Below are 72,089 nucleotides of genomic sequence, written 5' to 3' on the forward strand. Positions count from 1 at the left end.
CTAAGGCATCCCAGGTGGTGCGCGCTAAAGCAACATGATATAGCTTCAAATGAGGCCGATTGTACAAGAAATCTTTCCAAGGTCCGCTGGCCCGATGCTTGGGAGCTTCTGAAGCCAATTATGTTATGCAAGAAGCCCACGAAGGGATCTGTGGAAATCATTCGGGTGCAGATTCCTTAGTACTAAAGTTGGTAAGGTCAGGATTCTACTGGCCCCGAATGGAACAAGACGCCAAAGCTTTTATTCATAAAATACGATAAGTGTCAACGCTACGCATCATTGGTACATTAACCAGTAGAACCATTGCACTCAGTTTTGTCACCATGGCCATTCATAAAGTGGGGAATAATATCGCTGGACCACTGCCGCCGGCCCCTAGTAAGGTAAGGTTTCTTTTGATTTTAACTGACTATTTAAGCAGGTCCTTATTAGAATATCGGTGAACGTGAAGTGGTGAATTTATTGTGGGAGAACATAATTTGCAGATTCGGGATACCAAAAAAGATAGCCTATGACAACGAGCCACCGTTTATAGACGCGAAGGTCACGAAGTTCCTTGAAAACTTGAAAATCAAAAAGATCACATTTTCGCCCTATTATTCGAGCGCAAATGGCCCGAGGAACTGCCTAGGGTACTATAGGCATACCGAACAACGGCCAAATCGAGCACAGGAGAGTCTCTTTTCTCCCTTATGTACGGAGCAGAATCCCTGATCCTGGTGGAAGTAGGGGAGCCTACCTAAAGATACTTCCAGGTAAATGAAGAAGCAAACAATGAAGCAATGTTGGTCAATTTGGAGTTGCTCGATGAGCGCAGGGACTTGGCGCATATAAGGATAGCATCTCAAAAGCAGAGAATAGAAAGATATTACAATCGAAGAGCCAACCACCATTATTTAAAAGTGGTAGACTTGGTTTACAAGAAAGTAACTCAAAACACCCGGGAACTCAATATAGGGAAGCTACGTCCAACATGGGAAAGCCCCTACCAGGTTTCAGTTGCCGTCGGGAAAGGTTCATACGAGTTGGAGAATCAAGATGGAGAAAAGTTGCCAAGCACTTGGAATGTGGCACATCTCAGGAGATACTATTGCTGATGAACATCACATGTACTGAAAGTATGTGCTGCACTCTTTTTCCCTTCGTCCAGTTTTTGTCCCAATTGGGTTTTTCTGGCAAGGTTTTTAACGAGGCAACAACGGAAAACATACTACGAAAAAGGCTTCAACAACAGCAATAAGACCTCTTAATAACAAGGCACACAAGTGAAGAACCACTTCGGAGTGGTTAGATAATCTTTTGCTCGTTAGCAAAGTTTTCATCGGGAAGTTATGTTTACTATCGAACAAAGGTTACCCGAGCGTTCACAAGTGCAAGCCACTAGGGGTTTGTTAGATAGTCTTTTGCTCGATAGCATAAATTCCTAAGGGGAAGTGAAGTTTTTTACCGAACTGAATATTATCTAGCAATTCATCAGTGGAATCCTCGAAGGTGTAAAACTTCCAGTATTCCAATTCACATTCTTCGCATTCAAACACTGGACAGGGGGAAAGAATAGTCATATCATCTAGACCGCGGACTGCGCGACCAACCCCGTAGAAATATATTGTGCAAGTTAGCCACAAGAAATGGCAATTTCTATTTAGCATAACGAATGCTTATGTACATTTTGAAAATGAAAGGAATAAAGTAAAGTCCTTTTATTTCTATCTTGTTTCTTGTCTGAACGATGAATTGATTTTGTCATTTGAAAATTAAACAAGTACTTCAAATGCTAGTGCTGTAATGAATAAGATACGTGCTATTCAAGAGCACCGTAAACATAAGAGGGCCATCTCTTATGAAAACTCTCACGATAAAGGGTTGATTCCGGAAGAACTTGTGCCCGAAATCAAAATGCTTTTGGGAGAAAATACACCCAAAGCCTTGCATAATCAGACACAAACAATAAAACTTGTGCAAAACGCTTAAACGAGAAAGGACGCAAAGATTAAACTTGTATAAAAGTTAAAACAAAAGAACACAGAAAGACTCATGCAATACTTGAGCAAAAGATGTTTTTATTTACAATGAATGTGCCAAAATGGCACAAGTACAAAAGTCGGGAAAAGAAATGAAAAGCTAAGTTGTTGCATCTCCGTAAACTAGAGGAAAAGAAGCATCCGCGCCCCCAGGAGAAGTGGGTAGATCCAGCGTCGGCTCGATATCTTGACCTTCATCATTTTGAACTTCAACATCTTCACCTTTCGGTTCCTCTTCAGTTCCCGAGAATTCGAAACCAGAACTAGAAGAACCAGAAGCATCAGGCCTAGTTGGAAGACCCCTTTTAGCAGTTAACTCCAGCTCACGAGCTTTAGCGATTTCGACATCAAAGTCAATGACACCCATTTTAGCCTCTTTCAAGGTTATTCTCCTCATGTTATACATAACATATGTTTTTTCAGTAACGAGGGAAGCTGCTCGGCGCTTGAGTTTCTCTTTAAGTTAGTCAACCACGGCAGAAAGATTTTCCCATGCGGATCTAACGAACCGAAGGCTAACATCGAGATCACAGACAGTAGAGTTGAAAAGTCTATTATGCTCAATGGTCCTCTTATACTTCTCCTCCAATTGGGCATATTTCACCCCGACAGCAACAAGCTTTTCAGTTTTAGAGTTCAAGGCCTCCTCTAAAGATTTTAATCTTTCAGCGGGGGCAGCCTCGCAAGCGGATGCAGCAAGATACACAATATAGACTTCAGCCTGTTTGGCCATAACTTCTTCAAATTGAACACTCAGTGGGGTGATATTTTGTCTAGGAATCTCTACTTCTTGCTCACTTTGCTGCAAACGAGCTTCCAATACAACAACCTCAGCAGTTTTGGTTTCCAGTTTTGAGAGGCGAGCAGTAGTTTGGTCCCGCTCGGCCAAAACTCAATCACGCTCGTAGGTAAGTTCCTCCGTATCTCGAATCAACCTTTGAAGGTCCTCAAAAACAAGTAAATTGTCCTGCGAAACAAAAAAGGCAAACTCAAAATGCTACTAAATCAAAGATAAAAGAGATAACAAATGAACTAAAGAATATATCGTTGCGACGTTGTGCATAACACTGTTTAACAAGCACTCTCCCGAGATAGCTTGAATCTTTTTCCAATCTTTTTCTAAAGCCAAAGGCTTCATATAGTTAGCAAGTTCCACCGGTCGGTACAACAGATTACATCCGGTAGAAACCGAGAGAGTAACGCTCCTCCTCATTTGCGGATCTTCTGAGGGGATGGCGTAATTTTACCCTAAGTTCCCATGAACTGGGGACTGGGGGAGAGGAACATCCTCTTCTCCGACAGATGCGGTTAGTGGAGATGATGTAGCAGTTACTGGTGGAAGAGTCGGTGAAGAAGGAGATGAAATTGATAGCGTTGAAGGATGAGAAGCGACTACGAAAAACACAATGCTAGGTGTTGGTTGCTTGTCAAACGAAGATGACAGGGACCCGATACTCATCCTCACAGTACCGGGCACATCGATTGGGATCCAGACATGGGAGTTGGCATTTTCCACCATCTCAAACTCCCCCAGAGCGCCGAGGCATCGTCCTCTATTGGTGTAACTAACTCAACAAATTGAGCAGTCTATTTAGCTGAGGATGGTCATCATCTTCAATGTAGAGAAGCCCCCTCCTCGCTGGATTCCCCATTGAAGACGACTCGGGAGCGGAATTGTTCGCCCTCTTATTCCCCTCCCCCCTCCCCCTGGCCGCGGAGGAACATCTTCTTTTTGGTTGCTTGTTGTCCTGTCAGGGGACTCCGGGTACAAGCACTCGCACTAGAAGTAGGCCCGGAGACGCATGTCTGTGTAAAAGCCTCCTGTAACAACCTTGCCACATCAACAGGATTAGCCAAAATGTCCTCCTCGAAGACGATAACTGAGCCCTGGGGTAGACCTGGATTCAATAGGAGAGAAGTGTCAAACACTTTCCTTATGTGAAAAGGTAAAAACAAGATGAGTTCGACTTCCCATGATTTTTGGCCTTTCACCCGTATTTCAGGGACAACTCTTTCCACGTGCGAGTTTCAGACGTAATAACGTCCAAAAATTTCTGAACCTATTGGTCCAAGCCCTCTACCCTAGGTGGAACCCATTGAGTCGCTGAAATAAGTAAATGAAGAAGAGTCAATAATAATGTGGAATAATCTTTAACAGAAGAACAAAATAACGATGGAGTTACGAGTATAGTTCCATAATTCCGGGAAAGCCGGAGCTGTGGCCGGGATGATGTCACTGGTGGAAACTGAAAAGAACCGTTACATCCACCCATGGTCATTGTCATCATCCATGATAGATAACAGTGTATGGTGGCCACGCTTGCTGAAATTTATCATTCCCTTGCGGAAGATGTTTGGGGAATAGAGGTTCATAACTCGAGCTAAGAAATGCTCTTCTCCCGTCTCCTGGCACAGGTGCCAAAGACAAGTGATTGTCCTTCACACGGAAGGGCTTACCCATGCCAAGCACACCTGATAATGGAGGCACTACTCCACAATGGTGGAATCAAGCTCTCCACTCAAAGAAAATGCTCCCAAAGTGAAGGGATACGTGTAAAAATATGTAAAACCCTTCTTCGGTAAGGTTATCCACTCCGCTAGGTTGGGAGCGATAATATCCAAATCTTGACAGTGGCAATCTTCCTTCACAGTAGAGATACTGAAAGGGTGGATAGAAGAAGGGTATACGCTAACAACCCATGTACGAGGGTGAGCATAAGGATACTTCTCTCCAAAATCTTTGGTGGTAATTAGATTCTTTGGGATGATGGTACTCACCGTATGGGGAGAAGCAACATTAGTTTTACCTTTGTTCTTTGAAGAACTAGGGTTTTTTGAAGAAGAGACCATTTTTATTAGAAGGAGGGTTTTTCTCTCACACAAGGAAGCTAAAGAAAGGTTAAAGTCGAAGTATGAGTTAGTAAAGAAAGTTTGAGAAAATTTAGAGTATTATGAAGTGTAAATGAAGAAGTTTGATGCGTATAAGTAAAGGTATAGGCGAATAAAATCATGACCATAATTACCTCGATAACTGGCAAAAGTGATGTTAAATCATGGGATGACGCGTGTTCGGGGCATTAAATGCGGATATACGTGTGTCTAATCAACCGTCAGAAATTTTTCAGAGAGGGTCAATAAATTTTCCGCCAAAAAGAATGTTTCTACCAACTTTTCGGTGGCACAAAGTTATGCCACCGAAAACCAAGGGGACTATCTGTATAGGGTAAAATATGTTATATTAAATGACCCATGAGGAAGTGATGCGTGGAGCCGAAGACAGAAGATAACTGAAACCGAAGGCAACGATCCTGTCTGTTACCAGAGAGAATGATACTCATAAAGATGAAATAAATGTCTGCCACCCGGTAGCATTTAATGAAGAATATTCTACAGAATTAAATACACTGCCAGTTACAAGAAATATGGCATTCATTGTCCGTCGTTACACATTCTTCAATGGCCCTCATAATTGACATTAAAGAAGGGCTTGATCCTAAGACCTTGTTCCCTAGGTGCAGCTATAAATAGTGAGCTCTATTATCATTGTAAGGGACACGAATTTTCTCGCAAACATACGCTACACTCTATTCAAACCTTAATATAATTTTATCTTCTTGTTTTTTTGATATCATTGTTGTCGTGCCCGTAAGCCCTGCTCCTGGAACTATTTTTTCTGCTATTTCGTCTCCATCTCAAGGCTAAGTATTATATTTTTATCTAATTTATCTATTATTTCAGGATCAAACTAATTCACTTGTCTAGAAACCACGTATAAATTCAACTGTATTGCTTTACGGGTAAACCGTGTCATGTAATTGATAGGTTAGATTTTAGGGATCTTGAATTTTTTTTTTTTTATGATTTTGTATATAACTAGTAAATATAGATATACAAAGTAATTAATAAAGAACCTAAAAAGAACATATCAAATACTGACCGTTGATCACGAAAGAAAAGGCTTTTTCTTTTTGCAAGTGATTCTCTTAACTTAGAAGGGACAAAACAAAAAATTAAACCAAAATATAAAAGAAAGAAAGAAATAAAGGGAGTAGGGAACAGGAGGATAGGTTTGCCGATTGACGAAAACTCCGACTCTAGGACCATTGCCAGGGGTTGGCATGATTCACAAATCACAATCCAATAAGATTTTAATGCACCAATTTTAACTTATTCCTGTTGCATTTTAGAGAACGTGATTTTAACATGTATACGGTCGGAATCGAGCTCGCGTACGACATGACAGGTTAGGCTTGGAACATGACAACCAAATATTGAAGATCTACCTCGAGTCCCACCGAGCTAGAACCCGAGGTCAGAATGCCTATCTTCGAGAACATTAAGTCCGTAATTCCGGAGTCGACCTTACCCCCGATCGAGCTCGAAGAAACATTGTTGAGATAACTAACAAAAGTCCGAAATATCCGTGATCGGTCGGATATTTCGGCGGGAATCTCAGCACGAATCAATAAGGAACCGGCAATCAGCGAATCAAGAGATCTTTTACCTTTTATAGTTTTGTACCTAAAGTAACACACATCCCAAAGCAGTACATCATTATTCTCTTTAAGTTCTTATTTTTTTGTCTTGATATCGATCGAAATACGTTCGTCTCGAGAGTGTCTAACCTTCCAAGGTTGAAACTGTTCAATTCATGTGGTTTGCATTTACTTTATTATTATTTATTTCAATTACAATCTGATTTATTATTTTGTGTCAAGTTAATCCACATATCCTTAAAACCACTTACAAATTCAATTGTTATCCGAATTTGAGGGTAAACAGTTTGGCTCCCACCGTGGGGCTAAGAATAATAGTAGTTATTTGATACAAATTTCCATAACACACACTACTTTACACTTGTTCTTCGAAGAGTCTCTAATTTCAGGTTAAAACTCAAAACGCCGAACTCTCAATCAGATTCCTTACATGATGATAATGAGTCCGGCCATCACGGTGAAAATAACAACATAGTGCCCGGTGATGAAGTACTGCCCATTGATCCCATCGGAATTCTGGTCGCAGACCCAATTGACGCTAATTCACATGTGGCTATTGACACAAACTTGCCTACCGACCCCGAGAATAGCGTCCGTGGTGAAGCCCGATTGGCAACTCAAAACACACAAAAACATTGGAGGAGACGGGATCAGTTTACGAGTGATCTTCAAAATGTTACAGGCTCAACAGGCGGGGATAGCTGAGTTATAGAACCAAAACTGAGCACCGAGTAGGGTTGAACCTGATCCACCCCGGGAAGTCACCCGCAGGGATGAACTAGTCACAGAAAGGTCAAATGAACATGAATCGGGGGCTAACCCCGAGATCATTAAGATGCTCGAAGAGCTGACAAAATGGATAGAATCAAGGGAGAAGAAAATTGAAGCTAATGACAAAAAGGTGGAAACCTACAATTCCAGGGTAGACCAAATCCCAGGAGCATCGCCAATATTGAAAGACATGGATTCCAAGAAGTTCATGCAAAAACCTTTTCCTCCGAGCGCTGCTCCAAAGCCGATCCCTAAGAAATTCTGCATGCCCGAGATTGCTAAGTACAACGGAACGACTAACCCAAATGAGCATGTAACCTCTTACACATGTGACATCAAAGGGAACGACTTGGAGGATAATGGGATCGAGTCTGTCCTATTGAAGAAGTTCGGACAGACCCTGCCAAAAGAGGCTATGATATGGTATAACAACTTACCTCCTAATTTTATTGATTTATTTGTTATGCTTGCGGATTCTTTCGTGAAAGCACACGCCGGGTCTATCAAGGTCAAGACCATGAAATCGGACCTTTTCAAAGTAAAATAGAAGGATAACGAGATGCTTAGAGAGTTCGTGTCCCGGTTTCAAATGGAACGAATGGACCTACCACCGATCAATGATGATTGGGCTGTTCAGGCTTTCACCCAAGGGCTCAATGTTCGAAGCTCGGTGGCTTCACAGCAGTTGAAACAAAACCTGATAGAATATCCGACCGTTACTTGGGCCGACATACATAACCGATATCAATCAAAGATCAGAGTGGAATATGATCAACTCAGCGTCCCTTCGGGGTCTGTTTATCCCGTCAGAACCAATGATAGAGTAAAGAGAGACATTGATCGTGAACCGAGACTAAACAGGGATCGGTATCAACCGTATAATAGAGACCGAAAAAGTAGTGGGTCCGGGCTTAACTCTATGAGAAACAAAATGAGAAGTGACCGAGGTACGAGCAACCGGAGACTCATGAGCAAAAACAACTTCGACAGGCCCATAGGGCCTAAAGAAGCACCGAGGTTATCAGAATACAACTTTAATGTCGATGTTGCCGCCATTGTATCAACTACCGGGCGCATCAAAGAAACCAAATAGCCTCGACCTCTACAATCTGATCCAACCCAAAGAGATTCTAACCAGATATGTAAATATTACGGCACTCACGACCACAGAACGGAGGATTGCCGATAGTTGAGAGAGGAAGTAGCCCGACAATTCAACAACGGCCATCTTCGAGAATTCCTGAGTGACCAAGCCAAGCATCATTTCAGGAATAGGGATTCTAACAAACAGATCAAACAAGAAAAACCTCAACATGTCATTAACATGATCATTGGTGGGGTCGATGTCCCTCAGCGGGCGATGTTAAAGCGCACCAAGTGTCCATCACGAGGGAGAAACGAACTCGAGATTACATACCGGAAGGAACCTTATCTTTCAATGACGAGGACGCGGATGGGATCGTGCAGCCCCATAATGATGCACTGGTAATACATGTACTCGTAAATAAAATTCGAGTTAAACGTCTGTTAATTGATCCAGGTAGCTCGGCCAACATCATCTAATCGACGGTCATGGAGCAGCTCGGTCAACAAGATCAAATTGTGCATGCAGTCCGAGTTCTAAACGGATTCAACATGGCATGTGAAACCACTAAGGGTGAGATAACATTACCGGTGAACACCGCCGGGACCATCCAGGAAGCTAAGTTTTATGTAATCGAAGGAGACATGAGGTACAATGCTTTGTTCGGAAGGCCATGGATCCACAACATGAGGGCAGTACCCTCAACTCTGCACCAAGTGTTAAAATTCCCAACACCATGCAGAATTAAAACAATCTACGGAGAACAACCAGCCGCAAAAGAGATATTTTCGGTCAAAGAGGCCATTCCAATATTCGCACTTACAACGACAAAGGGGCCGAGTTCGGTCACAAAGCCAGGAACTAAATAGCAATCACCGACACCAGCTCCGACCCAACCGGAGAAACAGGGTACTGATGAAGACAATGATTACGGGGTACCCTGGCCTTTTATAGCCCCCGATGATTCCGACATCACTAAATCAATAGTCGAGGAGCTAGAAGTGGATCATGTCATATTGGTTGAGCATATACCCGATCGATAGGTATACCTGGGCACGGGGCTAAATCTCGAGCTCAGGAAAAAACTCATTCCGTTTCTTATGGCTAACATAGATTGTTTTGCTTGGTCCCACCTTGACATGACAGGGATCCCGCCGGAAATAACCACTCATAAGCTAAGCCTGGACCCGAAGTCCTATCCGGTGAAGCAGAAGAGAATACCCCAATCCGAGATCAAACATGCTTTCATCAAGGACGAGGTATCTAAAGTCCTTAAAATAGGTTCCATTCGGGAGGCTAAATACCCGGATTGGTTAGCGAACGTAGTGGTAGTCCCTAAAAAAGGAAATAAATTAAGAATGTGTGTAGACTATAAGGATGTGAATAAGTCATGTCCCAAGGACTCTTTCCCTTTTCACAACATTGATCGCGTGATCGATGCCACGACCGGCCACGAGACCCTCAGTTTTCTCGATGCCTACTCCGGGTACAACCGAATACGGATGGACCCGGGTGATCAGGAAAAAACCTCATTCATCACTAAGCGCCTCTAGAAAACTAAAACCATACTTTCAGTGTCACCCCATATGTGTCGTGACTACTTACCAATTAAGGAACGTTAGACATAAGCCCGAGATCTCGGACCGGTTGGCCAAATGGGCCGTGGAAATCAGTGGGTACGATATTGAATATCGACCTCAGACCGCCATTAAGTCCCAAATTTTGGCAGACTTTGTGGCCGACTTTACATCGGCCCTAATATCCGAGGTCGAAAGAGAGTTATTAATCAACTCAGGAACCTCATCGGGGATCTGGACCCTCTTTACGGACGGCACCTCAAATGCAAAAGGGTCCAGACTTGGCATCGTATTGAAGCCACCAATAGGCAATATAGTTAGACAATCTATTAGGACTATGACATTGACTAACAATGAGGCCGAACATGAGGCCATGATTGCAGGTCTCGAACTAGCCAAAAGCTTGTGGCGGAGGTAATTGAAACCAAGTGCGACTCCCTCTTTGTGGAGAACCAAGTTAATAGGACGTTCGAGGTCATAGAAGAACGAACGCAAAGGTACGTGGATAAATTGCAGGTAACATTACATCGATTCAAATAATGAACTTTGCAATACGTACCTCGGGATCAAAATAGTGAGGCTGATGCCTACGCTAACCTAGGGTCATCGGTCGAGAACGACGAGTTCAACTCGGGGGCAATCGTACAACTTATGAGATCGATAGTAGAAGAAGGTCATGCCGAGATTAACTCAACAATCCTAACTTGGGACTGGAAAAATAAATATATAGAATACCTGAAGACCGGAAAACTGCCATCGGATCCAAAGGAATCGAGGGCCCTACGTACAAAGGCAACTCGATTTAGCCTGTCTGAAGATGGAACCCTGTTCAGAAGAACATTCGATGGCCCACTCGCGATATGTCTAGGACCAGGGGATACCGAGTACGTTTTAAGGGGAATCCACGAAGGCACATACGGGAATCATTTAGGCGTCGAATCATTGTTTCGAAAAGTGATCAAAGCTGACTACTACTGGATCGATATGGAAAAGGACGCGAAGGAGTTTGTACAAAAATGTGATGAATGTCAAAGACATGCTCCAATGATTCATCAGCCCGGGGAACCACTACATTCAGTTTTGTCACCATAGCCGTTCATGAAGTGGGGAATGGATATCGTTGGTCCCCTTCCGTGGGCACCCGGTAAGGCTCAGTTTATATTGTTTATGACTGACTATTTTTCTAAGTGGGTGGAAGCCCAGGCATACGAAAAGATCAGGGAGAAAGAAGTTATCGATTTTGTTTGGGACCACAACATATGCCGGTTCGGAATGCCGGCCAAGATCGTGTGCGATAACGGGAAACAATTTATCGGCAGCAAAGTTAACAAGTTTCTCGAAGATCATAGGATCAAAAGGATCCTATCAACACCCTACCACCCTAGTGGAAATGGACAAGCATAATCGGCCAACAAAACTATACTCCAAAACCTCAAGAAGATGCTAAAGGAAGATGGAAGAAAATCCTGCCCGAAATCTTATGGGCATACTGTACGACCTCAAAATCCAGTACCGGGGCCACTCCATTCTCATTAGTTTACGGCGCGGAAGCTCTGACACTAGTCGGAAAACCAAGTCTCAAGTTCTGATATGCAACAAAGGAATCGAACAACAAGGCTATGAGCACGAGCCTGGATCTATTAGTTGAAAGGCGCGAAACAGGCCTTGTCTAATTGGCTACCCAAAAATAGCGGATATAGAGATATTATAATCGAAGGGCCAACCTTCGACACTGCAATATCGGGGACTTAGTGTTAAGGAAGGTCACACTAAATACCCGAAACCCAAGCGAAGGAAAGCTGGGGTCGAACAGGGAAGGACCTTATCAAATTATCGAGATCACCGGCAAAGGATCGTACAAGCTCGGAACAATGAACGGTGAGCAACTACCGAACAACTGGAACATAGCTCACTTAAAGCGATACTACTATTAAGGTATGACCACATTCATTTTCCTTTTTTTTGAATTAACACTTGCAAGTCACAAATGACAAAGATACGATTATTAGGTCTGAAAGCATGCGTTGCACTCTTTTTCTATTGAACCGGTTTTGTCCCAAATGGGGGTTTAGGCAAGGTGTTTAACGAGGCAACAGTAAATCATGCTAACTTAGAGTTGGAGGCTGGTTACAAACCGGTATCGAAGATCACAACAACAGTATTCGAGGCCTCTCTACAATTGGCCCCGAACACTAAGGGGCATTACCCTTGGATAACGACTTCAGTAAGGAAAGAAACTTTATGATTAAATGGTCTCGATTCAATCGATATGATTTACTGTTAGGGACAAACAGTCAAATGAACCGTGCCCTCATAGACTGCTCGAGCCCTAACACAAAGCTTGTACACATGTGTAACTGTTACACACAAGAATAAAAAGAAGTTTCTACCTTGCGGATAAATATCTTGTCCTTTAATAATTTCTCTTTTTTTCTTTTAAAGAATTTCTTACATTCAATCCCCTAAAGGTATCGAGCCCAAGAGGTGCCTTTATCCGGGTCCAAAATCAAACTCGGACGGCTCGGGCTATCGGAGCCCGGGGGTACAAGACCTATTAGGCCACGCCCGAACCTTAAAGGCTACATCCACCCCCATTCAGGGACTGTTATCTTAGACAAGCCTAGATAACTCGGGATAACAAGCCCACTGGGAAACACCTGAACTAAAGGCTACAACCATATTAAAACGGATCAGAGACTTCCGAGACCAGTAGCAAAAAATAAGGCCATCGAAATTTCATAACCGGTTTTAAAGGCTACCTTCAGCAAACAATAATCTAAAAAATCATAAGTACTTTGGGAAAAAGGTTTCTGGTCATACCAAACCCCCACGATGCCTTACACAAAATAATGTCAAAGCAATGTCCGAACATGACCTAACTATTTTTATGCTAAGGCATTTCGATCTCTGCAAACATAAAAAATAAAGCAAAGGAAAACAAGATTCTTAAACTGTCGAAGGGAAAAACAAGCATTTTATATTATATACAGTCTTTACAAAGGCCAAATGGCCTAAACAAAAATACAAAATTACACAAGAAAAACAAAAAATCAAAAAATTTCTACAAAGACGTCTGAACAACTTGGTCTTCTCCACTCTAGGGTCCATCGGAACCCTCAGAGTCTTCTTTTTCTTCTTCTTCTTCTTTGGGGTAGGCCAATTTCTTGGCCTCGCCCTCGAGCCCCTTATTGGCTTCGATCTCGGCCAATAGATCGAAACCCCAAGCATGAATCTCTTCGAGGGCCTCTCTTCGCAACTGCCGCTTCTCATAATCAACAATGCCATTCAAGCGGTCCTGGGCCGCCTCGGCATCGGCCTTATATTGAGCCACCATCTCGTCGACGTCTGCTTTAACCATTACGGCCACTGACTTGGCCGTTTCAAGTTCCTTGGCCATGATTTCTCGATCAAAGGCAGCCGAATTTAGCCGAGACTGTAGCTATTCGACCTTTTTGGCCTGCACCGCAGCCCTTTCCTTGCTGCTCGAAGTTGGACCTCAGCCGAAGTCAGTTGCGCTCGAGCAACCTCTTTTTCCGAGGTCAGACGATCCATCCTGCCCCTCCATTCATCAGTCTCCGCCTTGACAGCGTCCATCTCAACTCGAAGCTGGGCTACTTGGTCGATGTTTTGTTGGACCTGCGGATTCCGATCATTTGTCACCGAGCCTAGCTCGTCATTACTAACCTCAAATATTTTTACCTTCTCGACCAGATCGGCATGCTCCTTCCGAGCCACCTCGAGCTCAGCTCGGAGGCTCTTAGCCTCCCCCTCACGCTGCTCAGTAAGAAGCTTGTAGGAATCTCTCTTCTCAGTGAGCCCTCAGACCTCGACCTCAAGTTGTTTCAGCTTATCGCGGTATCAGAGAAAAGTCTCATGGTGAAGCACCAAGGCCTATAAGAACAAAGAGAAAATGTTAGAGTTATCTGCAAAATAGCCTTAGTACAAATTGAAAACCATTGAGGAATATCTAAAGTTACCCGGTTTAACGCCCGTTGCGCTTCGTTTGAACAGACAGGGTGCATCCACCTCATTCATCTTGGCCTGATCATCCTCGGTCACCAGACACCGAAGATAACTAGCCACCCCTACGGGGGCGGAGAGGACTCGAGAGTCCTTCAGAAGGGAGAAAGTGATGAATCGCTTCTGGCCGGAATCCACACTCGGGGCAGGGAATCGATTGACCAGTTTGGACTCGAGGAAGGTCCGTTTGCTCCCGAAGATGGGCTCTTCTTCGATATCTCTAAATCACCCAAACCAGTGACACCCTATGTGGCCGTAAAGTCCACTCCATCAAAGAAACCGCGGAAGGGATCGTCCGCTCCGAGGACTCCCTCATTGGGACGTTCTTTCACTGTCTAAGCCTCATTATACATAGACTTAGTGAACGAAGGTGACTCGGTGATCTCTATCACACCGAGTTCTTTTTTCGGCACACTGCCCACTTCCCAGGAAGCTTCTGTCTCCACCTCCTCCTCGACCTCCCAGCTCGATGAAAATCGGCATCGTTTCCCTCTGGTTCGGAGGCACCATTGCCCTTCGAGTCGTGTTGACACTCGAGCCACCAGATTGAAGGTTTCTTCCTCTTGTTCTTCATCGGATTCATCCCTCAGCTGATAGAGAGAACCCGAAGGTGGTGCTTGAGTGCTGGTGCTCTATTTGGACTTACGCACCAGCCTTCTATTCCATTTTTTCTTCTCCGAGCTCGGAGAACTCGGAGCCCTTTTTTCTTTTCTTCTCTTCACCCTGTCTCAGAGCAGGGGACTCGGTGGGGACATCATCGCTACCATATGGGGGCCTCATTCGGACATCCTTGGATAAACCTATAAAAGGGAATAAAGCAAGTGAGAATTTTGCGTAAGGAAAACCAAATATTGCCCATGAAGGAGATCTCACCATGAGAACTGGCTTCCCATCGGTCCTTTGAAAGCTAGCGCCACGAGCGCTCGGAATAGGGTCTTTGTGATACGATGCCATCGACCCACTCCTTGAGTCGAGGAAATACATTCGGGACCCGAGCAACAGCTGCACCACCACAAAACACCGGTAAGAAGGAAGGAAAAAAGGCGATAAATTAAAATTTTGGAAGCTAAATTATACTTACGTGACATGTTCCACTTCTCGGGAAACGACATGTGCTCGGCCGGGATCAAGTCCGAGGTCCTCACTCGGATGAAACGGCCTAGCCAACCTCGATCCATGTCCTCGTGGATACTCGAGAATGGGGCCTTACTGGCCCGACGGGCGAGCTTGATGAGTCTCCTCCCCCCTCCCCCCCCTCCCCCCCGGTATAGTCGAGGACTATACAAATGCATGGGGTGGTCGATAGTGAAAGGGCACCCTTCGATCTTGCTTATAAAGAAACGGAAGAGGATTATGATCCTCCAGAAAGAAGGGTGGATTTGACCGAGAGTTATCTCATATTCTTTGCAAAAGTCGATGATAACCGGGTCCAAGGGGACCAACGTGAAGGGATAAGTGTAAACACTTTAAAATCCCTCGACTTGGGTGATGATGGCTTCGTCAGGTTCGGGAACCACCACATGTTTGTCAACCCAGTTACAATCCTTCTTGACTTCGAAGAGAATATCCTCGGTGATCGAGCAGATATACCTCGAGACCTCCTCACACCGGCCTAGTACGGAGGAGGGCTTTTCGACTTTAAAATCAACATTGAACGGGCACCCCTCAAGATGAACATTTTTAGAGAAGGTTCCGATGTTGGTTCCTCCTCTAAAAATTCAATTGTTATTCGATTTTGAGGGTAAACATAACCTTATTTAATGGAGTATTAATTATCGAATAGATCAACTCCCCATTCATTCGAATCGAATTTCCATTCGTAACTGATTTAATATAAATTGAAATATAATTATATAATTATCAGACTATTTAGTTTGAAAGCATATTTTTGATCAACCATACATTAAATTTAATTTGATACAGTTGTTTACCCTAAAATTCGAGTAACAATTAAACTTATTTAGTGGTTTTAGGATATGTGATTCAATCCAATACCAATTGACAAACAAGGAATTGAATAGATAATCTGAATAGTAAAATAAATTAAACCAGTGTTCTAGTTGCGCTTTCGACCTCGATTCGAGATGGTCTCGAGGTTGAATAAGAAGAATAGTAAAGAACAGAGGATAAACAATGAGGAACAGTAATGGTTAGTAAGTAGAATAAAGAACAACGTTTTTGTATATCCTTATCAGTTACTCAATGCCTTACAAATGAATGGGGTTCCTCTTTATATAGTAGAGGAATCCTAAATATGGTACAATTCTAATAAAGGAAATAGATCCCATGATTGGCGTCAATAACCGCTTGATTCGATCTGTTCCGGGATTTTCGCCGAGATCTTCGGTCGGTTGCAAATAGCTCACCATTCCGTTATTATGCCCTACTCGAAGTCGGTCATGCTCGGTCTCGATCTTCAGCAAGCACATCAATCTTCATGCATCATACTCTGCCATTGAGCCCGAGCCTGGTGTATTATGATCTTACTCTCGAGGCAGCCCGAGCCTGGTGTATTATGATCTTACTCTCGAGGCAGCTCCTCGTACCAATGAAATCTGACATGCCCGATTTCGATCGTATATAGATAGTCCCCGCGTTTCTTGGAATAAAATGATAAGAAATGTTTTGAGCCTTGATTTTCTGAAACCTCGATCATGACGTCGTCCTCATGGCGTAAGTGACGGATGTGATTGAAATGTCCCATCGGTTTAGTTCCCCAAATCATTAGTGCCTATCAGTTAGGGGTCGGCCACTAGCGCCACCGAACCGTCGTCGTGAGCCTATAAATACATGCTCCTTCATTGAATCAAACTTTACTTTTGCTCTACTCAAACGTCTAAGTCTTCTCACTCTTTTCGTCTCCCCCTTTACGCCGCCTGTAAAGCCATCTTCGTTAACATTGAAACAACCAGCTTTTCATCTTCCTTCGCTTTTCTTCGCTTATACAAATGGCGAAAACCTTAAAAATTGTACCACAGAAGGAGAAAGCTTCTTTCTCCTCTTCCCGGCCGTCCGTCGGCAAGGCGCCGGTGGAGCCGCTCCCCCATGAGTATGTTCCCGGCCCGTGTACTCTAAAATCCGACTTCAAGGTCGAAAACCCTTCATCGATCCCCGGACGATGTGAGCATGTGTCGATGTACATGTGCTCGATAACAAAGAGCTACCTCGAGGCCGTGAAGAGGGACTGCAACTAAGGTCCCGAGGTCGTGGTGCAGATTCCTACTCCCGAAGAGAGAACCACCGCTTATGTGGAGTAATTCCTAAGTGTTTACACTTTTCCCTTCACATTGGGTCCCCTCGACCCAGTGATTATTGATCTTTGCAAAAGATATCAAGTCACCCTCGGCCAAATCCACCCCTCTCTATGGCGCATAGTGATTATGCTGTGCTTCTTCTCTAGAAAGGCCGAGGGGCTAGAGATTACTCTAAATCACCTCATGCGGTTGTACTGGCCTCGAATCTATCAAGGACTAATCGGACTCCAACGCCGGGCAACGAAGGCCTTGATCTCGAGCATCGACGAGGACAAGGATCGGAGTTGCATGAGCGGTTTCGTACGGGTGAGGACCCATGACATTATCCCGGAAGAGAAGATGACATTCCCTGAGGAGTGGAACTTTAATCGTAAGTGATATTTTAAACTTTGTTCTTCGTACCTTCTTCGACTTCGCCTAATATCCCCTTTTAACATACAACTGTTCCTTGGATGCCACAAGCGGTACCTGACCTTGAAGATTGGGTTCGGAAGTTAGCCTCAACTTCCACTTATGCCGAACGCGCATGTCGTGATTTGGCAAAGGGAATATGGGAGGCCAAGAATCACGGTAAGAATCTCCCTTTTCATGTTTTGAAACACTTTTTATACTTCATTCGTAACTAATATTCTTTTATGCAAGCCTGACCAAGGATACCATTTTGAGGCCTTCAAGTGGCGAGGAAGAAACCAAGTCCCCGGTTCTGAAGCCGGGGGAAGACAAGAAGAGGAAAACTGCCTCGCAATCCAAGGACCCCAAGCCCAAACCTCGAAGGGTGAGGAGAAAGGTAATCGCTCTCACGATGGACTCAGTCCAAAAACTAAGAGATGAAGAAGAGGAAGAAGAGAAAAATGCCTTGGCACTGACGGTACGACCTAGGAATGCCGTCGAAGTCTACAAACCTTCTGAGCCGACGATGGCTGTTAAAATCAAGCATTGTGTCGAGGAGGCTTCCGAAAAGAAATCGTGTAGGGATCTCGAATTACTAGAGGTCGAGATCGTTTCTCAGCCATCCACATCTACACCGGACGGGGCCAGTTCTAAGACCCCGAAGACCGATCAGAGCATCCCGAGCGACTTGCTCGGGACCATGACAACAAGTCACTTGCCTTCCCTTCCGACTTTTTCTAAGGAGGCGCTAAGGGAAGCTCGAGAGTTGAAGACCCCTGATATAAGCGGAGGCTCTAGTGTAGGGGATCCCTTTCGGGATTGCTTTACTGGAGTCGATGATGCCTCTGATATCAGTGATGCTTCTATTTTTTTAGAAGAAGCCTCACGTCTCTTATCTCGGGTAAGAATCTGTTTACTGCACTTCTTTTCTTTACTCTTTTTTTCTAAATCTGACTTGTGCTTTCCATTTTTGTGTAGGCCTTCGCCAAACTTTGAGCTGACCTCATCCAGTGTGAAATCGAGCTCCAAAAGTTCTCGGAGGAAAGAAACACTCTGCAGCTTCTTTGCGGCTAAAAAGACGAGACTATAAAGGACCTTCAAGCGGATTTCGCCAAGGCTCGTGAGGAAGAAACCGAGCTAGATAAGCAGGTGAGCATCCTTTTGATAGAGTATGGACTCGATCCAACTGTGGAAGCTAATACTTCGTTATCTTAGCTGCAGCAAAAGGTTGAAATGATTGAGTTGCTTCGGGGAGAAGTCGATCAGGTCAAGGCTGATTATGATCGGTGGAAGGAGAATATGGACCGCCTGGCTGCAGAAAAAGAAACTACCTTGGCCCAACTGTCATCGGCCGAGGTTCAACTTCGGGGCGTCAAAGAAAAAAGTTTGTCTCAAGCCAAGAGGATCGAGGAGCTCGAAACCGGGCTTGTTGAGGCCAAGGCGGAGGTCGAGAAAACAAAAGTCATGGAGAACAAGTCCATTGCCATGTACTGTGCCGATGCTGAGGTTGCTCAAATGCAGCTAAGGGAGGCCTCTGACCGAGAGCAATGGATCATTGACTCGACAAAGTGTCAATCCCGGAGGGAAACCCTCGAGGAAATCCATACTCGAGGTTTTGACCTCGCCAAGGAGATAGCCCGACCCAAGGTGCTTGAGGCTGAAGCTAGGCAACTTGCCTCCTTTGATGATGAAGATGATGATGAAGAAGGCAATCGAGGCGGATCCGATGAGGGGCCTGAAGGAGACGTTGCTCCCGAAGAAGAGGTCAAAACTGGCCGTAGTTAGGACTTAGTTTTCCTTTTTGTAAGACCTTGATCGGTCTCTTGTACATAACTTTTTCTGTTAATATATAATAGAAAAACTTCTTTTGAATGTCTTCTCAATTTTATGTTCAAACGTGTTTTGTGCTTTTGCCTTGTGAAAATTCTATTGTTGCAGCCTCTGTAATCAAGTGAACACTAGTTCAGACTTAGAACAAAACCCTTAGGTTTTTTTAGACACGCAAGGGTGAGTCCCCGAGTTCAATAATATATTCGAGATTTCGGATGGCTTGATCGATGCCATGACTGCACTGTTTTTATAACTAAGTTCGAGTATGTTTCGAACTTAGAATAGAAAAAAACCCTTAGGTTTTTTTATCAAATAATGGGTAATTTTTCGAACTTGCAGTAACATACCTCTTAAGGTTTTATGGCAAATCCTTGAGCTAAGTTCAACTCAACTTTATTTGACCTTGGAATAGTGGAACCCTTAGGTCCGAGTTGAGTGAGAATAAAGTCTCGAACTCTAAATTTATTGGCCCTTAGGCTCTTTTAGGTTGGGCCCATATGGCCTCTAAAAGACGGCTATTATTTCCCCCTTTCGGCTTAAAAGACAAAGTCCAATATCGGTTGAAACCCTTTTGCTTTTTGTGCCTTAGCATGTTTGTGTTAAAGATAGTTTGATACCTCTTAAGGTTTTTCGAGGGCTGATTTTATTGAAGCCCTTTTGATTGTTTGCCGAGGGTAGCCTTTTTTAAACGATTTTTCAGAGAATTTGAAGGCCTATCATTATTGCGGAATTCGGACGTCTCCGAGCCGCGTTATTTAGGACGTAGCCTTTAGTTTGGCCGTATCCTTGGGCTTATTTCCCAATAATATTTCAAACTTGTTTGAAATGTCAGTCCCCGAGAATGGTGGCCTTGGCCTATAGATCGAGGGGTGCCTCTTTGAGGTCTTATGAATTTGTGAATATACACTCGAATACGCCTATCATCGATGGTAGTCCCCGAGTGTATACTTGCACTTTGGCTCTTGATCCGTTTTTCTCAATATCATAAGCATAAAGTTTGTAAAGTAGATAATTTTCTTCAAGACACAAAATTTTTAAATGAAGAGAGAATGCTTCTTTGAGTAGTTTATACATGTGTACATGTTTTTCTATCGGGGATCAACTAATTTATATGGACACGGTTCACTTGACCGTTTGGTCCATTACAAAGCTTCCCTATCGAGGCCCTTTGACATGAAGTACTATTCTCGAGAATACATCATTCGAGGGTGATGCCCTACAGTATTCGAGGTTGATTGCAAAGAAGCCTTGGATACTATTGAATTGTCCTAAGGTAGCACATAATTATTGCCTCGTTAAAAACCTCGCCGGAAAAACCCAATTGGGATAAAAACCGATCTAAGGGAAAAAGAGTGCAACGCGTACTTTAAAACTTGAGGTCTCGATGTTTTTGGTCGAACTCCTACAATGAGTTAGCGTCGAATATATATAGACGAAAGAAGGGAGAAAGTCATACCTTAACAATAATATCATTTGAGAAGTGATATGTTCAAGTTGTTTGGTAATGGTTCGCCGTCCATCGTTCCGACTTTATAAGACCCTTTTCCGACTATATCGAGGACTTGATAGGGTCCTTCCCAATTGGGGCCGAGCTTCCTTTCATTAGGATCTCGAGTATTGATGGTGACATTCCTTAGGACTAAGTTCCCGACCCTGAAGTGGCGAAGGTTGGTTCTTCTATTATAGCACCTTTCGATTCGTTGCTTTTGTGCAGCCATTCGAACAAGTGCCACTTCTCATTTTTCATCTAGTAGTTCGAGGCTAGTATTCATAGCCTCATGGTTCAATTCCTCCGATGCATGTCGAAACCTTACGCTGGGTTCTCCGACTTCGACTGGAATTAAGTCTTAGAGCCATACACTAAGGAAAACGGAGTTGCCCCTGTACTGGACTTCGATGTTGTTCGATACGCCCAAAGGACTTCGGGCAAAATTTCTCTCCATTTCCCTTTAGCTTCGTTCAACCTTTTCTTCAGGTTTTGGATGATAGTCTTGTTCGTCGATTCGGCCTATCCGTTCCCACTAGGGTGATACGGTGTTGAGAATATCCTTTTTATTTTATGGTCTTCGAAAAATTTTATCACTTTACTGCCGATAAATTGCTTACCGTTGTCGCATACTATTTCTTCGGGTATCCCAAATCGACACACGATGTGATCCCAAATAAAGTCTATAACCTCTTATTCTCTCACTTTCTCGAACGCCTGCGCTTCAACCCATTTAGAGAAATAGTCAGTCATAAATAAAATGAATTTAGCTTTACCTGGGGCCGATGGAAGGGGGCCGACGATATCCATCCCCTATTTCATGAATGGCCATGAGGATAGGACTGAATGAAGTTGTTCTCCGGGCTGATGGATCATCGGTGCAAACCTTTGACATTTATCACATTTTTGAACAAACTCCTTAGTATCATTTTCCATGCTATCCCAGTAGTATCCTGCTCTAATAATTTTGTGAATCAATGATTCGATGACAGAGTAGTTCCCACATGTGCCTTCATGGACCTATCGTAAAACGTAATCGGTGCCTCCTGGTCTTAAGCACACTGCCAAAGGTCCATCGAATGCTCTTCTGTATAATGTTCCATCTTCAGCCAGTGTGAATCGACCAAATTTGGTTCGTAAGGTCCTCGACTCTTTAGGGTCCGATGGGAGCTTTTCATTCTTCGAGTATTCAATATATTTATTTCTCCAATCCCAGGTTAAGCTTGTAGAGTTTACCTAGGCATGCCCTTCCTCAATCACGGATCTCGAGAGTTGAACGATAGTCCTCGAGCTGATCTCACCTTTCTCGACCGACAATCCTAAGTTTGCTAGCACATCGGCCTCACCGTTTTGTTCTCGGGGTAGATACTGTAAAGTCCATTCCTTGAAATGTTGCAAAGTTCCCTGCAACTTGTCCAAATACCTTTGCATTCTGTCCTCTCGAACTTTGAAGGTTTTGTTTACTTGGTTCACCACAAGTAAAGAGTCACACTTGGCTTCAATGACTTCTGCCCCCAGGCTTTTAGCTAGCTCGAGACATGCAATCATGGCATCGTACTCGGCCTCATTATTAGTCAACCTAGAAGTTTTGATAGATTTCCTAATAGTGCTACCTGTCAGCGGCTTCAACACGATGCCTAGCCCGGACCCCTTCACATTTGAAGCAACGTCTGTGAAAAGGGTTCATACCCCTGATAACGTACCCGATTTCAACAAGAGTTCCTTTTCAACTTCGAGTACGAGGGTTGATGTGAAATCGACCACGAAGTCCGCTTAAATTTGAGACTTGATGGCCGTCCGGGGTTGATATTCGATATCGTACCCACTGAGTTTGATGGCCTATTTGGCCAATCGGCCCGACAGTTCGGGTTTGTGCAAAATATTACGAAGTGGGTAAGTGGTTAATACGCATACGGGGTAACATTGAAAGTATGGTCTTAACTTTCTTGAGGCGCTTATCAGTGCAAGGGACAATTTTTTTAAGTGTGGATATCTATTTTCTGCTTCTCCTAAGGTTCGACTTACATAATAAACGGGAAATTGCGTACCTTGCTCTTCCCGAATTAGGACACCACTTACCGCGATTTCTGATACTGCCAAGTACAAGTAAAGTTTCTCATCTGCCTTTGGAGTGTGAAGTAGTGGTGGGCTCGATAGGTATCGCTTCAACTCTTCCAATGCCTGTTGGCATTCCGGGGTTCAGGCAAAATCACTCTTCTTTTTGAGTAAAGAGAAAAATCTGTGGCTTCGATCTGATGAACTCGAAATGAATTGGCCTAAAACGGCTATCCGTCTAGTTATCCTCTGTATGACTTTTACATTATCCATGACGGCGATGTCTTCGATGACCTTGATTTTATCGGGGTTGATCTCTATCCCCCGATTTGATACCATGAAGCCGAGGAACTTGCCCGAACCAACCCTGAAGGCACATTTCTCGGGGTTGAACTTCATGTTGTATTTCCTTAAAATCTCGAACGTTTTCTGCAAATGAGCCAAATGGTCCTCTGCGCGCACGGACTTAACTAGCATGTCATCAATATAAACCTCCATTGATTTACCTATTTGTTCTTCGAACATTTTATTCACTAGGCGTTGGTAAGTAGCTCCTGCATTTTTTTACCCGAAGGGCATTACATTATAATAATATGCTCCATACTTGGTGATAAATGAAGTCTTTTCTTGGTCTTTCGGGTTCATTTGGATTTGATTGTACCCGGAATAGGCATCGAGAAAAGTAAGGATCTCGTGGCCGGCCGTGGCATCGATCATGCGATCGATGTTAGGCAGTGGAAAAGAATCTTTAGGGAATGCCTTGTTTAAATCCTTATAATCTACACACATTCTAAGTTTGTCCCTTTTTTTAGGGACTACAACTACATTGGCTAACCGATCGGGATATTTCACCTCCCGAATGGATCCTATTTTGAGGAGTTTAATTACCTCGTCCTTTATGAATTCGTGCTTTACTTTGGACTGGGGTTTTCTCTTTTGCTTCACCGATTTGAATCTAGGGTCCAGGCTTAGCCGATGTGTCGTTACCTCCGGTGGAATCCCTGTCATGTCTAAATGGGACCAAGCAAAATAATCCATGTTATCAACAAGAAATTGAATAAGTTTTTTCCTGAGTTCGGGGGTTAATCCCGTTCCCAGGTATACCTTTCGCTCGGCCAGGTACTCGATCAATATAACCTGTTCCAGCTCTTCGACCGTTGACTTTGTGGCGTCTGTATCTTCGTGAACAACAAAAGTTCGGGGGATCAGAAAATCATCCTCTTCTTCTTCTTCTTCTTCTTCTTCTTCTATCTCTCGCTTCCCTGATTCGGTCGAGGCTGGTGGCTGTGATTGCTATTTGACATCCTGTTTATCTTTGATGCTCGACCGTTCCGAGGTTGATAGTGTCAATATCGAGGTCACCTCATCGATCGCAAATATTTCCTTTGCAACATGCTGCTCCCTGTATACTATTTTTACACTGTCCGACATCGGGAATTTCATCATTTGGTGGAGAGTCGAAGGGACTACCCTCATATTGTGGATCCAAGGCCTTCCGAGCAGGGCATTGTACCTCATGTCGCCCTCGATTACGTGGAACTTGGTATCTTCAATGGTTCCAGCCACGTTCACTGGTAGAATAATCTCCCCTTTAGTTATTTCACTGGCTATATTGAAACCGTTTAAGACTCGAGCTGCGGGTACGATTTGACTTTATAGGTCGAGCTGCTCCACGACCCTCAATCAGATGATATTTGCCGAGCTACTTGGATCCACTAAAACACACTTAACCTGAACTTTATTTAATAAGATAGAAATTACCAGAGCGTTGTTTTGGGGCTGAGTAATGCCTTCTGTTTCTTCGTTGTTGAATGATAAAGTGCCTCCGGGCACATAATCTCCAGCTCATTTTTCCCTAGTGATTGATACCTTAGTGCGCTTGAATATGGGTCCATGTGGGATGTCGACCCCACCAACGATCATATGAATGATATGTTGGGTTCCTCATGTTCATTTTTCCTATTAGCGTCCCTTTCTCTGAAATGATTCTTGGCTCGATTGCTGAGGAACTCTCGAAGGTGGCCCTCATTGAATAGACGGGCTACCTCCTCCCTTAATTGTATGTAATCCTCGGTCTTGTGACCATGCATGCCATGATACCTGCACATTAAATTTGGGTTTCTTTGGGAAGGATCAGTTTGTATGGGTTTGGGCCACCTAGTATCTCTGATCCTTCCGATTGCTGAAACAATGCCCGATGCATCGATGCTAAAATTATATTCCGATAACTGAGGTGCCTCTATGGGATCGACTTACTTGTCGAAACCACTTTTGCTCATAGGCCCCCGAGAATTTTGTCCTCGGTCACTTCTTCGACCGTTTCGGGCGGAATTGCGTCCTAGACCATTGTTCCTTCGATCTGCGGTATATGGTTGATATCGGTCCTTGTTCGACCTTGGCTCCCTGTTGACATCCCTCTAGGTTTTAACTATCGACCTATTTGAATATACTGAACCTGGAAGGGGATCCTAATTGGTCGTCCTCGACCCTGATCTTTGACTGATATCGATTGTGTACATCTGACCAAGTTATAGCTGGATACTCGATCAAATTTTGTTTCAACTATCGTGATGCTATCGAACTCTGTTCGTTCAACCCTTTGGTGAAAGCTTGAACAACCCAATCATCTGTGACCGGTGGCAACTCCATGCGTTCCATTTAAAATCGGGACACGAACTCCCTTAGCATTTCATTATCCATTTGTCTTACCTTGAAAAGGTCCGATTTTCTCGTTGCGAACTTTATGGCCCCGGCATGTGCCTTTATGAAAGAATCTACTAACGTGGTAAATGAATCGATGGAATTTGGTGGCAGGTTGTGATACCATATCATTGCTCCCTTCGAAAGGGTCTCTCAGAATTTTTTCAACAACACAGATTCAATTTTATCATCCTCTAAATCGTTACCCTTGATGGCGCATGTATATGAAGTAACATGCTCGTTGGGATCGGTAGTCCCATTGTATTTGGGTATGTCTGGAATACGAAACTTCTTTGGAATAGGCTTCGGAGCCGCACTTGGAGGAAACGACTTTTGTATAAACTTCTTCGAATCCATCCATCTCAAGGTTGGAGGTGCCCCTGGTATCTGATCAACTCGAGAGTTGTATGTCTCCTCTTTTTTATCGCTGGCTTCGATTCTTTTCTCCCCTGATTCAATTCTTTTGGTGAGCTCCTCAAGCATTTTCATTACCGCAGGGTTAGTCTCCGATTCGTTACCATTCGACCTTTTCGATACTGGCTCGGTACGGCAAGTGATTTTCGGCTCGACCCTATTCGGAGCTCTATGTTGATTTTATAACCGAGCAATAGCGGCTTGCTGAGCCTGAAGCATCTCGAATATCAATTGGAGACGGACTCCTTCGTTTCCTCTGCCCTGTGTTCCTTGGCCACTAGATCGGCCTTCTCTGCGTACACTTCCATCGAGATCTGCGCCTAGGCCCACGTTTAGAGCAACGTGCGAACTGACATCGACTGGGTTGGCAACCGGTGCTGCCCCGAGATTAGCCTGTGGCACCTCGATTCCTGGAGCAATCACATTTTCGTTTTCATCGTGGAATCCGAGGCTATTGTTACCATGTGTGGATGCGTTTTGTGAGTTTGACATGTTTTAACCTGAAAGCAAAGGCATTCAACAAGAGCAAGCGTAAAAAAGTGTGTTTTACCAAAACTAGTACTGAACAATCACTATTATCCTTAGCCCCACGGTGGGCGCCAAACTGTTTACTCTAAAATTCGAGTAACAATTAAACTTATTTAGTGGTTTTAAGGATACGTGATTCAATCCAATACCAATTGACAAACAAGGAATTGAATAGATAATCTGAATAGTAAAATAAATCAAACCAGTGTTCTAGCAGTGCTTTCGACCTCGATTCGAGATGGTCTCGAGGTTGAATAAGAAGAACAGTAAAGAACAGAGGATAAACAATGAGGAACCGTAATGGATAGTAAGAAGAATAAAAAATAACGTTTTTGCATATCTTTATTAGTTAATTAATGCCATACAAATGAATGGGGTCCCTCTTTATATAGTAGATGAATCCTAAATATGGTACAATCCTAATAACGGAAACAAATCCCATGATTGACGTCAATAACCGCTTGATTCAATCTGTTCCGGAATTTCCGCCGAGATCTTCGGTCGGTTGCTAATATCTTGCCATTCCGTTATTATGCCATACTCGAAGTCGGTCATGCTCGGTCTCAATCTTCAGTGAGCACTTCGATTTTCATACTTCATACTCTGCCATTGAGCCCGAACCTGGTCTATTACGAGTTTGCTCTCGAGGCAGCTCCTCGTACCTACGAAATCTGACATGCCCGATTTCGACCTTATATAACAGTAATATTAATAGAGTAAAGTTATTCATTAATTCAGAATTTCAAATAGAAACAAATATATGAGCTCATAGATAGGCTTTTACTACTTGGTGATTTTCGGAATGTACTCGAGCTGTTGAAGAGAAAAAGTTCGAACTAGTTGCGCATTTGCATCCTCGTCTCACTTGAACAAGACAAATTTCAGATTAAATGTTCCAAACAGACTAATACTGTGTGCTTGTTCCAAATTAATAAGCTTTGACGATCCTCTTGGACCCGAATTAGACAGTGATCTCTAGTTGGAAATTAGTGGGCTTGCAAGAATCAAACGATAGTGGTGCTTGATCCTCTGCCAAGTGGTACGCATGTAACACGGAGCCCGTTTGGATTAGCTGATTATAAAGGGATTTTTTTATTCCTATACATTATTTGAAACCTTATTACGATAAATGTTCATGTTTTGTTATTTACCCGACATACACAAGTTTTGTTTACAAAGTATATACATCCACCTTAAAAGGCTCCAAAAACCATTATTAGTGCCTTCAATCAAGGGATTTAGTTACACCCTTTTCTTTTTTTTCCCCTCCTCTTTTCTTTCCTTATTTTTCTGCAATCATCGGCAGTCTCTTCTCTGCAATCTTCACCTTCTTCGAGCATAAGAATCTTCTCTTGTCGAACTTATTTTCACTTCTTCGAGCATATGAAATGGGAAAATTATAGTATAAGAATAAAAGACAGAGTTGACAAGGTGTGAACACGGACGCGGCCAATATTCCTTTCTTCCTTCTTCTTTTTTTTTTTAAAAAAAAAAACTTAGGCAAAATTTATGTTATAACATCAACGAATACCTTGGTAGAGTACTCCAACACTCATATATCACTCTTTCTGTAATGGTATAACGGAGAAGGATTAGAAATCAAAGCAAGAATAACAAGTAAAACTTACCACTTATACTAAAGATACAGTGGTTTTCTGAAACAAGTAAAGCTTTGAAAAATGCAAGAGAAGGAAAAAAGAAGAGAATGATGGAGCTTTAACTTACTGTCCGTATTATGAGCCTTGGACAAAAGCAAGAAGAGAAGCAAATAAACTCCAAGGGTTTAGATCTGGTTTTCACGACATAGTATTAAACCACTTTTGGAGCATACGAATCTTCTCTGCACTCTTCACCTTCTTCGAGAAGATATAAGTTTTATTGTAACCTTACTAAGGGAGCATTCCATATTAAGAAAAGTAAAAAGAAAATGAAAAACAGATTAAAACTCTGACAGTTTGAGCAAACATATGCCTACAATATTTTGTATCTAATTTATAAAACTTATCTACAACTTTCATACATTATTTCTACACAGTTAAATACAACTACAATATCATACAATTTAAATACAAATTTTATACAATATGCCTTTTGTATAATTTGTATCTGATTTATACATAGTAAAAATAAAATTTCATACAACTAATTATATATTATACAACTTATCTATAATTTTCATACATTATTTCTACTTAGTTATATACAACTATAATATCATACAACTTAAATATAATTTTTATACAATATTGTTCAACTTTCATACAATAATTAAATAAAAAAAAAATATAAACAACAGAATACAATTTTTCTACAATTTTACTACAATTTCGTAAGTATAATGTATATTATGTCTTCTTCTTCTTCGAGTTTCAATCTGAAATTCAGCCAAAATCAAGTCTAATCTTCACCAAAGTACCCTCAAAATTGAGATATAAACTCCAAACCATATTCCCTATTATTTGCAACGATACCCAATCCAAACAAATAATGGTTTTTGAAAACTCGAATTCGAATTCAAAGCTTCAAAACTTTTTAATGGCTGTCAATGGCGGAATTGCTGTTCTATTTTCCTTTGCTTTACATTTCTGGAATTAGGGATTGAGAGATAGAGAAAAACGTAGAGAGAATTCCCAATTGTTTGCAACAACACCCAATTCAAACAAATACTATTTTTTGAAAACCCAAATTCGAATTCAAAGCTTCAAAGCTTTTTAATGGCTGTCAATGGTAGAATTGCTGCTCTCTTTTTCTTTGCTCTACATTACTGGAATTAGGGATTATATATATATATATATATATATATATATATATATATATATATATATATATATATATATATATATATATAGAGAGAGAGAGAGAGAGAGAGAGAGAGAGAGAGAGAGAGAGAGAGAGAGAGAGAGAGAGAGAGAGAGAGAGAGATAGAGAATAAGGATGCGAAATAATTGATTGCTAATATAAATGGATACTCATTTAATTCTTAAAGTGTATATAATTGGTAAATTTGTATATAGGATGTAATTAAATTGAAACTTGAGTAGGGAGGGTAATAAAGTTTTCAATAGTGTATAGGTATATAAAAATTCCGATTATAAATAGCTGATAAGCTTGAAGTGCTGAAAAATATTTTAAGTGTTGAAACGGATTTTTAAAATAAGCATTTACGTGTTTGGATAGACGTGCTGAAATTGATAATAAGCAGTTGATATGTTTGGTAGAAAAGTGGTGATAAGCTGTTCTCTTGTTAAAAAGACTAAAATACCCTTAAAGTTTTTGCAAAAAAAAAAAAAAAGAATTAAAAAGTTTCTTTGTAGAGAAAATGATAAACAACGAATATGGAAAAAAATTAAAAAAATTATTTTGGGAAAAATATTTTGTAAATTAAAAAATATTATTAAGGATAAAGTATTAAAAGTCCTGGTCAAACTAAAAATGCTTATAAGCTGAAAAGTCATAAGTTGGGGGTGACCAACTTATGACTTATGGCTTATTTTAACTTATAAGCACTTTGGATTTTTACCAAACACGTAGAAAAACCAAAACGTGCTTATAAGCTTAGCCAAACACCCTCATGGTTATCTTGAGACGATTCCGTCAAATTTAACTCTAACTCATCAGTAAGATAAATACTCATTCATTTTTAGCTAGAGCAATTTATCCCTTAATGTGAGACTTCCTTATGCAAAATTAAATTTAATCGGGTTCCAATATGAATATCGAACACCAAATGAAAAACCAAAAAAATTAATATAGCTCTCTCCTCTTCTTGAGATAATTTTGTGGTTGCTTATTTTGAAGCTTTGACCCCTGTCCATGGATGAAATAGCCCATATCCAAAGTTGTCAAAAGAATAACTCAATCAATTAATATAAATCAATTATTTCAATTACATGTGTTTCTGCGATATTAATATTCATACATAGGCGCAAATTAGTTTCACTTGATTAATTCACAATTTGAATACTGAAGGCAAAACACAGAGAGTTAAGGTGATTTTGAATATCTTATAACTACAACTTCTACTGGTACTAAGTATAAGAGTCGATGTAAATTGAAGGGGGACTAGGATGAATTATTGGCTGGTAAATGACAGTGAGAAAATCACACAAGTGTATGTGAAAAGATTAATAACCAAGTGGTCCAATCCTTTTCTTATCTCTATATTCCAACAGAGAATAATGAGAGATATACAACTGAAAGATCAATTAAATTTATCTTTGACTGCTTAATGATCCATGCAATGGATGTCTTGAAATTATTTTAACAACACAAATGGCATATGCATAGGAGTATATTAGCACTTACTTTGGAGTATCTATATATCATCAAAAGAATTACTGTTCCGTCCTAAGAAAATTATGGTATTTAAGTACGAAGATTACATTATTTGATTTTCAATGAAACTTGAAATATCGATTGTTCAAGTTGTTGAGATAAAATTTTACATGCTTTAGAATTTCATAATAAATCTTTACGATAGCACATATTTTACGATATGTATGTAAATAATCACCAGTATTTTTTTTTTGTTCCTCAAGTAGTAATATATTACTAGCTTCATATCACAGGGGAGTATATATATAATTTAATTGCTACACTTATTGGTATTGTGCTGTCTAAACTCTAACATAATTTTATACCGTGCCAATTTTGATTTTGATTTGATTTTAGTGGTTTATTGGCAACGGAAATTAAGTTATGGTTTATTCTGGTATTGTGGTTTATTTTGATTAGCGTTTATTTTGCCAAAGTTTAAAAGTTTAAATTAAGTTAATTAAGAGATGGTTGTGTTGTGTTTAAATTAAGTTAATTATGAGATGGCATGAGAAATCACACCAGTCAAGATGAATAACCAGTGGTCCACGCCTTTCTTCTCTCTCTTCTCTGTCTCTGCTATATATCTCTAAAAAATTGCAGCTAGCAAGTTGTATTTAATAGAAATTTATGTAAATAAAATGTACAGAAACTGCCATAAAATGTCACTATAATTCTGAATGTTAAATCTCAACCCTTCCTTCCTTATCACACACTCTCATCTCTCTCTATATCCCCCACACAATTGCTTTCTTCCTTGTTCCTCTCTTTTACTTTCTTTTTCTCTTGCCCTGGTTGAGTATTCATTTTCCAGTTTCAAAAATCTTCTTAAAAGTACTGTTCCTTATCCTTTTCTCTTTTAGTTTAAACCCCTCTTATCAAATTCCCATAGCAATTATACAGTATCACTACTGATAAATACTTCATATCAATACTTATACGACACATTTATAGCAGGTGTGGTATACTTCATTTTCATAGTTATTGAAGGAAGCATTAAATACCCTTTTCTTGTTTAAGCACTTGTCGAAACTTCAGCTACAAGGTAATTCTCAGAATTATATACCTTTTCTAGTGAAACATGACAACCGAAATTATGTCGCGAATTCTATCCACACAAGGACAGAATACTCTGTTTATTCTCAGTATCTTGCTTGTATTTCCTTATTTTGTTTCTTTGAATAAATTCTTTTTAAGGAGTGTACTACTGCCACTTCTAGCAGGTTTACTTCGTCTATTCTGGTGCATACAATTATAATCCAAAGAAAGGACTATATTTAATTCGTTAATTGGATTTAATAATATAGGTACATTTAAAGAATCTGAAACTTTGAAAATGGCACCAAACAAGAATGGTCGTGGCAAGACGAAGGGAGACAAGAAGAAGAAAGAAGAGAAGGGTATTCTTTACTGCGATAACAATCTGCATTTGCTCGTTTAATGCATTTTAACAATAAGATTTAAATGTCAATGATTTTTTATTGCTTACTGATGATATTTTTCCTTTTGATGCTCATCAGTTCTTCCAGTTGTAATGGATATAATGATAAACCTTCCGGACGAGACTCAAGTTATTTTAAAGGTTTGTCATTTATGAAACAAATTTATTGGTTGAAATGGATTTTATGAAATACAAGGCCAGTGTCATTAGTTTGTTTAAAACATAGGTCCTTTTTTTTCCTTTCCAAATATACAAGCAAGTTAAACAATACCAATTCTTTATGAAATACAAGGCCAGTGTCATTAGTTTGTGTTAGTTTTTGGTTGATGTTCAAGTTCAACCTAGTTTGTTGCTTTTTCAAGGAAGCAGATTCAGCTTCTGACAGCTTGGCTTTCTAATTATATTCCAAATGAAAAATGAGGAGCTAAAGTTCTTCGACTTTTCAAGTAGTCGGTTAACCATCTCAACTCTCTCAAGATTTCGTTGGTTACTTGCATAAGCACAATTCTTTAAAATCTTTTCTAGTTTTGATATCTATTACTAGTAGTTTAGAAAATTGAATGGTCAATAAGCAAATCCAGTAGAAGTCGTAGAAACAAAATTCATATGGTCTACAAAAAAGTTGAGAGGTCGCAGAAAGTTTCGTCATATCAACGTGCACGCAATATATACTATTTAATGATAATAAAATATTTTGTGATTATGATATAACTTAAAATTCATGAAATGACATGGATAAGATGAGCTCAACATTTATTTATTTTTTTAATAATAATTCACATAGCATTAATTTATCTGGGAAAAATATTGCTACACGTTTATTAATATAATAAAATATCCTCAACTATCTTAAATTGTTTTTATTAATATAATAAAATATCCTCAACTATCTTAAATTATTTAAACGTTTTTTTTTTTTTGGTTGAGCAGGGAATATCTACGGATAGAATTATCGATGTTCGTCGATTACTATCAGTGAACACAACAACTTGTAATATCACCAATTTCTCCCTATCTCATGAGGTAAATAAAAAGCATTACTAGACCTGTCATATTCTCTTATCTTTTTCCCTTACGAGGGGCATTTGATTTTTACTGTTGTCCCACTTAACAGGTAAGAGGCCCACGTTTAAAAGATACAGTGGACGTTTCCGCACTGAAGCCCTGCCTCCTGAATCTTGTCGAAGGTAAAAAAAATTCAGAATCCACGACGTCGTATAGGATATTTCTATTTTAGGAAGTAGTCGGTCAGTCAGGTCTTGAAATTTTCAAATCCCGAGTTAACCCTCGAACATTTTTTTTATTTCCTTTTTTGACACAGAGGATTACGATGAAGAAAGCGCCGCGGCGCACGTTAGAAGGCTGCTGGATATCGTCGCTTGTACGACGAGTTTTGGGCCGTCGGGAAGTAGTGGCAAAGAGTTGAAAAGTGAGACTAGCAAGAATGCGCGAGGCGCGCAGGATAACAAGAGCGCCAAAAAACCCAACAAGGCTCGGGCAAATGATAAGCTACCGTCGCCGCCGCAATCGCCGACGCCGACGCCGGCTCAGCAGCTGGGTAAAGATGCGGCGGCAGTGGACGTAGAGGGAGAGATGAGCAATACGTGCCCTAAGATTGGAAGCTTCTATGAGTTCTTCTCGCTTTCTCATCTCACGCCCCCTCTTCAGTGTAATGCTAAAAAAGTGTTTTAATTCAGGCACCAATTTTCTTGAAGTCCTTTTTACTCAATAAAGCTAGAAACTAGTGGATTAATTCACAATTTCTTATAATTAATAATTAAACTAGGCGTAATTTTTGCAGTCATAAGAAGGGCAACAAGACAGCAAGATGATGGAGTTTTGCCAGATGGTCATCTTTTCTCTCTTGAAGTAAGGCTATTTGGAACAAGCTTCATTATTCCTTAGTCTAATGATTTCAGTCATGTTACTTTCAGATATCATCTAACTATAAAATAACCTATTGATGGGCATCCATCATTGTTTATAGGTGAAACTTTGTAACGGAAAGCTGGTTATCATTGAAGCTTGCAGAAAAGGATTTTACAACTTTGGAAAGCAGGGAATTCTTTGTCACAATCTTGTTGATTTGTTGAGACAACTCAGTAGAGCATTTGACAATGTGGGGTTTTAATTTGGTCAAGCTAGTTTTTTGTCTTATTTGTTTGTAAGGATACATAGTTGTTGAAGTTGACATTACTCATCCCTCTTTTCAGGCTTACGATGATCTCATGAAAGCATTCTTAGAGCGTAATAAGGTGCAGTTGATGATTTCCGACTTGTTTCATCACCTTAAGTTTTCTAAAACTGATTACATAGAGTGTTAACTGTTTTTCTTGTTAATACAGTTTGGGAACCTTCCCTACGGTTTCAGAGCCAACACATGGCTTATACCACCTGTGGGAGCACAGTTGCCATCTATCTTCCCACCTCTACCTGTGGAGGACGAAAAATGGGGAGCAAATGGAGGTGGTCTAGGCCGAGATGGAAAATCTGATTTGTTACCTTATGCCAATGAATTTTTGAATGTTGCATCCATGCCTTGTAAGACAACAGAGGAGAGGCAGATCCGAGACAGGAAGGCTTTTCTTCTTCATAGTTTATTTGTTGATGTAGCCATTTTTCGAGCAATTTCAGCTGTAAAGCATGTCATGGAGAACGTCAAACCAGCTCATTGTGATTCGAATGGAGAAATCATTTTTAATGAGACAGTTGGGGACTTGAGCGTGTTTGTTACCAAAGATGCTTCAAATGCTAGTTGCAAAATAGATACCAAAATTGATGGATTTCAAGCAACTGGAATAGCTATGAAGAATCTGATGGAAAGAAATCTACTGAAGGGGATAACTGCTGATGAAAATACTGCTGCCCATGTAAGAAAATACTACGAAAAATGATGTGGATTCTAATGTTATTGTTTTACTCCTGATATAGAGCATCTGATTGAAAAAAAACTTGCTGCATTTCAAATTCAGGATATTGCTACTTTAGGTGTTTTGAATGTAAGGCATTGTGGTTATATTGCAACTGTAAAAGTTCAAGGAAAAGAAAATGACAAAGTGGGCAATCCACTGCAAAGCATGGAACTTCCTGATCAGCCTGATGGTGGTGCAAATGCCCTCAATATCAACAGGTATTACTTGAATTTTCTCATAATAAGCCAATAAGTCGCAGTTAATTGGTCTCTTTCTGTTGTGGTTTCGCAAAGCAAACAACAAACATTTTCTTCTTTTTTGACTATTGAAAGGTGAAGATAAGGTTTTATTGAGCTCTTGCACAAATACTTCTTAAGTTAGATGAAGTGGGATTCTCGTTCTGGTTCAGCTTTTAGACATAAAAGTTTGTTGGAGGAAGAAATTATTCTGGAGGAGAAGTGTTTAACTAGGGTATTTTTCCAAAATTACATGCAATAAAACAACTGCACTGCGAGACCTTTTTGCTCTGATGATGTAGTACTTCAAAATTTCCTGGTCTCTGATCCCTCCTAAACTTCATTGTCCACAGCTTCTATGTAGGTTTTAATTGGAATGCTTTTCCAAATGTAAAAACAATGAAGAAATTAAAGCGAAACGTTATGCCTCAATTTGGGGTAACTTGATAAATTTTAATAGCTTTAGCCCAATGTTTGACCTTCCACTACACTCATCCATGACGTGTAAAAATATGGATAGTTATGTGCAACATCTCCCAATGCACTACTATTAGGTTGCTCTATTGTCTTGGATTGTTCAAACTTAATAACCTCCTGCTAATTGTTTGTCATTTCTGTGTGATATTCACATCTTACTGGTCCTGTATTTTCAATAGGACATACCTACCGCATTCGTCTTCTCAAGATTTAATTGTCTATTTTTTTACTTAACATTTTATCTTGCAGTTTACGCTTGCTCCTTCACAAGAAAGTGGATAACAAGGTAGGGCATTCAAAACCTTCGGCAGCTGAAGAGATGACTTGCTATCAGGCATTTGTAAAGAGAATACTAGAAGAGAGTCTTACCAAGCTTGAAGAAGAGAAAATAGAAGGTGACTCTTTCATCAGATGGGAACTTGGTGCATGCTGGATACAACACTTACAAGATCAGAAGAAATCAGAGAAGGACAAAAAAAACCCAGTTGAGAAGACAAAAAATGAGATGAAAGTTGAGGGACTTGGAATACCTCTTAAGTCACTCAAGAACAAAAAGAAGAACATAGATGGGGCTAACATGGAATCCCAGCCTGAAAGCTTCAAATGTGTCGCAAATGGTGTAGGAGGGGGATCAGAAAAAGGTGTCCCGCAGTCTGGGGAGTCTCAGTTTGAGAGTGATACGGATCAAAATCAGCTTGTACTCAAGACATTGTTGTCTGATGCTGGTTTTACAAGGTTAAAAGAGTCGGAGACTGGACTTCACCTTAAGGTAGAAAATTTTAAATATTTTATTGACAGATTATTAGAAGGCCTTAATTGGTTTTCATTTTCTAACCCCTTCCTGCTGTTGATAGTCTTTGGAAGAGCTGATTGATCTGTCACAGAAGTATTACAATGAAGTTGCCCTTCCAAAGCTGGTAATACTTAAAATAGTATTGTATATATAAACCTATAAAAAAAAGTGTATGATAGATACATCAATTTGTGACAAGTGGTCTCTTAGCTGTGTTTCATTTCACATGCATTGCAGGTTGCTGATTTTGGTTCTTTGGAACTCTCACCAGTAGATGGTCGAACTTTAACTGATTTCATGCATACCCGGGGTCTACGTATGCGTTCTCTTGGACAAGTAGTAAGTCTTATTGGTCATTTTTCTACTCTGAATTCTCGTGTGTGTGTGTGTGTGTCTGTCTGTAGACACAAACACACATATTTGTCTACTTAATCTTCAATTTCTCAGTCTTCTAGTCTAGTATCTTCTATCTCCAAGTCATAATACTTTTTTTTTGTTGATGAAGTATCTCCAAGTCATAATACTTTTTTACCTAGGAACATTCAATTGTATCAAGATAATCAAATATAAATATTGGAATTTTGTTAGAACTATCAAAAGTTTTTAAAATTATCTGAAAGTTGCTTTTCACATTCTTTATCTCTTTCTTAGTGCCTCTACATGGATCTGGTTGGAGATGATGGTAAATCCCATGTGCAGCTGTAAAACGATATTAGGTCGATTTTTATCTCATTAAGCTGCGCCTAAATTGATCCTTGCTCCTTTTTTCTCTTGGGCAGGTTAAACTTTCCGAGAAGTTATCACACGTTCAATCTCTTTGTATACACGAGATGATAGTCCGGGCCTTTAAACATATTTTGCAAGCAGTTATTGCATCTGTTGTTGACATTGAGGATATGGCTGCGATACTTGCTGCTGCCTTGAATATGATGCTTGGGGTACCTGAAAATGATGAATCAAATGAGTCTCACGGCGTTGATTCTTTGATCTGGAAATGGCTGGAACTATTTTTGAAGAAGCGATATGAATGGGATGTAGGGAGCCTAAAGTACAAAGATGTGAGGAAATTTGCAGTTCTTCGTGGTTTATGCCATAAGGTACTTCAAACTCTTGTTCTGAACAATTAAGAATGGCCTTAGTGTGGGAGCATTGCATGTGTAGTTTTTTGTCCTAGGTTATATTCCTTTTCCACAATTAAAAGAACATTTTCATTAAATGTTGTTTGTAATTGAATGATGAAAATCTGAATAGTTATCGTTCAGTATACATTATATGTCAAACACTGTGTGTGGTTGCATTTGATGGATTTGGGAGGCTACACAGTTGACTATGACTGACCTTTCTTCTGAGAATGTATTAATTATTAAACACTTGGATTTTCACCATCTTTGAAGTAAGAAAAATATTTGCTAAGACAGTGATTTGACTAGCCAATTGTAAAGAAAGTTATGAGTTGTTCTGCATGTTGTTTTATCTAGTGTCGCTTGTAGGTGCTCTAATTTGTATTATTTAACATGGGAAAAGATAAAACTCTTATGCAGATAAACCTGAATACTTTGGTGATGGGAATGAATATTGTTACAGTATTTTTTCTATAAACAAGACACTTACGAGAACTTTTTCTGTATAGGTGGGAATTGAACTGGTTCCAAGAGATTATGAAATGAGTTCCCCAAATCCTTTTCAGAAATTAGACATTGTCAGCCTAGTACCAGTGCATAAGGTGATAATGCAACCCTGTCAACGTGCTCGATACTAGGAGATATTATGCCGAATTCTCCTTTGTTCGTACTTACTAAATGTTTTCTACTTCCCCTTGTATCTTTGTGCCTCCTTTTCTGCAGCAAGCTGCTTGCTCTTCTGCAGATGGTAGGCAGCTTTTGGAATCATCCAAAACAGCTTTAGATAAGGGAAAACTTGAAGATGCTGTCAGCTATGGGACTAAGGTAATTGATTTTTAGATAAAAAAGAGTTGTGTATTACATTTTCCCTTCTTCCGAGTGAAACATTCTATTGTAGAGAAACCAAGTTATTTTGGTGGGCTTCACAACTCCATGGCTTCTTAGGTTTTTGCCATCTGTTAGTCTTGGATATACTAGAAAAGATTGGATTAAAAGAAAAAAATAAGCAAAAGCCTGGTGATGAATGATGTATACTTTCGTATACCATGTGATCACTGCTGCAAATTTTTGTGGTGCTTTCAGGCTCTTGCTAAGCTGGTTGCAGTATGTGGTCCATATCATCGAATGACAGCTGGAGCTTATAGCCTTCTAGCTGTTGTTCTGTATCACACCGGTGATTTTAATCAGGTATTCTTCAGAAGCTCGTCAGCATAGATCTCCTTAGTCCTACATTGTTACTTTTTCTGTCTGCTTCAACTACTTTGACCTCTATCCATATTCAACTGTTAAATGTGTTGATGCTGGTGGTATCCATGACAGGCCACAATCTATCAGCAAAAGGCCTTGGACATAAATGAAAGAGAGTTGGGCCTCGATCACCCAGACACCATGAAAAGTTATGGTGATCTTGCAGTTTTCTATTACCGACTTCAACACACAGAGTTGGCTCTCAAGTATGTTTATTTCTGTTAGATTGCCCAGTACTTAAATTTCTTTTATGGTGCAACTATTAAAAAAAGAAACAAAAAGAAGAAGAAGAAAGAGGTCGAACTATAGAAGTGGATGTGGAGGTTCATTATCCTATACTAGACTTTTTGCTGTCTTTGAGTTTTTGGCTGTCGTTTTGTCAAGTTAATTGAAAATGTATTAGAGAGTCTAAATTATTGAATATTGGATTGAGGCTGGTCTAAATGGAGCAGCATAAATACGAGAATTCATATAGCTGACCCCAACTAGCTTGGGATTGAGGCGTGGTGGTCGTTGTCTTTTTGGTTATCTTTCCTCTTATGGTAGCTAATTAATTTTTTATCAAGTAATAAGATTGGCAAAAACACTCCTGTAATAAGTATACCAAAAAGTAGAAACCTTACAAAAAGATATGGTTTTCTATGAACGACACCCAATCTTCTATACTTACGGGAATCTCGTGGGTGTACCAAGAGGTAATAAGGGATGAGAGGCTATTCCGCAAGTGTACAAACCCCTACTCACACACTCAAAACTCTCTCTCTCTCTCTCTCTCTCTCTCTCTCTCTCTCTCTCTCTCTCTCTCTCTCTCTCTCTCTCTACGCTCCACTGCATCTTCTCTTCCGTCCTCTAAAGGTCCATGCAAAGAAAACTTCTCTAACCGTGCATGGCATTACCCATTGAAGACCAAAGCAACACAGTTTTCCTACCACAAGCAAGACGCTATCTGACAATGTAAAAATAGATGATTTGAGTCTTCACCCGAACCTCTGCACATGCTTATTATAGCCAATTGTTGTGATGAGCTTGTTTAACTTATTGCTTGAATCGTGAGGAAATGTTATAAAGTGTTAGTGGGGAAGAGGTTTACCAATAGCTGTGCCAGGCACCGAAGTTGATGTAGCCGTGGTACTGAATATTGAATCAAGCTTGTGAAATGCCTATGATAGATTGAAATTTGGGCGAGGAATATGATCTTGAGTGACAGTTCAAATAATAAAATTTGCGTAGCTGGTCAAGTTATGAACAATAAAAAAAGAAGCTGGTCAGATTATGTACACAATTAGAACTTAATCAACAAGTTCTTATAAAAACACACTAAAATCAACATGGTGAAAACTTTTCCACTCCCAATAATGAAAGATTGTACCACTCATATCTGCTCCTCACTTTTGACATTAACCTAGTAATGCTTTAATATTTGTTTTGATTCTTTTCATTTTTATCTTCTTGTTATTCCCTCTTTATTGCCAATTTACCATTTCGATTGTTTAGGTATGTAAAACGAGCTCTTTATCTGTTGCATCTCACATGTGGCCCCTCACATCCAAACACTGCGGCGACATATATAAATGTGGCAATGATGGAGGAAGGGCTTGGTAATGTGCATGTTGCCCTCAGATATCTCCATAAAGCTTTGAAGTGTAACCAGAAGTTACTTGGTCCCGACCATATTCAGGTTCCTTTCTTCTTCCGCTGGAGTTTATTAGTATTTTGTTTTATTTATAGCATTCATAGCTCCCTCTAGTTCTTTAGGCATGTCAAACTAAAGTGGCTTTATTCAGAACAAAGTGACCTCTTATTTCCTATTCTACAAGATGAATATTAAAATGATTGGAAAAAAGGGGCTGGTACGGGATAGTTTCCTTGTCAAAGAGTGTACTTGTGTACTTGAGTAAATGTGTTATTGAATTTCCATCAACTTTCTACAGTATGCTTATATGGCTATAAGAAAAGAGGTAATGCCATTCAAGTGATTGTTTCTGATGTCTATGGCCTGGCTATAGGGCTAAGATGTTCACAAATAAGCTTCAGTGCAGCACCTGCAGGTAGACGGTTTCTTTGTTTTTCTTTGTGATTTATCTGTCACCAGCCATTGACATCAGATAGTCTTAAGATATGCAAGACGTTGCTGACTACCACAGTTGCTGAATTATAAGTTCATTCACAGTTCCATCTTTTTTTGGTTCTCTTATTTTCGTTTTAATCGAGTAACTTCAGTGTGATCTTTAACAAATGACCGTACTTAAGGCTTCTTTTGTTTCGGCTTCAAAGTGATTACTCATTGTTAGCACATCTGGACCCCAGAGTGCGCCAAAAGGAAATAAGGGTTAATCATGAAACTTCCTAATCTCTAAGGTAACTATTTTGAGCTGACAATAGGTACAAATTACTTCTCCACTATTTTCAGTAGATTGATACCTTAGACTGGGATATTTGAAGCTATGCGATATCTATCAGAAACTCAGAATGTGGTGTGCTACTGTGCTTGTTTATGTTTGTGGTAGTTTAGCTAATAAAACTATACTTACTTTCTTTGGTTCAAGCTCTGATGCATGGTGCTGTATTTTTGAGCTTGATTGAAAACGTGGAAGATTGAAACCTTCCAGTTGTTAAACCAACTCCATCAATATGTTGTAATTCTTCAAAACCCTGTCTTAGTTTGTTGCAGCATAATTAGACACCCTTCATTCTGATTAACCCAGTCAATTGTCTTTTTGGGCTCTTGCCTTAGCCGATATCTGTCTGATCCAGTTACCTTTTGGCCTGTGTGATTTCCAGACAGCTGCAAGTTACCATGCTATAGCAATCGCACTCTCTTTGATGGAAGCTTATCCTTTGAGTGTTCAGCATGAGCAAACAACCCTGCAGATACTCCGAGCAAAGCTTGGTCCAGATGATCTTCGCACTCAGGTTAACTTCTGTCTCATGCACATGTACACAATCACTAGGCCCACTCTTTTGCTCCAGAGAAAAGACAGACGAACAAGTTGCATTTTACTGGCACTGTTACTTTATTTTCTTTTTCCTTGTGAAATTATATTACCTCAAATGAATATCAACCAATGCTTTACACAGACAAAGTTTCTTCGGGGTAAACTACTAAAAGTAAAACTCCAGATGTCTATACTAATTAGGTTGCCTTTAAATGGCATGACATTTCTTTTTTGGTGACTAAGTGATGGATTAAGTGACGATACTATAGAAATATGATGTAGGCTTCTCTAGTAATTTTATGGCTGTTTTGTTTTTACTTCAGCCAAGTATTTTCATAATTGCAATTTGCAAATTGTTCTGATCTTTGCTGAAGGATGCTGCTGCATGGCTCGAGTATTTTGAGTCAAAGGCTTTTGAACAGCAAGAAGCTGCTCGGAACGGAACCAAGAAGCCTGATGCATCAATAGCCAGCAAGGGTCATTTGAGGTATATTGCATGTATTGCTTATTTTAAATTTATTAGTAGACTTAATGAGTAAAACAAACAACCTTAATTTCTGTCCTAGCTCTTATTAGACAGCAAGATATTGTAATCACTAAAGGACTTGAATCGTCATTGTCTTCCAGAGCATATGTTTGATATTTCTTTTGCCTACTGTCTAGTCCTTTTGCTTTGAAATTAGAGGATGTGCTCACTATGCTTTCATGTGCTGTCTCTTCAATTTATGCTCAAAGGCATCCTGATTATTTTATTGCATCAACGCCCGTAATCCATCTATGTATATTGAGTTTGTTATGACACTCCATTTGGTGTGTCTTTTTTGCTTTAAGATCCTCAATTTTAGGAATATGAATTTTTCTAGGAAGGACAATGTTCAATGGCTTCCAATGTAAAAGTTTTATGTTTCCTGGGGATCTTGTAATTGCATAAATTTTTATGCACATAGGATTTCACAAAAATGTACTAGCGGATAGCCATACTCTAGAGATCAGTTAGTAAAGTATTTCAGCTTTAATCTTGTGGTGATATACTCTATTACACAGTGTGTCAGATTTGCTCGACTACATCAATCCAAGTCCTGATGCCAAAGGGAGAGATGTTGGATCAAAAAGAAAAGGTTTTGTCTCAAAGGTACGTGATGCTTAGAATACAATATCTTTCTTGCTTGCTTATGATTTTCCAATACTTATCAGCATGAATTGGTCTATGGAAATAATCTTGGACAAAGTAGTTCATCTTATGAAAACTTGTTATAAATAAGCAGTAGCAATTATGTTATTTCTGGAAGGTCTACCATCTGTAATTCCAGTCTGGAAAACTAGTTTAAAGAGAACTGGCACTGTTTAGAAGCTTTGACATATTTCTAGGGGGATCCTTTTGTTATTTTGGGAGATGTATCTGGTTATCAGCTCAAGTTTTTTGTGCTGACTTTATATGTATGCCAATGTTACCAATCTAAAAAAGGAAGCTTTGACATCTTTCTGGCACTCTAAGGTCTGTTTGCCTTTCCTGTTCTTCCTAAGTATGCACTGTAGCTTGAAACTTGAGGCTGACATTGCATGTGCCTGATAAACTACCTACCATGCTTTCTAACGAAACGTGCAAACAATGCTCTGTAGATGGTTAAGTGGATCAGCTCCCCTTTTCTTATCCTTCCTCTTTCTCTCATTTTTTTTTTCAGGCTTTTATTTCTCAGGTGAAGGGACAATCTGATCAAAGCAATGTTGCCTCACCAAACTCTGACACTCCTAAAGATGTCCTAAAAGAAGAGTCAGATGAGGAGAAACAAATTGTTGAAGATCATACTGATCCCAAGATGAATTTGGAACCCGTTGACACAGTAGTTAAATCCCATCACAATGGAGATGAAGAAATTGCTGAGGACAAACCCGTTCATTTGGTGAAGGAAGCTTCAATTGAGAAGCCTGTTGTCCGTGAAGTCTTATCTGAACCTTCTGCTGAAGCAGAAGATGGATGGCAGTCAGTGCAGAGACCAAGGTCAGGTGGTTTCTATGGACGAAGACGAAGGCAGAGGCGGCAAACCATCAGCAAGGTCATTGGTTACCAGAAAAAGGACTCTGTTTCTGAGGTTGATTATGCTAAACTGAAGAATAACTATCAAGCTAGTAAATATTATGTCTTAAAGAAACGGACATCACCAGGAAGTTATGCAGATTATTACATAGCAAAAAATCAATCTCCTGGTACCAAACTTGGTCGAAGAGTCATAAAAGCTGTAACCTACCGTGTCAAGTCTGTGTCATCATCTGTCAGAGAGGCTGTTCCTGAGATCTCCACAACTGGAGGAGATTTGTTAGCTACTTCGTCAGAGCAGGTCCAAGTTTCTGCAACAAAAGAGGTTGTGTCACTACCAAAGAGAAGTTCGATTGTAAACCTAGGAAAATCTCCTTCCTATAAGGAAGTGGCACTCGCCCCGCCAGGTACCATCTCTATGTTGCAGGAGAGAGTTTCTGAAAATGAAGTTCCTGATAATCCAGACGTTCTAAAAGTTGGGGAGGAGAGCAATGGAGCAGAAGAAAATTCTGAAACAATGAGAAGAGATGCAGAATCCATAAAGCAAGAGAACATTCAGGATCTTGTTGCAGATTCTGCTGATCAAGTACAAAATGAAACAGAAGATACTGACGATAAAGAAGAAATTCAACCGAGTGATCTCAAAGGTGGTGAAATTTCAGATGTGATATCTGCAAATGCATCTGTTCAACCCGGTCATGTTGATGTTAGTCCAATGGAACAGGGAAATGTCCAGACTCATAATGTTCCTGCTTCTGACGATTCTCCCGAAGTGGATTTCTGTGAAAAAGACTCATCAAGCAATTTGGATCCTAGCTGTATCTCGAGTTTGACCTTGCAAGACATGGATCATCTGAAGGTAACAGTTGCGTCATCTCTTACATGTGATGCAAGTCGAGAATTGTCGAGAAAGCTATCCGCATCAGCAGCACCATTCAGTCCCTCCCCAGCCATTGCCCGTGCAGCACCGTTACCTATGAACATTAATCTTCCTTCTCCTCCTGGAACACTACCACCCGTTGGCCCTTGGTCAATGAACATCTCTCTTCATCAAGGACCACCAACTATGTTACCCAATCCAATGTGCTCCTCCCCTCATCACCTGTACCCTTCACCCCCGCACACCCCAAACATGATGCACCCATTGCGCTTTATGTACCCTCCATATTCTCAACCCCAGACGATACCTCCAAGTACGTTCCCGATGAGCAGCAGCAATTTCCATCCGAATCATTATGCTTGGCAATGCAATATAGCTCCTAATGCATCTGAGTACGTTCCTGCCACAGTTTGGCCTGGCTGCCACCCAGTCGAGTTTTCTATATCACCACCTGTGATTGAGCCTATAACTGACTCAATTTCTGCTGCTAAGGAGCCATCTGATAACCCTGAAAGCATTATTTTGGCAACAAGCTTACCAGTAGATCTTAACACTGGGGATGAAGTTAAGGAAGAAGTAAATCTTCCAGCATCAGATACGGGGGAGAGCTTAGCTGCGGTTGGATCAAAAGAGAGAGCAAGCAGCACTTCAGATTCACATTTTGTTACATTGTCCAGTAATCAATCAGAAGAGGGTAATGGATCAAATGAGAATGCTGTGCAGAGAAATCCTACGGAGACTGATAAGGAGAAGACCTTCAACATTTTGGTACGGGGCCGGAGGAACCGCAAACAAACTCTAAGAATGCCGATTAGTTTGCTCAAGAGACCATATTCCTCTCAGCCCTTCAAAGCTGTATATAGCAGGGTTATAAGAGAGACTGAGGTTCCCAGGTCTACCAGCTTTGATCCCCAGGAACATGGCATAGCGACTGCTACTTGAGGTGGTTTTTATGTCTTTTACTAGATAACCCTAGCAGGATGGTCTGTTGAAGCTGAGTATACATATCTGTTGGTCATATACAATGACTGCTGGAATTTATTGCTGTTCTGGTTCTCATGGCTTTGATGTTTGTTGGCTTTCAGACTGTGCCACAGATTGACTTAAAGGTTAGTTCTGTCCTTACCAAGGCTATTTTCCTGCTTCCAATTGGGCAAAAAGATCATCCTTTGCTTAACCGTCCTTTTAACTTTTGGGAAAGTAGAGCTACATCTAGCTTCTTCTGGACCGACCTACCGATGGGTTAACATTAACAGAATAATCTACCTTTGAGATACAGTAGAATTCTAAAAAATTCAGTGAGTACAGTGTTGACATATCAGTAAGTGAATAAGCTAAGTTGTAGTCTCATGTAGCAAATGGTTGCAATCCTATATCCTTCTATAGAAAGACTTCAAGAAATGATCGAAACTGTATACTGTAACTGCTAATGGGCGCTATACTTTCAGTTCTTTGATTAAATCTGATATTAATTTTACTCCATGAAGCAACAATGTATGGTTTCCGCTTATACATGTTTTTTGTTGATTTGCAGGTTTACTTCTCAATATACTTTTTGACGCGAAGGAGTTGTCTTTTTTTGGTTAAGCTTCATTCACAGTTTGGTTAGAACATTTTTGTGTCTTTTTAGAGCATAGTGCAATATAAAGTTCTTCTCCTCGTCATTTTCTCAGTTGCTAGTGATTATTGGTTTCACTGACTTGTATATGATACCAAAATTTTCGACTGCTCCAACAAAGTATATCTGGATCTGATCTAGGACTGGAAGTTGTACGCAATACATTTTGCTCTAAGTTCAAATCTAACATGATTTGAAATGAATTCTGAGATTTTTGGATTCCATTTGGATGGTGTAGAAAGGAAGCTTGCAGAGGCACATTTATCTACTTACAGTATTAGTAGAATCTCTTCATTCCTCCTATAGGGCTGGCTGGCTGTTATCAAAGTAATCATGTACTAGCATTCATTGTAAGAATATTAGGTGTCTAATAACAGCTCTGATGAGCAAAAGGGTGAGATACTTACTGATTCAATGTCACGATACTATACTATTGATCTCCACAAACAAATGTTTGCTAGATAAAAGTTGTCAATACATGTAATCCCTTCAAAAGCACTAAAGAATGTGAAATAAAGAAGGGAAAGTTCAGGTCGTCCTTCAGAGGAGAAATTTTTAAGAGCACTAGCAAAAGTGTTGAGTTTGTTTCAAGGAGGCTTTGGCCCTTAGATGTGCTGAGCCTGCAGAATCCAATCTCATCCACAAAAGCATATTTGGGATGGAATTCTGTACAACTTTTGTGAAGAGCACTCCTAATGTTGAATGAACTTAATGTTTGTTGGGTGGGGGTGGGGGGAGTTCTACTTGTTCACCCAGTCTACCTATAACAATTATATTTTTTTAGATTTATGCTAGATTGAATTCATAGGGTAGTTTGAAGGAAGAGTTGGTTCATCCAACTTGTTTAGCCTTAACAATGTTTCCAAGATGATGCATGCCAACATTGTTGAACCGAGAACAAATCCATAGCCTATTTTCCATCCTTGCTCTGCGCCTGCATAATGCATCCCCAATACTATGTTCACAGCTCCAAAGAAGAGAGCAATCCTGCCCACCCAACCGTGATACAAATTCCAGTACTTGCGATACTTGCTGTCTTTATCTGGTCTTACAAAGAATGCCAAAACCTGCATGTGAATGTAAAATAAAGTGAGTCTTCTATGATCCTAAAATATGGGACATAACATAGACATGACACAATTTGTTTTTTCTTTTTAAGAAAAGCAACCATTCAATAGAATGAGGATGTTTGTCAATCTGAACTTCTGTATTCTGTTCTCCATGTTTAGTGTTCCAGCAGCTAAATCATAGGTTTTAGCATATGGTCAATCAGGTTATGAATATCATTTTTGCTGAATGAGATTAGGGACAAACCTGAAGAATACTGAGCACAAGAATAAGAATGCCTATGCCTTGATGTCCTGGAATATGAGGTTGCAGCATGGGTCTTCTTTGAGCTCATGTAGTTAGTAGGTGTATCAGTGGCAGCAAATGAAGTACCTAAGGAGAAAGAGAAAATCATCTCAACTAATTAAGTCTAACATCTAAGCACAAGCTTTATAGAAGACGTGGAGACACACTGAGAATTGCTAATTGCGAAGGCCATTGCTTTAGTGCACATTTGATGTATTTGTGTCAATTTTGATACTCTTGTTAATTATTTTAGAAAAAAGGGCAGCCCGGTGCACTAGGCTCCCGCTGGAGAAGGGCCGGACCACAAAGGTCTATTGTACTGTACGCAGTCTTACCCTGCATTTCTGCAAGGGGCTGTTTCCACGGCTCGAACCCATGACCTCCTGGTCACATGGCAACAACTTTACCAGTTACGTCAAGATATACATGATATTTGGAGAGTCAGAGATGACCAGACCTGAAGAGAAGTCGAATCGTATGGTTGTTTTGTCCTCATGAACAGTGAGATGGTGGTGCTGAGGAGATTTGGTGGAGAAAGCTAGTAAGATTGGTTGAGTTTTGAGAGGAGTTGGATACTTCAACTGGAAGGCCAAGTAAACTGTGGCCCCTTGAATATAGATAATGGGTGGAACACTTGTCAATGGCAGCTCCCCTTTATCTGGTATGATTTTTGAGGGAGTGAATCCCTCAACATAATACTGTTTGATTTTTCCATGACCTGCTGGAGTCACCCATCCAACCATACAGCTAGAATTGATCATCATTCCATCGAGGGAGAACCCCATTCCTATCCATCCCATTGTGTAAATAGTTGATAACACAATAGTGACCACATTATCTTTACTCTCAGAGTACTGTAATCAGAAATTAAGTTGAAGTCATTATAAGCTATTGATCTCCAAAAAATAGCCGATAGTAGTGTCATATATTCCCTCTGGAACAGTTCCAGTTTGTTTGACATCATTTCTTTTTGTTCTGTCTCTAAAAGATTGACTACTTAGAAACTCTAAATATTTACCTTTTAATTAGACGATCCTCTAGAGGTTGACATTAGATTATGTGTTAAAGACTAATTAATGCATATTAGAGAGTTGCATAATGTTAAGAATACTTACACGTAGCAGGAAAGAGTTCCAAACAGGTTGACAGACCATATTTTCAAGACCACCATAAGGAGGAGGAAGAAATTCTGCAAGATTAACGCTACAAAGCGCTTTTGCATCTTCATCAATGGCCATAGTTACCATATTCTCTCTTTGAAAACCAAACAATATCACAAAGAATATTGACAGCACCAACAATCTTGAGATGCCATCCATTTTCTTTCCTTTTTTCTCCCTCCCAAGATTAATAAAAAATTGGAGCAGCCAATATTGTGTAGGCAATGAAGGAAAGAAATGGGGAGATAAGAGGAATTTTGTTGAGGATCAAAGTAGGTAAAGGGTGTTCGTTAGTAAATTATTTTCTTGGAATTGAAGGTTTAGAGATTGAAGAAGGTGGTGGGGATGGTGGTTGGAGGTGGCTGGTGATTATCATCATTCTCATCCAGCTGAATACTTTAACAACCAACATTGATAGCAATAAAGAAAAAACCTTCGAACTGTCGATCATTACCAAATCTCTAACAGCAGTTAAATTAGCATTTGCTAATTATATTTATGTCTAAGAGGTTTGTTATATAATAGATGGTGATATTTGAGGTTAGTTTTCCCTCTTCAACATCAAAAGAAAATGAGAGAGAGATGTAGAGGAATTTTAGGGATGGGGTAAGAAAAAATTGTCCTGTGGATATCACGGATAAGATCCAATGATCACGTCACATGTGGATTAAAAACTAAATCGTGGAGAAAAATAACTGGGAGAAGCAACTAATCATGTAGAAATGAATCGAGGAACCGTCTAAAAATTACAAAGTTAAGTACATTTACATATTTTCTCTTGAGAATTAAGAAAGGACATGTTCCCCAAGTTTTCTTCTGAATTTAAGTCTTATTTAATTTTTTTTAAATCTTCGATTAAATTATATTCATCATAGGAAAAAAAGAGAGAGAACTAATGTCGCTTTATAACAAGCACGACAACAATATTATTCTAATTTCTTTTTGTTTGACTATGAAACAGTAAAAACAAAGATGTTTGACGAAGATCCTAGCTTTGATAGAATGGGACCTTATTATAGTGTCTTCTTATGCACTACTAAGCTGTTTTTGTTTATATCACGGAGATTTTAGTCTAGTTTCTTTTTATTTTGGGATCCTGCACAGCCTCCTAAACTAATTACTGCTAGAAATGCAATCACATGACAATTAATGTTGTTTACCGGAAAAATCGGATAACGTTAGATTTGTGTATGGTTCTAAGGATATGCGATACAATTCGATATAAATCGCATAGAGAAATAAAAATATGTGTATTGTTGGCTGTGAGAATGAAAATAATAAGCAAAAAGGAATGAATAAGTAAAACAAACATAAGGGGATAACTATCAATATAAGAAGTGATCTTCCTTTCTTTTTTTCCCCCTCCCTTTGGCTTACAAGGATTCCCCCTTTTATAAAAGAGGGTTATTACAAAAAATAATAAAATAAAACATATAGTGGAACGGCTCTTCTTTGATTCCCGCCAAGATTCTTTCTCTTGGTGCGGTTGCAACGGCTCTTGTCTGTGAGCTCGATACTAGCTCGAACTCGTTACTGGGTCGGGCCCTTCGGTCTCGGATCGAGTTCGACCTTCGAGATGGACGTCACGTACTTCCGACATCGAAGCAGTGCCTTGCGGATCGATTCGGTCATGGGCTCGATAAGATTATCGAGCCGCCTCCTCGAGTGACCTTCGGACTCGAGGTTCGTTAGTACCGATCTCAGTACTCACTCCCAAAACCTCATTCCGGCTTTTTAAGCCTCGAACTCGATCGAACGCAGGAAGGCTAACCGCATACAAATGTGCTTCTCAAAATCAAAATAAAAGTCTTGCCAACAAAAATCGTTGTCAAGCGGGAAAATTGTACAAACTTGTTTGACCCTCAAGTAATAATGGACAAGTTCCAACTCTCTGGTACTTGGATAGGGCAGGCCAGAATGTAGCCCACCAAGACCAACCTTATGGGACGGCCCAACATTCCACCACCTTGATGCCCTCACTTGAGTTACAAGCCAACGTTGCTGAGCTCGGCGTGCATTGTTATCTCATAGGCTCTTATAAACATGTGAAGATCATTCTTCAACATCGATGTGGGAAGTTTTTACTTGCATTTTTTAATACGGCTGGTATTTGACATTCTCTCAAGTAATTAATGCTAAAAGGCCACCATGTAAATAATACAAGTAATACTTCATTACTTCTACCATAATAATCTATCTAGAGAACCAAATCTATGTGATGATACCAAGTGTAAAAACAAAAATTTAACGAAGTGTCAAATTTAGGACAAAGCTCCAACAACTTTGATTCAAAAATTATTTTAAAAAAAAGAAAATGATAAAAAAAATTAAAGTCACAAAGAAATTAACTACCTAAAATTAACTACTCAAACATGGGTGAGGGTTGGTTTAGGTTAGTTTATTTTTTTGTTTCTTTAAAAAAAAAATCATTTTCGTTTTATTTTTAACAATAAAAAATGTATTTATTCATTAAATTTTAGACAATATTATTGAGAACAATAGAATAAAATTTAAAATAAAAAAATATTTCAAGAGTAATAATATATATATCTTCTCTTATATTACAAAAAGAAAGCGAGCAGATAAAAATATTAATTAAATTAATATGCTAATAAAAATTTCATTAACAATGTAATAATACTAAACATTGGATAATATAATAAAGAAAAATATAGAACAAAAAAGTTATTCAATGATTATATAAGTTCCTTTAATTTAATATAGATTTTATTATTGGGTATATCATATTGACAAATAAGATGAAAATTGAAATTTATTAAAGCAATACGATCTAATATTTCAAACAAGCCCGATCACAATTTAATTTAATTAATATTGAGCGCGCATCGTGCAGGTATGACTACTAGTTATTGTAAAGGGAGGAGTTAAAAATTTATCTGGTGAGAATACTAGTTGAGGATAGAAAAATGAAGTCCTCCGATCACTACTAGTTATTGTAAAGGGAGGAGTTAAAAATTTATCTGCTGAGAATACTAGTTGAGGATAGAAAAATGAAGTCCTCCGATCACTAATTCACTATAGGAAGCAGGATGTAAGTATAGGGTATGGCTAAGAACTATATATATCTGTTGTTTTAAAAACTTCAAAAAAAGAATACATATACTAATTCTACACCGGTTAATACAAAAAGTTAAAAATGAAAATAATATCTCAGCAAAGTGGTATTTCATACACACTAACTTATAATCTTGAATTAGTCTTTGGAGTACATAACAAAGTGATGTTAGGATAAAAATTCATGTTTTTGCATGTAATTTGTCTAGCATTATATCTTAATCTTGTTAATTTTGGTGTAAATTGTAAAACTCCTCAAATTTATAAAAGTTTCAACACACGCTAATTATAGAATTTAATTTTTTAACCCTTGCCTTGAGTGCATAAAAATTATACTTCTATTACGGATTTAACCCCTGGTGATTGACTTTTGAGTTACTTCCCCATTTAAAAATAATTGAATATATAATTAGGGAAATATTAATAATATTATATTATTAATTATTAAAAGTGAGTATCACTAAATACTTGTTAAATCAAAAAAAGAAGAAGAGCAAGACACTTAAGAATTGGGCCTAAAGCCCATAGAACGATCTGTTCAAAGAAAAAAGGAAAAGAATGAGAGGTCAAGGGCCGGAAAAGAAGGCATCGTGTAGATATTCAAAACAACAATAAGATTTAGACTTGAAAAGTTACAAGAAGAAGCTTTAGAAAGAAAAGATTTTTGGAAGTATCCTCTATTCTGAAAAGGGGTCATCGTCCAGGCCGAGGGTCCTAATCAAGGCGTTGACTTCCTGAAACTACTTGTGCCGAAGAATAAAGTACAGTTTTTTTAAAGAAAGAAATAGAAAAGAATTTCTTTTAGAATATTCATAAACTACTATTATGCAATTATTTTAGAATTGTTCTTTAAAGTTTTATGTTTTTCATGCATTTCGAATCTTTGCTCGTAATGTATATTTTATTAAAGTTTCGTTCCCTGTCGTTAAGACTCACTGAGTACAATGGATGGTACTGACGTTCTCTTTTGGGAACCTACATTGGTCTGCGGTACAACGTAGGAACCGGTTTTGCAGGCGAACATGCTACGGGTTAGGATTTTTCTCACTTCCAGTGCTATTGGTGAGCTCCGCTTTTGTTCATGGAGTACACCTTTGAGTCGTCATTATTTAGCTATTTCTTTATTTACTTAGAGAACTGGCCAGAAAATCTCATGTCTTGAGTAGTGCGTCAGTGTATCAGTAGAGGCTTCATAGACTCAGTCGGTGGGTTAAGATTCAGCTGTTTTTGATAATAACTTAGCAGTATTTCAGTGGTTACTATGAATAAAATTTTGGAGTTGGTTTATTTTAGATATTTAAATTAATTAAAAGTACTTGGTTAAAGTATTGCCTTATTGTATATAAAGTTTGAAGTTACAACATATTTGATAAGCGCAGATGATTCACTCGGGCAAGTTTAGTAATCTGGTGCCGGTCACGACTTGTTTAGAAAATGGGTCGTGACAAACTTGGTATCAAAGCCTCAGGTTTATGGAGTCCTAGGAATCTATGAAGTCGTGTCAGTAGAGTTTTATTTATGTGTATAAATCGTGCCATATTTATAAGTAAGAGGCTACAAGCATTTAGGAAAAGTCTCATTTTTTTTCATACTTTAGATTGTGTAGTAGAGCCTACCTCTAAGAAATTATCTAATGTATTCGTTTCTCCAAAAACTCGCAGAAATGGCTCGTACCCGTAATTCTGACACCGACACTCAAGATGCTACTCAAGAAACTATTGCTACTATTGTGGCTCAAGGTAGAACTAAGAAGGTTTCAACTCATAAAAGGAAGGGTAAATCCACAAAGGGCATTTAAGTACCCCGGGTTGAGCATGAAGAAGGGATGGAGTATGATGAGCAAGTACCCCAGGATCCAGTGCCACCCCCAATAGCAGTTCCGGCTCAGACAACTATATCTCTAGATGTGTGTCAGATGTTTAATGCTGTCAACAGTGCTATGGAGCTATTTCAAGCCTTCATGGCCAACCAGAACGAGAGAAGAGATGAGATTCCACCTCAATCAAATAGACATAACAATTCTGAGTCCTCAAGATTGAATGGATTTTTAAAGTTGAGTCCTCCATTGTTCCGTGGTATTATAGTTGATGAAGATCCAATGTTGTGGCTGGAGGGTGTCAAGAAAGCCCTCCGAGCGATGAAGGCATTTGATGATGAAGCTGTGGAGCTGGCTGCCTACCAGCTTAGAGATGTGGCTGGCACTTGGATTGAGATGTGGGAAAAGGAAAGAGATGAAGATGATGGTCCGCCTACCTGGGAAGAATTTGACGAGGCCTTTATGGCTAATTTTATACCAGAAGAGGACAGGGAAGCTAAGGCTACCGAGTTCGAGCAGCTCAAGCAAGGGAATAATAGTGTTCAAGAGTACTACATGGAATTCATAAGGTTGGCTAATCATGCACCTCACATGGTTAAGATATAAAAAGCAAAGTTTCGCAAGTTTGTTGGCGGTTTGGCTTACCATATTAAGGATACGACATTAGCTGCAGCGGTAGGAATGACAAATTTCTCCTCTATTGTGGGATTCGCCAATCACTTAGAAAAAGACAGACAACAAAGGAGAGAAGAAAAAGAGCCTAACAAGAAAGCACGGACAGCGGGCGGGTTTAATGGCACATCCAATGGAGGTGGAAGGGGTTCCTCCAATAAGGAGTCATTGGCACCAGCTCTATCCAGTCATCAGTCTAGTTGTGGGTCTTCCTTCAGACATACTTAGAGTTATGGAAACCAGTCTCGCCAGAATCAGAATTTTAGGACATCTTCCTCGCATAGCCAGAGTTATGATGAGCAACATTCACAACAACAATGTCTTTGTGGTACATATAAGCGGCAACATTCATGTCAGTTCAAGCTCGGGTTTCACGGTTGCTATCATTACGGAGACATTGGTCATATAAAGGCCAACTGCCCAAAGTTGCGACGTAATTTCAGTGGGGGATCAACTCGTCCTTCTAGTTCCTCTACTACTATAGTTGCACCACCTCAGGATCGTGGTTCTCATAATCAGGCCGGGCATGGAGCAGACAGAGGTGCAGATCGAGTTACTCAGGGAGGGTGACAACCCCGTTTGTTTGCTACACTTGATCGTCAGAGTGCAGAGACATCTGCAGAAGTTATTACAGGTATACTTCTAGTCTGCTCACATAATGCTTATGCCATAATTGATCCAGGTTAAACGTTTTCGTACGTGACTCCATACTTTGCAATTAACCTCGGGCTAGAACTTGAACAACTTAGTGAGTCATTCCTAGTATCTACTCTAACTGGTGAGTCAGTGAAAGCCACAATAGTCTATAGAGGTTGTATAGTTTCAGTCTAAGGTCGCATCACCGAGGCCAATCTCATAGAGTTAGAAATGGTGGATTTCGATGTGATCATAGGTATGGATTGGTTGTCATCCTGCTATGCCATGTTAGATTGTCGTGCCAAGATAGTCAGGTTCCAATTTCCAAATGAAGAAGTCTTAAAGTGGAAGGCTAGTTTAGCATCGCTTGTAGGTAAGTTTACTTATTACCTTAAGGCACAACAAATGATCGGCAAGGGGAGTCTTGCCTATTTGGCTCACATCATTAATGAAGAATCAGAACCACCAACTCTTCAGTCTGTGCCAGTTGTTAGAGAATTTCCTGAAGTTTTCCCAGATGACCTTCGCGGACTTCCTCCTGAAAGAATCATAAACTTTGGCATCGATCTCATGCTAGACACTCAGCCCATATCTATACCTCCTTATAGGATGGCTCCAGCAAAACTTAATGAGTTGAGAGAACAGTTGAAAGACCTTCTTGAAAAGGGTTTCATCAGGCCGAGTGTTTCACCGTGGGGTGCCCCGTTCCTGTTTGTCAAGAAGAAAGATGGGTCTCTCAGAATGTGCGTTGACTATCGACAGTTGAATAAAGTTACCATTAAGAACAAGTACTCACTGCTAAGAATTGATGATTTATTTGATCAACTTCAGGGTGCAAAGTACTTTTCAAAGATAGACTTGAGGTCGGGGTACCATCAATTGAGAATCAAAGAAGAGGATATATCTAGAACAGCCTTTAGAACTCGCTACAGGCACTATGAATTTCTAGTAATGTCCTTCGGATTGACAAATGCTCCAGCTGCATTCATTGAGCTCATGAACATAGTTTTCAATCCATTCCTTGATACCTTTATTATCGTATTTATAGACGATATTTTGGTATACTCTAAGAGCAAGGATGAGCATGCCGAACACCTTAGGATAGCCTTGCAAATCTTGAAGAAGAATGAGCTTTATGCCAAGTTTTCAAAATGCGAGTTCTGGTTGCAGTCAGTGGCATTCTTAGGCCACGTGGAATCCAATGAAGGCATAAAAGTAGACACTCAGAAGACAGAAGCAGTCAAAAACTGGCCAAGGCCAACAACGCCAACCAAAATCAGGAGTTTCTTGGAATTAGCTGGCTATTATAGAAGGTTTATAGAGGGATTTTCCTCACTTGCATCTCTATTAACTAAGTTGACTCAGAAAGTAGTTAAGTTCCAGTGGTCAGACGCTTGTGAGCAGAGTTTTCAAGAGTTAAAGAAGAGGTTGACCACAACACCTGTGTTAACATTGCCAATAGGTTCGGGTGGGTTCACAATGTATTTTGATGCCTTGAGAGTTAGTTTTGGTTGTGTTCTTATGAAAGATGGAAAAGTTATTGCTTATGCTTCCAGGCAGTTAAAGAATCATGAGAAGAACTACCTCACACATGACTTGGAGCTTGCAGCAGTGGTGTTTGCATTAAAGATATGGAGACACTACCTTTATGGCGAGCATTCTGAAGTGTTTACATATAAAAAAAAAGCTTCCAATACATTTTCAAGCAGAAAGAATTAAATTTGAGACAGAGAAGGTGGCTTGAGCTATTGAAGGATTATGACACCAATATCCTTTATCACCCCGGCAAAGCTAATGTGGTAGCTGATGCACTTAGTAGGAAGTCAATGGGTGTCTTGGCCCATATTGCAGTACAAAGGCGAACTTTGGGTAGAGAAATTCAAAAATTGGCAACTGATGGAATTAGATTGGATGAGACCGAAGAAGGAGGTATAACTGCTTTTGAAGATCCGTACTTAGTGAAGTTAAAAGAAGGAGTCAGAAATAAAGAAATCACTGCTTTCACTCTAGGAAGTGATGGAGTTTTGAAGTTGAATGGTCGGTTATGTGTGCCTGATGTAGATGGTCTTAGAAAGTCCATAATGGAAGAATCTCACAGCACGAGGTAATCTATCCACCCAGGTGCTACCAAAATGTATCTAGACTTGAAAGAGTTGTATTGGTGAAAAGGCATGAAGAAGCAAGTAGCAGATCATGTGGCCAAATGTTTGAATTGCCAGCAAGTCAAAGCCGAGCATCAGAGGCCTGGTGGCCTAGCTCAGGATATTGAGATACCACATTGGAAATGAGAGATTATTAATATGGATTTCATAGTAGGTCTGCCTCGCACATACCATAAGCATGATTCAATTTGGGTTATTATAGACCGACTGACAAAGTTCGCGCATTTCCTACCAGTAAAGACAACAGATTCCACAGAGTAGTATGCACAGTTGTACATCAAAGAAATAGTCTGATTGCATGGTACTCCAGTTTCAATCATATCTGACATAGGCCATCAGTTCACGACGCATTTTTGGCAGGCATTTAAGAAAAGATTAGGTACCAAGGTCAATTTGAGCACCGCTTTCCATCCACAGACCGATAGTCAGGCAGAAAGGACCATTCAGACTCCCGAAAATATGTTGCGAGCCTGTGTTATAGATTTTGGAGGTAATTGGGATGATCGCTTGCCACTTATAGAATTTGCTTACAATAACAGCTATCAGTCCAGTATTGGTATGGCTTCTTATGAAGCGTTGTATGGGAGAAGATGTAGGTCTCTAGTGGGTTGGTTTCATGCAACATAGGTGCCGTTGATCAGTACAGAGTTTGTTTGTGAGGCCTTAGAGAAAGTTCAGCTAATTAGAGAAAGACTGAAAACAGCTCAGAGTTGTCAGAAGTTCTATTCTGACAAGAGGCATCGTGACTTAGAGTTCATGGTTTGTGACAAGGTGTTTTTGAAAGTTTCACCAATGAAAGGAGTTATGATGTTTGGTAATAAAGGGAAACTTAGTCCTAGATTTATCAGACCTTATGAGATTATAGAAAAGAAGGGGAAAGTGGCTTATGAACTAGCGTTGCCCATTGAGTTATCCTCTGTTGATCCTGTCTTTCATGTGTCTATGCTTAGAAAGTACATTCATGATGAGTCGCATATAATACCTGCCGATACCATAGAAATTAAAGAAGGCTTGACTTATGAAGAGGTACCTATAGAAATTCTCGATAGGCAAGTAAGAAAGTTGAGAACAAAAGATATAGCATCGGTAAAAGTTTTGTGGAGTAATCATGATTTAAAAGAGGCTACGTGGGAGGTCGAGGAAGATATGAGAAAGAAGTATCCTTATTTATTTGAGGAACAAGGTATGTGAACCTAGGTTTGGCTTGACATTTATATTTTATTTATTAAATACAAGTTAGCAAGTGCTTATGTCCTTACTAGATTATACTTAGTAGTTGAGGTAATTTAGTTTCTGTCAAAGCATATTTAGTTATTAAATAATTTAGTACCATGCCAGAGTACATTTAATTTATTAAAGTAATTTACTTTTGCTGAAGTGTTGTACTTTAGATTTTTGGTTGGTTATTGTGGTACCTCCTTGCCGGAGTGTGAGTAATTAGTTTATGAGATATGTATGATGCCTATGAATAGCCTGTTATAGTATACTTGGTTGTTGTTGGTGTAGTTATGGTATTGGTGACAGGGATATTTTTTTTGTATAGTCCAATTTACAGGGGAGATTCTGCTAAAATATTTAAAAATTTAGGGAGTTAGCCAAAATTTTGAGTCCCATGGGAAAGTGAGTAGTGCTAAAAAAACTTAAGAAGTTCAAGTAAGTAGTGCTAGCAACATTTGAGGACGAATGTTTTTAAGGAGGGAAGATTGTAACACTCCTCAAATCTATAAAAGTTTCAACACACGCTAATTATAGATTTTAATTTTTTAAACCTTGCCTTGAGTGCATAAAAATTATACTTCTATTACGGATTTAACCCCTGTTGATTGACTTTTGAGTTACTTCTCTATTTGAAAATAATTGGATATACAATTAGGGGAATATTAATAATTTTATATTATTAATTATTAAAAGTGAGTATCATTAAATACTTGTTAAGTCAAAAAAGAAAGAGCAAGACAATTAAGAATTGGGACTAAAGCCCAATGAAAGATCTGTTGAAAGAAAAAAGGAAACGAACGAGAGGTCAAGGGCAGGAAAAGAAGGCTGCGTGTAGATATTCAAAACAACAACAAGATTTAGACTTGAAAAGTCACAAGAAGAAGCTTTAGAAAGAAAAGATATTTGAGAGTATCCTCTATTCTGAGAAAGGGGTCATCGTCCAGGCCGAGGGTCCTAATCAAGGCGTTGACTTCCTGAAACTACTTGTGCCAAATTAGGGAGCACACGAACCGAGGATCTCATTGCTGAAAATTTACTTAGCCAGACTAAGGTATGATACATGAGTGCTGAGAACCATGAAGCAAGTGGCACCTCAGGGATTGGGCCTATTCGATTAGGTTGGGATCGAACCCGTGCCGACACACGGTGACTAAGACAGAAATAAGTCAGGATAGTTGGAACTCCCGAAGTATAAAGTGAAGTATTTTTTTAAGAAAGAAAAAGAAAAGAATTTCTTTTAGAATATTCATAAACTGCTATTATGCAATTATTTTAGAATTGTTCTTTAAAGCTTTATGTTTTTCATGCATTTCGAATCTTTGCTCGTAATGTATATTTTATTAAAGTTTCGTTCACTGTCGTTGAGACTCACTCAGTACAATGGATGACACTGACGCTCTCTTTTGGGAACCTACGTTGGTCTGCGGTACAACGTAGGAACCAGTTTTACAGGCGAGCAGGCTACGGGTTAGGCTTTCCCTAACTTCCAGTGCTATTGGTGAGCTCCGCTTTTGTTCGTGGAGTACACCTTTGAGTCGTCATTATTTAGATATTTCTTTGTTTACTTAGAGAACTGGCCAGAAAATCTCATGTTTTGAGCAGTGTGTCAGTGTATCAGTAGAGGCTTCATAGACACAGTCGGTGGGTTAAGATTCAGTTATTTTTGATAATAACTTAGCAGTATTTCAGTGGTTACTACGAATAAAGTTTTGGAGTTGGTATATTTTAGATATTTAAATTAATTAAAAGTACTTGGTTAAAGTATTACCTTGTTGCATATAAAGTTTGAAGTTACAACATATTTGATAAGCGCAAATGGTTCGCTCGGTCAAGTTTAGTGATCGGGTGCTGGTCACGGCTTGTTCAGAAAATGGATCGTGACATAAATATTTGTGACTTGAGCTTAATAATGGTGTTTATATGTGTAGGAGTCAATTTGAAGTGATTGGCAGATTTGCATGCAAAGTAAATTAAAAAACACAAGAAGTTGGAGGGAGTATGATTTTGGTGCCCAGGTTATCGCAAGACACCAACCAAAACGCCAATGGCAGAATAGCATAGAAGTGAAAGAATTTCGGTGTCCAGGTTGGCGCCAGGCCAAACGAGACGGCTAAGGGAGGATTTCATCCTAATTCGGCTAGGACTTGGTAGTTTCGACCCTACATGCCCCCAACATGTATAAAAGGGGTTCTGAACCTATTTCTTAAGGGATAGACATTATTGGAGAGGAGATTCGACCTAAGGAGGCAAGAACACGCTAGGAGCAAGGCGGAGAATTCTTCTACGAGTTTTTCATTTCCGTTTTCCTATTTTCATTATTGGTTATGAATTCTAGTATTGTACTTTTGCATACTATTATGAATAGCTAATTTGTTATCTAGGGTTTTGATGGAACCTTTTGTAGGATGAATTCTTGTTATGTTCTTATATAATTGAGCCGTTAGATTTTGTTACTTGTTCAACTACGTGTTTGTTGCTGTTGATTGAATGGCCATCAATTGACTGTGCCTATTTAGTGTGTACTGCTCGAAAGAGAGTACACATTTAGGTTGTTGTTGAACAACATCACTCCTAACGTATGTGAGAGATCAATATGGTGGGTTTAAAGGCGGGATTAGAGATAACGAAACCTTGGTGCGATCATAGTGAGCGGTAAATTAGTGCCAGCTAGCGTAGTTCGAGAGAATATGTCTAGTAAATTGTGGTAGTTGCTCGAGAGAGAACTACGACACCCAAAGTACTCATGATCGATAAAGAAAACTTAGGCGAAATTATAGAAGACATAGCGGGAAGGATTCCGACAATTGGGAAAATCATAACTCTAGACCTTCTTAATCTTTTCTCCAACCCTTAATATTTGTAGTTGTTAATCTACTACTTTAATTTATTAGTTAATTAGATATAAAAATCTTAATATTTATAACTTAAGAATTGTTCGAGCTTGTCTTCTTAGTGATTATGAACAGTTGTAGCTAAGCCTTAGTTCTCTGTGGGATTCGACTCCGGAGTTTTAGACCGGATTATATTTACAGTGACCGCTTATCCTTTTTAGAACTAGAGTTGGGCGTGATCACATGGCAACAAGAAACAATTTACAATGCAATCACTATATATCTCCTCCTAATTAATACAACCAATGCAAGCAACGATTATTTCCACTGCACCTTCCCCTTCTCCTTCTGCACCCATCAGATGCAGCAATGAAAAGCAGACAAAGGAGGAGGGAGGGAAATAGAGCAACTTCACCTACATTCATATTTCTCCTCTCTTCATTTGGAAATTCATGCTTCCAACGGATCACATGCTTCATTCATTCGAAATCCAGAAACCTACAAATATTCTCATTTCTCTTATAGAAACCAAGAAAAGCTTCAAAGAATTAACCATGTAATTAGAATTATTCCAATTACTCAAGGTCCAGATGATTTTGGCATCCTATATATATGCTCTTCTCCACTTTTTTCATCAACCACAAAAACCCATTTGCTTTTATCACTACTCTTCTTCACTACATGATGTCCATTCTTTTTCTCTCCTCTAATCAGATGAGCATAACATCCTGATTTGCTAATTCTCTCTTTCTTACCAAACTCTGTGCTTTTCCCAATCATAGTAACCTCTAATCCTTTACCAATAGGATGCTGCAGTGACCTTACCTTAGCCTTATTCTCCATTTTCTTCAATTTTCCTCCCATCATCCCTTTTCTCCCTTCTACGTTATTTGTAACAACCACTGATCTTTTAGGATTAACGTCAAGCTTTTCCATTAACATGTCATAATCATTCGTCTTTCGATCGACTAACGAGAAATCGATGTTCTCGTAATTATGCAAGACCTCAACAGGGTCTCCTGTTTTGAACTCTACCATGTCATTTAGCCCTGTTTCTTGAATTACTTTTTGTGTTTTGTCGAGTTTTGGCTCTGGAATAATGCACACTAATTTGCCTCCTGTTTGCCGAGCTGCTGCTGCTAAGGCCACAGTTGATGGAGATCCTTCGGTTGTGACTTCTACTATTAACTTGGCGCTCATGCCAGCTGCTAAGGCTGATATGAATTCGTTGCACTCTGGTTCTTGTGTTCCGCATGAATTGCACATCTGCTTGTGTTTGCTACACTGCAGAAGAATGCATATGGTAAAGGGATAGACAGTTATGGATTCAACTTATATATACACTGTAAAAAATATTAGGAAAACTTTTTATCACTATCAATGTTGTTTAACTTGTTATAACGCAGGTTGTCTGCCTTGTTTCTCAATGTGTAGTTATATTGTAAATAAATGATCTGATTAGTCAAATTTTAGGGCAAAGCAGGTCGGTTGACTGAAACAAATTGTGTATATTTTTTGTATATAATTCAGATATATACAAAAAAAAATGTATTTTCAACTATTATTTTTAGGAGCAGCTAAAAAAAAAAATACAATGTGTATATTTTTTGTATATAGTTCAGATATATACAAAAAAAACTGTATTTTCAACTATTATTTTTAGGAGCAGCTAAAAAAAAATATAATGTGTATATTTTTTGTATATAATTCAGATATATACAAAAAAAAAACTGTATTTTCAACTATTATTTTTAGGAGCAGCAAAAAAAAAATACATTTTTCAAAATTTTACACCTTAAAACTCACTCTTTATTTACCTTTTGTTTGGTATTCACATATAAAAAAAAAAAAGAACCTTATATATATCGTCTCATTATAGATAGGGAACATGGTAGCAGAATTGCATGGTGGTCAAAAACTACAATCTCCAAGGATATTTAAAGAAATTACAGAACTTTCTCATGAGATTATAGTAGATCATGTGCAGTTTATCCTTTTTGTGAAAGCTTAGATATCAAAAAGACCTCATGTGATTCACTATGGACGTTATGAGGCTAATCACGTGTATTTCTCTTCTATTTTAGTTAATAAGCTGAAAAGGGTTAAGCAAATTAAACCCTCACCTATTCAAGGTAATTTATTTTAAAAAGAAAAAGAGAAGGAGATTGAAGAATGTATCCTCTATTTAATTACGTGAATTCGAAAATGTTTCCTTTAGGATCATATTTTAAATATTGTAAAAGATACTGCCAATGTCAGATGGTTATTATCAATGCTTTATCTAAGGTGTTTACGATCGGAACATATTTTCTTTTTTATGAGAAAATATCTCTCTCTTAAGATAGAGTATATGCTTCTATATATTTGTTTGCATCATAATCAAGAATGCAGTAAAGATAAATATCACGAGTAATATGTCAAGCCTGAACCCTCAACTACCTATTTATATGTTTCAGGAATCACGGATTTTGTTCGTTAAAATTGAAGAATTTATATACCACAACAGCAGAACAAGCCAACAAAAAAATAAATCATCTAGGGGAAATTAATTATAATGGAGGTGATCATGATGCAATTTATTTATAATGCGCAGCATGGTGCTCAAATATGGAAATGGAAAAAGGGAAACAGAAGGAGGAAAAAAGCAAGAGACCTCTATATATATATATATAAAAGGAAGACTTACCAACTTGAGGGTGTCAAGATATGCATTTGCAGCATATTTTGGGGACCATTCCATTCTTCTAATTGGCGTTTCAATGAGGAAACAAATAAATTAAGAAGAAGCTAATCGCAGGTTTTTCTTTAATCACCTCCTTAATCTTTCTCTAGGTGGGTTTCTTCTCTTTTTCCTTGTTGTAAAAGGACGTTTGCTGTGTATTTCATGATACTCTATTTTCTTTTGAGAGGTATATGTTTTGTTATGCTTTAATTTGTTTGTAGGAGAGATATTTACGGACGCTTATATCACTTGTGCGATATAAGGGAGTTTTAGAGTCTTGAAAATTTGTGATAAACGAGGAAAAACCGTGGTTTAATGCCAATTTACCCGCATCTTGAGGAATCCCCCCTTTGGCCAACTAGATTTTCTGTTTGGCTTATCTTCCGAAATCTATTTATGTTAAGATTAAAATGATTATTTAAAAAAAAAAATGGAATTTCAGATTAAGCTCTTGGAAGAGTAGCAGCTGGTTGTGTTTGAACAAAATCGTTTTGAGTGTCAGTGTACAGATATAGTGTATGATTTCTTAATCTTTCAAAGAAATACTTGATTGTCAAATTACAGAAATATATATGTAAAAATTTACTTTCTAATTAAAATTATTTAAATAGATATACAAGTCTAAATCTTTATTATGAGAGATAAATGTGGTAACTTAAGAAGGAACAGTTTGAAAAATTCAAAATTTTGATAAAGATAGTTTTTTCCTAAAAAATATTTTTTCTACACCTGCTCTTGATTCCAAGATAAGGTTATAAACTTAGGCCTGAAAGAAGATTACTTCAACGAGTACTCAAATTAACTCTCTAAAATAATTATTTTCTTAAGACAAACAATACTTTTAATTTCACAAAAGCTTGGCCAAACAGGCTAGCAACGATATATCTGTTGAGGTTTTTTTATTTAAGATGAAATAGTCTTAAAACGAGGGTGAATGGGAAATGGAGGAAAAAATAAAATTTTTGAGTAAAATTTTAAGTTTCTCCCTCTTGACAATGAGACATTGTCCCACATTGGAAAAGAAAAAGATTTTTGGTGGGTATATATATAATTGCTCTTCTTGTAGCTCTTAAAGAGTTAAGAAGAAAGCAAGCCTCGCGGCGTCGTCGTCGTCGCTCGCTCGGCTCCGGCTCCTGCTCCGACTTCGGATCTGGTCAAATGATTGATTAATTTTTTAGACCAAATTTATTTGTTAATAGTAAATATTAACGTAAGATTATCCGCATTTGTAACGGATATGTTCCAATTCGTGTATTAACCAACACCTGCAATAGCAACCGCTTAATGCTCTTCCCACCATGACCAAGTGCTTGCTCCACAAACAAGCTATTGCATGCTCCACAATGGAGGGTGGAGGGTCGTTCATCTTCAAAGCTGACTGCTATAAATATGTGCAGCAGCTGTTGAAGAAAGGCGCACAACCAAAAACTGAAAACGCTCAACTTTGGCTATACATTGCACTCCTTCCTCTCAGCATTTCCATACGATTTTTTGAGTTTCTACTCCTTTGTTCTGCATTGTTTTAACTTCAAACAAAGCAATTGTAAGTGTGATTTGCTACCGAACTCTGTGTTCGCTGAAACACTGGGGTTTGAAGTACCGCTACACCAGTGTGTGATTCGTTCTATCCTGGGAGGAAATAATCCATAACCTTGGGTACTAGGAGGGGATTAAATTCCTTAAGAAAACACTGTGAATTCAGTGGGCTCGAATTAATTACTGTTTCATTACGATAACTTATATTTTACAGAATTATTATTTATAAATACAGCAATATAGGCGGGACTAACAATCTTAAGGAATTTAATATTTATTACTGTATTTGTGTTATTCTTATTATTCTGCAAACTAAAACCTTTGTGGTTTTGTGTACTCTCGTTTTGGAGAGTAAAGCCTTCGTGGCGTTTTGTTGGAGATTAAAATCTACATGATTTTTACTCCAGTTTGAAAACGTTTATTAAACGTTTGTTTGTGTCATTCTTTTACAGAAAAAATGACGACTGAAAGCGAAAACTAAGCTGTTCCGACGGTGATTGCCAACGCATCGACAAGCTGAACACCGGCGTTGGCACCGGCAGAAAAACCCGAAAAATTTTTCGGGATTGATTTCAAGCGCTGGCAGCAGAAGATGTTCTTCTACTTAACTACGTTATGTATACAGAAGTCCGTCAAGGAAGATGTTCCTGATCTGCCAGATAAAACTCCAGAGAATGAACGCTTTATCGTGATTGAAGCGTGGAAGCATTCTGATTTTTTATGCAAGAATTATATTCTTAGAGGACTGGATGATAATCTGTATAATGTATACAGTAGCGTGGAGACGTCAAAAGAATTATGGAATGCGCTTGAAAAAAAATATAAAACTGAAGATGCCGGGATGAAGAAATTCATTGCCGCAAAATTTTTGGACTACAAAATGGTAGATAGCAAGTCTGTTATTACCCAAGTTTAGGAATTGCAAGTGATTATTCATGATCTACTTGCTGAAGGTCTTGTCATCAATGAAGCATTCCAAGTAGCAGTAATGATTGAGAAGTTGTCTCCGTTGTGGAAGGACTTCAAAAATTATTTGAAACACAAACGAAAGGAAATGTCCCTTGAAGATCTCATTGTTCGGTTGAGAATCGAAGAGGACAATAAAGCTGCTGAAAGAAGAGGCCGTAGAAATTCAACAATAATGGGAGCAAATATTATTGAAGATAACAAAAAGAGAAAGAAGGCTTCTGGTCCGAAATAGAACCCAAGCAAGAAGCGGTTCAGTGAAAACTGCTACAATTGTGGAAAAATCGGATACAAATCTACGGAGTGTCGTGCTCCGAAGAAAGACAAGAAAAGGGGTCAAGCAAACATGGTAGTAAAGCATGATGATGTTGATAACTTGTATGCCATGCTTTCTTAATGTAACTTGGTGGAAAATCCTAAACTATGGTGGTTTGATTCAGGAGCCACTCGCCATGTTTTTGCAGTTAGAGAAGCTTTTGCTACTTATGCTCCTGCTGGACCCGGAGAGACAGTTTATATGGAAAATGCTTCAACAGCAAAAGTTGAAGGATATGGGAAGTTATTTCTGAAAATGACTTCTGGCAAGGTCATGACTTTGAACAATGTCCTTCATATTCCCGAAATGAGAAAGAATTTAGTCTCTACTGGACTTCTTGTTAAGCACGGTTTTAAGTACGTTTTTGTGTCCAACAAGGTTGTCATAAGTAAGAATGAAATATTTATAAGAAAAGGTTACCTCACCGAGGGTCTTTTCAATCTAAATGTAATAGTTGTGGAAAACAATAATAATATTTCAGCTTCTTCTTACTTACTTGAGTCAAATGATTTATGGCATGTACGTTTGGGTCATGTCAATTATAAAACCTTGCGAAAAATGATTAACTTGGAAGTACTGCCTAAGTTTGAATGCGAAAAATCAAAATGTCAAACATGTGTGGAATCTAAGTATGTTAAACATCCTTATAAGTCAGTTGAAAGGAATTCAAATCCTTTAGACTTAATTCACACAGATATTTGTGACATGAAGTCAATACCATCTTGCGGTGGAAAGAAGTATTTCATAACTTTTATTGACGATGGTACTCGATATTGCTATGTTTACTTACTGAATAGTAAAGATGAAGCAATAGACGCATTCAGGCAATACAAAAATGAAGTTGAAACGCAACTTAACAAGAAAGTAAAAATGATAAGAAGTGATAGGGGTGGTGAATATGAATCTCCTTTTGAAAAAATATGTTTAGAATATGGAATTATTCATCAAACAACAGCCCCTTACACGCCCCAATCTAATGGGATTGCGGAAATAAAGAATCGCACATTAAAGGAGATGATGAACGCGTTGTTAATAAGTTCTGGTTTGCCACAGAACTTGTGGGGGGAAGCCATTCTTACGGCTAATCGAATATTAAATCGAGTGCCCCATAGCAAAACACAATCCATTTCATATGAAAAATGGAAAGGAAGGAAGCCCAACTTGAATTATTTTAAGTGTGGGGGTGTTTGGCAAAAGTGCAAGTTCCTAAACCCAAAAGGGTAAAGATAAGACCGAAAACCGTTGATTGTGTTTTCATAGGATATGCGACAAATAGTAAAGCATATCGATTTCTGGTTCATAAATCAGAAAATTCCGACATTCATAATAATACGGTTATAGAATCAGATAATGCTGAGTTCTTTGAAAATATATATCCGTATAAAAAGGAATGTGAGTCGTTTGGTGAGGGATCTAAATGACCTCGGGAAAAAACAAAAGAAAGTATATGTAATCAGGAGGATCCAAGACGTAGTAAACGTCAAAGAACGTCTACTTCATTTGGACCAGATTTTGTGACTTTTTTATTAGAGAATGAGCCTCAAACATTTAAAGAAGCTATGACTTCTTCCGAATCATTGTTTTGGAAAGAGGCAGTCAATAGTGAAATAGAATCCATATTAAACAACCATACATGGGAATTGGTTGATCTTCCTCCTGGAAATAAACCTTTGGGTTTTAAATGAATTTTTAAGAGAAAAATCAAAGATAATGGCACTATTGATAAATTCAAGGCAAGACTCGTAGTCAAAGGGTATAGACAACGAGAAGGTCTAGACTACTTTGATACATACTCTCCAGTTACAAGAATTACGTCCATACGGATGTTAGTAGCATTAGCTGCAGTATATGGTCTTGAAATTCATCAAATGGATGTTAAGACGGCCTTCTTAAATGGAGAGTTGGAGGAAGAAATTTATATGGAACAACCTGAAGGGTTTGTGGTTCCAGGTAAAGAAAAGAAGGTATGTAGACTTGTTAAGTCTCTTTACGGACTAAAACAAGCACCCAAACAATGGCATGCGAAATTTGACCAAACAATATTGTCAAATGGTTTTAAGATAAATGAATGTGATAAATGTGTATACATTAAAAATGTTCCAAATCACATAGTCATTGTTTGCCTATATGTGGATGATATGCTGATAATGAGTAATGACATTGCCAACATAAATGCTACTAAGCGTATGCTCAATAGCAAGTTTGATATGAAAGACTTGGGAGTTGCTGATTTAATTCTGGGAATTAAGATCCATAAGACTCCTCAAGGTCTGGCATTGTCACAATCTCATTATATTAAGACAGTACTTAAAAAATTCAAGCACTTGGGCTTTAAAGTTGCAAAGACTCCAATTGACGTGAATCTTGCATTAGCAAAGAATAAAGGCCAAAGCATATCACAATTGGATTATGCTCGTGTGTTGGGATGCTTAATGTATATCATAAATTGTACACGACCAGATATAGCTTGTGCTATAAGTAAACTGAGTCGATATACGAGCAATCCAGGCCAATCTCATTGGATGGCAATGAAATGAGTTTTGGGATATTTAGAACATACCCAGAACTTTGACTTGCACTACAGTAAATTTCCTGCGGTGATTGAGGGATACTGTGATGCAAATTGGATCACCGGTTCAACTGATTCTAAGTCCACGAGTGGATATGTATTCACTATTGGTGGAGAAGCGGTATCTTGGAAGTCGTCCAAACAAACATGTATTGCCCGCTCTACAATGGAGGCTGAATTCATAGCCTTAGATAAAGCCGGTGAAGAAGCTGAATGGCTCCGGAATTTCTTGGAAGACATTCCATTTTGGCCCAAACCGTTGGCACCAATATGCATACATTGTGATAGTCAAGCGGTAATTGGAAGGGCTGGGAGCGTTATGTATAACGGTAAATCTCGTCATATACGACGAAGACATAAAACCGTTAGGCAATTACTCTCTAGAGGAATTATCACGATTGACTATGTAAAGTCAAGTGATAATATGTCGGATCCACTTACAAAAGGCTTAACTAGAGAGGTAGTTGAGAAATCATCAAGGGAAATGGGGCTATGGCCGAGAACAAGTCATTGTGGCGGTAACTCTACCTAGAAGACTGGAGATCCCAAGATCTAGGTTCAAGGAGATCAAACAAAGTCATTAATGACGATTCAACATTGTCAAATAAAATTTTAGTCCGTTCTCGTGATGAGACAATGTTCAGTACCAAGGATAAAGCATTAAGGCTTTTTAATGATTTCTAAATTTGATACGGGGTATATCAAATAGTGTATCTACAGGATGACACGTTTAGGAATCACCTATGTAAGTGTGAAGTGTTAGCCGCTTCAAGGAGAACTTTGTAAGGCCAGTTCTCTACGCACTTATGAAACCAAACAGTGTTCATGGCTGAAACGAACACAACAATGAGAACCAAAGACGGTTAAGGGTTGATTGTGTGACTTATGGTTGTCTAGGTATACACCAAAGATCGACGGTTTAAAGATATCAAATCTACCTATTGACCGAGTATATCCGACATAAGTTCACTACGGAAAGTTCAAAGGGAAACCTACTTATCCAGATGCGATTAATCATTGCTTGCAAATCACACAGTTTTTCCATGCATATTTCCGTGATATAGCCATTCCTCATTCATGTGGGGGATTGTTGAGGTTTTTTTATTTAAGATGAAATAGTCTTAAAATGAGGGTGAATGGGAAATAGAGGGAAAAATAAAATTTTTGAGTAAAATTTTAAGTTTTCCCCTCTTGACAATGAGACATTGTCCCATATTGGAAGAGGAAAAGATTTTTGGTGAGTATATATATAATTGCTCTTCTTGTAGCTCTTAAAGAGTTAAGAAGAAAGCAAGCCTCGCGCCGTCATCGTCGTCGCTCGCTCGGCTCGGCTTCGGCTTCGGATTCGGATTCGGATTCGGTCAAATGATTGATTGATTAATTTTTTGGACCAAATTTATTTGTTAATAGTAAATATTAACGTAAGATTATCCGCATTTGTAACGGATATGTTTCAATCCGTGTATTGACCACCACCTGTAATAGCAGCCGCCTAATGCTCTTCCCACCATGGCCAAGTACTTGCTCCACAAACAAGCTAGTGCATGCTCCACCATGGAGGGTGGAGGGTCGTTCATCTTCAAAGCTGGCTGCTATATATATGTGCAGCAGCTGTTGAAGAAAGATACGAACGAAAAATGAAAAACACAAATACCAAACTGAAAACGCTCAACTTTGGCTATACATTGCACTCCTTCCTCTCAGCATTTCCATACGATTTTCTGAGTTTCTACTCTTTTGTTCTGCATTATTTTAACTTCAAACAAAGTAACTGTAAGTGTGATTTGCTACCGAACTTTGTGTTCGCTGAAACACTGGGGTTTGAAGTACCGATACACCAGTGTGTGATTCGTTTTATCCTGGGAGGAAATAATCCATAACCTTGGGTACTAGGAGGGGATTAAATTCCTTAAGAAAATACTGTAAATTCAGTGGGCTCAAATTAATTACTGTTTCATTACGATAACTTATATTTTACAGAATTATTATTTACAAATACAATAATATTAGCGGGACTAATAATATCTATACGAAGAAAACTTTTGTCACAAAAATTTTATCATGTTACACTAGCATCATAATTCTACTTCTAGCTAGTTCTCTATATGTGTGTTAATCTCCCCTTACTCCTCTTATAATTAATCAAATGCCTGGTACACAACCAAGTAAGCAAATCGGATGCCTTTCAACATAAACTTGCGCAAAGGTCAGTTGTTAATTGTTAATATCGCCATTTATTGTATAGTTCGAAATGACAATTCAAAAATAAGGAGCCAATTTTTCTCAATTATTTTAGACGTGACATTTAGTTGGGAAGTCTGTTCAGTTGGATCATGACTCCCTAGCTAACTTCCAAATTATTCAGTATAAAGCTAAGATTGGAAGAAAAAGAAGTACTCCATCCGGTGTATAATAAGTGA

The 72,089-nt window shown here is 39.1% G+C and overlaps 3 protein-coding genes across 5 annotated transcripts; 1 reads left to right on the forward strand and 2 right to left on the reverse strand.

Moving 5' to 3' along the window:
* Window positions 1-31,553: 31,553 nt before the first annotated feature.
* Window positions 31,554-47,088, forward strand: LOC107821736 (protein REDUCED CHLOROPLAST COVERAGE 1). Of its 3 annotated transcripts, XM_016648192.2 has the most exons (26): window positions 31,608-31,774; window positions 31,898-31,985; window positions 32,248-32,340; window positions 32,461-32,522; window positions 33,312-33,404; window positions 33,496-33,568; window positions 33,703-34,050; window positions 34,183-34,250; window positions 34,369-34,500; window positions 34,595-34,636; window positions 34,727-35,251; window positions 35,354-35,511; window positions 36,256-36,775; window positions 36,861-36,923; window positions 37,037-37,138; window positions 37,579-37,896; window positions 38,430-38,522; window positions 38,644-38,745; window positions 39,004-39,108; window positions 39,241-39,374; window positions 40,663-40,846; window positions 41,950-42,081; window positions 42,479-42,591; window positions 43,149-43,236; window positions 43,787-46,128; window positions 46,554-47,088. In XM_016648192.2, the coding sequence occupies exons 3-25, from the start codon at window positions 32,277-32,279 to the stop codon at window positions 45,959-45,961; spliced, it is 5,694 nt and encodes a 1,897-aa protein (XP_016503678.2). In that variant the 5' UTR covers window positions 31,608-31,774; window positions 31,898-31,985; window positions 32,248-32,276; the 3' UTR covers window positions 45,962-46,128; window positions 46,554-47,088. The 3 variants fall into 3 exon arrangements, with proteins under 3 accessions (XP_016503673.2, XP_016503678.2, XP_016503683.2); XM_016648187.2 differs by having other exon boundaries at window positions 31,554-31,985; XM_016648197.2 differs by lacking the exon at window positions 31,898-31,985 and having other exon boundaries at window positions 31,633-31,897.
* A 261-nt stretch (window positions 47,089-47,349) lies between these two features.
* On the reverse strand, window positions 47,350-49,434 carry LOC107821753 (cytochrome b561 and DOMON domain-containing protein At3g61750). The gene is given in 5 exon segments (XM_016648208.2): window positions 47,350-47,704; window positions 47,952-48,018; window positions 48,020-48,077; window positions 48,448-48,844; window positions 49,106-49,434. Coding segments are annotated over 5 exon segments (1,002 nt in total). The 5' UTR covers window positions 49,310-49,434; the 3' UTR covers window positions 47,350-47,428.
* Window positions 49,435-61,719: 12,285 nt separating this feature from the next.
* LOC107821725 (uncharacterized) lies at window positions 61,720-64,637 on the reverse strand. The gene is made up of 2 exons (XM_016648179.2): window positions 64,247-64,637; window positions 61,720-62,844 (listed from the first exon to the last, which is right to left on the reverse strand). Exons 1-2 carry the CDS (start codon window positions 64,298-64,300, stop codon window positions 62,140-62,142), a joined length of 759 nt encoding a protein of 252 aa, XP_016503665.1. The 5' UTR covers window positions 64,301-64,637; the 3' UTR covers window positions 61,720-62,139.
* Window positions 64,638-72,089: the final 7,452 nt, after the last annotated feature.

This window comes from Nicotiana tabacum, chromosome 19 (assembly GCF_000715075.1).
Source record: "Nicotiana tabacum cultivar K326 chromosome 19, ASM71507v2, whole genome shotgun sequence".
In the NCBI taxonomy this organism is placed as follows: domain Eukaryota; kingdom Viridiplantae; phylum Streptophyta; class Magnoliopsida; order Solanales; family Solanaceae; genus Nicotiana; species Nicotiana tabacum.

Bases quoted from the DNA above. Each gene is read 5' to 3' on its own strand.
- LOC107821736 (XM_016648187.2), top strand. From the start codon at position 32,277: ATGGCACCAAACAAGAATGGTCGTGGCAAGACGAAGGGAGACAAGAAG. The intron at 37,897-38,429 runs GTACTTCAAACT...TTTTCTGTATAG, and splicing joins TTCGTGGTTTATGCCATAAG to GTGGGAATTGAACTGGTTCC. The intron at 42,592-43,148 runs GTATATTGCATG...TCTATTACACAG, and splicing joins GCCAGCAAGGGTCATTTGAG to TGTGTCAGATTTGCTCGACT.
- LOC107821725 (XM_016648179.2), bottom strand. From the start codon at position 64,300: ATGGAATGGTCCCCAAAATATGCTGCAAATGCATATCTTGACACCCTC. The intron at 62,845-64,246 runs GTAAGTCTTCCT...ATTCTTCTGCAG, and splicing joins ATCTTGACACCCTCAAGTTG to TGTAGCAAACACAAGCAGAT.